Source organism: Centroberyx gerrardi, chromosome 13, assembly GCF_048128805.1.
Source record: "Centroberyx gerrardi isolate f3 chromosome 13, fCenGer3.hap1.cur.20231027, whole genome shotgun sequence".
NCBI classification, from domain to species: domain Eukaryota; kingdom Metazoa; phylum Chordata; class Actinopteri; order Beryciformes; family Berycidae; genus Centroberyx; species Centroberyx gerrardi.
The window spans coordinates 27,870,868-27,942,118 of NC_136009.1; the positions used below are offsets into that span (position 1 = coordinate 27,870,868).

A 71,251-nucleotide genomic window follows, 5' to 3' on the forward strand; every position below is an offset into this window, starting at 1 on the left:
TTAACGGGGTAAGTTGACTGATGGGACAACCTACCAAAAACTTGTTGTATTCCTTGAAATGTAAAATACAAAATGTAAATATATGTCATTCTATGTCAAGTTTACAGTTGGGATTAGAATTAAAGTAAGGTTAACTACAGGGTAAGGGTTATAGCCGTGTATTTGTGATGGTTAATAATAAATATAGTCAGTGGATAGAACTGAGACGCCAGCTTGAGGTGATGTTTGCAGTTATTATGAGTTGCATTATTGATGCCAGCAATAAGCGACCTTGTCACAAAATCCACATCAACCCGCCTTTGTGTTGGAAAAAAAACACAGCAGTCCTTCACTCAAGGTCCCATGTGCTACCATGGCAGTCAACACACATCATCAGTCATCACAAAAAAAATAATGATTTATCATTGATTTGGTGGCATAGAGATACAGTTGGTAGGTAGAGATACAGGCTTCTGACTGGAAGGTTGTCAGTTTGAATCCCCGGTCAGCTGGAGTCAGGTCAGTGAAATGTTCAGCCCACTTCAACTGTTGAATTTGAACATTATTAGTGAAATTGAATGTTGTCATTTGAATATGAATTTTTAAGATTTTAATTTGTTTGATTTTAATTTACTTCTTTGAAAATCAGTTTTTCAACATTCGGTTTTAATTTAATTGAAATTGAATGTTTTGAAAAACACTAAAAAAAATCATATTCAAATGACAACATTCGATTTCCCTAATAACATTCAAATTCAGAACACATGATTCAAAATTCAGTTCCCCTGTGGCACAAACCTCAGTCAAACTCCACTGGAAGGTTTAGCCCAATTACAACTTTGCCACAGTAACACCAGCTCTCTCAGTCTCATGCATCGATTGGTTATTTCTTTGGCAACATTATCAAAACTTCTGTGACATCCATCTGACCAATTCTTCCCATTTTAATTCTGTGGTTCATGTGTTCTGTGATGACTCATCCTCAAAAAAGTCACAAACTCATCATTCTCGGTTTTAATGTTTCGATTTGTGACACAACAAGCCGGTATTTTGGTGTTTTTGAACAGTGTGAATGGCTCTGAAATCAATTCGCTTTGACCAATTGAATCTATCTGGACAGATAGACGAACAGATCATCTGCCATTTGTGGATGCTTTTTTCCCAAAGTGCCTGACAGCAGCATGAGTGCATTCACTTTCAGCTTCAGTGCTCCCAGTGACATTTCTAAACCAGCTTCTTTACTGGCTTCTCTAATGTAAATGTGGCTTTAAAAAGACAGACATACAGCTGGCCTGATTTAAAAATGGCTCTGAAGATGGGATTAGAGTTGATAAATGTAGCTCCCTTCCTCGTCAAGACTGAACATATTGGAGATAGACGGAAGTGTCCGTACTCCCCTTTTTCTCCCACATTGTTCTTTTCTTTTACATGCCAGTCTATCTGATGAAGTCTGACAAGTGGTGATGCATTTTCAAAAGGATGACAAGAAAGAGAGAATGACTGGCTGCCTGTGTCTCTTCAACTCTTGATGTCTGCTTTTTGAAGCTAGATATGACATATACTTTTAATAGGCCAATTACAGCCCGCATATGCAAATATAAAGTGAAAAAGTAATGGATTGGAAAGAAAAAAATAGGGCTGGTTGGGAAGACTTTCTCAGCACACTTTTCCCGTCGAGCTTTTTCCCCCCGCACAGAAGCATTGATTGAATATTTTCTGTTGGCATTTTAAAGCAATGCTGCGAGTTGTGAACCGAACTTTTGTGCATCACTAAACTGCCGCAATAAAAAATACATTTGATCACATCTGTCTTTAACATTACGACGGCTCTGCAGACAACTGCTTAATTTATTGCACCAAGTCTCATGAATTTATGGCAAAACAAAGGCTGCTTTCACTCACACAGTCGGGGGAGAGCCTGTGTGATATAACAAAAAGTCAGTGCCTGCAGCTACAATTAAAGGAAGTTCAGTCCATCAGTGGGCTTTCGGCAAGCAGCTCTGAGGGGATGAGAGATGTAGGTGAACAAGAGTCAATGCCTGCATAGTTTTAATGAAGCGAAGCCTGCGAACTGGTTCAGGCAGACAACTGGAGCGGCGCTGCACTGCTGCCTGCTGATGTCCTCCCTCCTCCTAACAGGCCAGCTTATATATCACTGCTGCCATGTGAAAACCTCCTAACTCCAGTTGGGTGATTTTCATCTTTTCACTTCAGTTGAAAGATTAAATCAAGAGTTTAATTCCAAAACTACTGCCAAAAAAATACTTTTTGCATTTTTTATAAGCTTTTTCTGTTATGTCTTATGTTTTTATGTTTTTTGTGTTTTCTACAATTGTCTTGTTTGTAAATCTGTGTTGTTTGTGATGAAGCCAAAGACAATTTTCCACATTGTGGACAATAAAGTTTCAGTAACACTTTACAATAAGGATACACTAAGTTAAGGGTTAGTTAATGCTTAATAAGGGTTAGTTAATCCTTAATAAGCATTAACTAACCCTTAATTAACAGTTAACTAATGTGGAATTTACTAATGGTGTTCATGTTAACTAAGGTATTAATTTATACATTATTTAATAGTTTATAAAGATGACTTAAATAATGTATAAATGAATACCTTAGTTAACATGAACACCATTAGTAAATGATTACCAGACACATTAGTTAACTGTTAATTAAGGGTTAGTTAATGCTTATTAAGCATTAACTAACCCTTAATTGTTGTACCCTTATTGTAAAGTGTTACCAAAGTTTCTAACTAGCCAACTAAAATGTTGAAAAATTTTGCTTTCTAAATTTCATCAGTCAATATTTCAAAAATGCAGGTGATTCTATCCTCAAAAACATAACTGTTTTGTGAGTGAAAGGCTTAAGATGACTCCTATCTTTAATAGTTATCCACATTGGACTTAACTTAATTACCAGCCATCATTTTGTTAGAATAGGTGTCTTTTTTCTATTGGATTGAGAAAATTCTACGACATGTGGGTTTATGAAACCCGTTCAAACCCCACTGGATAACCTGAAACATACATGGTGGTCAAGCTGAAAACAAGACTGTCTCTCTTAGCTCCTGAAAAGCTAACCTGCTCCTTCTGCTGCCGCTTTCCTGCCGCTGTCGCTGCTGTCCAGCTTCTGTGTCTTTCTTGGCTCCCAGCACCACAGCATCCACCTGCTGCATGTTTCTCCATGGCCTCTATGAGCAGATTTGCAATTGATCTGTGCTCTCATTTGGCTGGCTTTAAAATATACTTTACAGGGAGCGAGAGGAAACAAAAATAAACTGCATTTACATTTTATTCTCAAGTATTTTTATATCTTAATATGCGAGTTGTCTGACTGAACTATACAGAGAGAAAGGAAGGGATGGGGATAGACACTTTATTCACTAATGGTGGATATCAAAACTCTTCACACTAACAGAATTAAAGTTCCCTAATAAGCTTATAAAGCAGTGAGCTGCCGCAGTTGCGTACAATTTGCGAACGGCAGTGGACGGACGCCGTCTTCAGGAGACGGGGTATAATGAGCTCCCCTTTGAGCAGAATACAGAATCTCCCGTCAGTATCCGCCGACTTCAATCCCACTTTCCTGTTATGACATTCTCTAATGAATATAGGAACCCGGTGCACTTTGTTTGGTTCTGCAGGGGCAGCGTGAAACACTGAACAGACTGCTAACCCGAAGCTGCCGGTAGGCCCCAGTGTGAGTGATTTGACACGCGAAGCGGTCTCCTCTCCATGCATGGGCACCGCAGCGCTATCAGGGAAGCGTCGGCCTGGGCCACGAAAAGATGTGCAGGTTCGATAAAGCACAGGAGCGCTGTGATCGGCACCGTGCTGCCGTGCGGTGGCTCTTTGCTAACCTTTATCTAACACTGCAGGCTGGTTGGGAGCAGCTCATGCTGCCTTCAAGTGCTCCTCGGAAGCTCCAATTCAAACTCAAATAGTTTGTAAGTCGTAACCGGGTTGTTGGTAGCTGTTGTTTAATTTTAGAAATAAGAATAAATAAATTACATGCTGTTATATATAGGCTATATGTTGTTTTTTTGGACAGAAGTTGTTGTTTATGCATGATAAAAGTTTAAGCTGCAACTTTTTCATTCTCTTTTTTTTTTTTTTACATTAAAATAATAAATATATAGGATATATCATACATCAGTCTGTGTCTGTCTGTGACCCTGTGTGGTGTTCAGGCCTTAATCCCCTGTTTGCCTGAATTTGGTTTTTCAATGATGTTGGGGTTTAGTTTAGGGTTAGCAGTAAGAAAAAAAAAAGACTAAACGTGGCAAACAAGACACATTCGAAAACATGGTGAACATCAGCATTGCTTTTCCACGCCTGTGCCATTTGGAGGAGACAAAGCAGCTGAGAGGCGATGCAGAGCTGCTTGTATACTGCTAGACAGGTGTGATTTTAGCCAGTTTGCTACAGTAGGTTATCCCATCAGACTGCTCTTCAAGATGATTGACAGGTATTGGGGCAGGAATTTGCCCAACTGGGGGAGGAGGGCAGGACTTGCAATACACTTTGCTCAAGGTAAGACGTTGTATATTGTCACTTTAAACAAAGAGTGAGAATAGAAACATGCAACAACACTAATTATTAACATAAAATACAGAACATACTATAACAAAATACATCACTTTTACCATCAATTGTTTATACAGCCTCCATGCTCTCTGCCCCCTAAATGCCGCAGTTGCCTCAGCAACTCTGGTATCACAGAAAACTCCTATTTCCCCGGTTGTATTTACCACGTTGTTGGGTCATTCATGTGCACTCAACTCATGATTTGGATATTTCCAACAGCCCTTGAAGGCAGCATTATTTTCAGTATTCACAGCAACAGAAAAGCAGCAGCAGAGGCCGAGTGTGTAATGTCACCCTCTACTGCTCATTCATCAGACGTTCGAGCAGACAATACACAGACAGATTGCTTCCTCCAGTTAAAAAAAAAAAAAAAAAAAAAAAAGGAATGAATGACTAACAGCAGAGACAAAACAGTGGAAAAATCAGTATCACCCTGTAAGTCCTTTAAATAACACATTCTAAAAGTGCTTTTTGGTTTTTTTTTTAAAGCAAAAGGTGAATTTGTTCCTCGCTCATCCCCATGAATATACACACTTGGGGGGGTCAAAGGTCATGGTGAGACATTTTATTGAACTGCTTTAGAGACACACACAACAAACACACAGGCGTTGTGATGAAGAGGTTGTTCAGTGTGTGTTGTGGTGTGTGTGTGTGTCTTTAAAGCGCTTCCATCACCATATCAGCCACAGTGTAATTAGGAATTTTTTTCTTGACACTTCCCTCTGAAACACGCATTCATGTCATGTTATACATAACATACCAGAGGGGGTCAAAGGTCAGGATCAGCTATTGGCATTTTGCAGCACCCCAGAAGCAGGGAGGGGGTTCAGTATCTTGCTCTGGGATGCTTTGAAATGGAAGTTGGCAAACGGCAAGTAGCAGGGATCGAGCCTGTGACTTTCCGGTTACAGGACGGTCTTCCTGCCACCCCTGCTGCCCTGAAGCCAGACCAGGATTTAATTAACATTTACAGTATAGCTGACCTGTGGACAAAATCTGAATATCTTTATTCTCAACAGACATTTCCACTTGAATAATCACTCTGTATAGCTGGAGTGACAATAACTCAGAAAAACACACTGTTGTCAATTTGTCAAATTTGTGAATGAGAGCCACCCCAAAAGCAGCTCCTCAGACGGGTGAATCGCCACTACAGGTACTCATCAGTGGAACTCTTTCGCCTCCCAGTGGAGATTTAGTGTCTGGCACCATCTAATGCTGATCCAACAGATTATTTCCTTCGTTCAGTCAGAAAGGAATAAATAGTGATAATAAATCGTTAAGTAAAAGCAAAGATGTTTTCTCTGTTCCCTTTGTTTTACAGTTTTTATATGTGCAAATAAAAGTCAGAACTCTTAACAACATATTGACATGATGCCAATGAATAGCATTTTTGCCCTCAGGTTAAATTCAAATGACTTTAAATTACAGTACTTATATGTTTGCTCTGTCATTTTATATCTGTATTTCCACCCTGTGTTGCTCTGTAAACCATTTAATGGCAAACATTTTCGGACAAAAGCACTTATTAAAGAAATTTGATTTGTTTTAACTGAGTGTTTTTGTTGCATTACAGTGTTTGTAACTATTTAAGTTCAGGTTTTCAGAAATGTTATATTTCCCCAAATACAACCATATTATGTGAATGCAAAAACTGTTAAGTTCAACTATTGTTTCTTGAAGAATAAGCAAATCTGGGAGAAAGTGCATGTAAATTAAATTATTAGAAAACCGTCTGTAACTGTTTCAAACTGGGTTGCTAGGGTGTTTCTAGGTTGCTAATCAGAAAAGCTGGACACATAGCTAATTTGCATATTCAAAGTGGATTGGTTGGGAAGAAGAATTGTGACATCACCTGCAGAGATGAACATTCTGCCATTCATATCTATGGGAGTTATTGCAAAATAATTTGAATATCTCAAAAAGTATAAATAGTATCAACATTTTGAATAGAAGGACACCATTCCTGAACATTTTAAAGTTTGAATGGCATTAGTACCTTAAACAGTATGAGACTAGTTAAGACTAGTTAAGTTAAATTAACTAGTTAATCAGAATTTATAAGCACACTAATAAGAGTGTATTAGTGTGACTTGCTGAAGCAAGCACACAAATAAATAAATAGGATATATTATACATTATCAGTCTGTGTCTGACTGTGACCCTGTGTGTTTATGCCTAAATCCCCTATTTGCTTGAAATTTGCTTTTCAGTGATACAGGGGACGTTTTGGGGTGTAAACCAGTTGCTGAGGGCGTGTGGTGGGGCGTGGCCAGCAGTGAGCTGGTTGTGGCTATCAGTGAGAAGCAAAAGAGCAGTGAAGCTAAACATGTGGCAGACAGGACCAGTTCAGAAACACAGTTAGCATCAGCACTGCTTATTTTTGATTGCAGATTGGCTGTGTTCGCCGTCTGCTTCTTCAACACCTGTGGTGGCTTTACGGACGCCAGTTACCTCAGCCTCAGGATAGATGCTGTTTGACTAACAATACACATCTTGTCTCAAGGCAAAGAGTTGCATGTTGTAGTTTTACGATCATTGTTGCTGACTCTCTTCAATTTTCTCCTCCACAATTGTCTCCGACTTTGGAAAGTTGTCTGAGTGGTCAGACTCTCTTTCCTCTTCATCGACAGATGAAGCATAGCACTGTAGATCATGGGAAAATGTGAGGTTACAGGTGAGATGAGGTAACAGGTACCCCAAAATCTAACCAATGAGGTGCCGGTCACGTCCCCATCACGGGTTCACGCAGCATCCATGCATTCTTCGACTGGGCAACCAACGAGGGATGCTCCGTTACTGACAGGCTCGGATCGTAGCACATGTTCACCGGCCTGTGTTAGACTGCTGATGCTTATTTTCGGATGTCACTTAAACTGGTAATCTGCGAGATCCTGTGTTTTTTAAAAATTTTTTATTTAGTCTCCACCTTTATCGCGCAGCACTTACTGCTGTGATGTTTCTGCACTGCACTTCCCACAGATCACCTGTCAATCAAACAGTGTGGGCGGAGCTTGGATTTTCTTTTGATGCAGTTTGAGTTTCTCTTTTCTCTGTCTGTTCAGCCATGGTGGCTATCACTGCTCATGCTAACTACCCAGTTCTTCTTCTTCTGTTTATTCCAAACAAACCGCTGTTGCTGCTGCTGCTGGAAATGTAAAACACAGAAAAGAGCTACCAGACGGCGGGTGTTGCAAATGGAAAAGCTTTCATGAACTGGCTAGAGGTTGAATCACTGTTGTGTTATGTAATAGAGAGTAGCAAAATGAACATTAATTTGTAGAAAAATGTCACAGATTATTACGTTAATTCATTTCACTGCCATAGCTTCTAATCATATCTCCAATTGTATTATGGTAAAATGGTTATGTCCACTTCTGTAGACATTTTCTCACTGCATTTGTACTTATTACTGCAGAACCATATCTGTCACATGATCCTTCACACCCATCCATGTACCTGCAGGATGGAGCAATGTGTGCTAACTCCCTGTGAGAATGCCTCAATCACTCGGGCATACTTCATATCAGGAGAATATTTACCACTATTACTTTCATGTTTCACTCTACATTGGTCTAACCTTGTTCCGTCTTTTTCACTGGACACACTCGATGGAGAAAGCGGAGTCATCCTCTTCCCTCCACTGGAAACAGACCATCCATGACCTTTCTTCTTGGTCATCTTGGCCTTGTTAAATGTCTGCTACTGGGCACTGTATTCCTCCAAGGTGCTGCCTGATGTGACTGGAGATCTGTGAAGTATCCCAAATGTTGTAGCACCCTCTTGATTCCCAGTATATTATAAATGGCAGGCGGAAAGTCCTGCACAAGAGTACAGGATAAGTTCTGTACGATCCTCTAACCTAGCTTTTGAAGTTGGGCTTCTATTTTCTCTATTGCACATTAAAGAAAGTAAACAAAAGTTAGGAAGCCATGGATGTGTGTGTAATTGGTACTTTGTTTGAACTTTTAACTTTGAGGAAGGATTTTATCGTCCTCTGAATATCTGATGCACTTAGCAACTCCCCAGGTCAAAGATGCAATTGAGGATCATTGATCACTGCCTGTTGAATAGAGCAGAAAAAAATACTTTCTTCCAAAATGCGATATTCACCATTTGAAAACACACCTACTGTTGCTAAATCTTGGATGACATGAAAAAAACCTCAAGTGGAATAACTAGTAGATATCATCAGTAGATATATCCTAAAAAATACACAAAACACTTGTATTCATTTGTATTTTTTAAATATTTATATTATTATAGCACTTTGAGATTCACTATGAATGAAAAGTGCTATACAAATAAAATGCATTATTATTTATTATTTTATGTTTAACAATACCTGAGCCATGAATTTCAGGGGTTTTATTTTCCTCAAAATATATAGATAGAGTTTTGGTTGAAAGTCTGATCCCTTGTCTTTTTCCACTGCTGGACTTTGGCTTATCTGAATCCATTTTGTCTACCAGCACTGGACCACTGGTTTACACTTTCACATACATTTATTTGTAATATTAATAAGTGATGAGGACATACACAAGTTGTTCTTTAGTTTTGACTTGCTTTTTCAGCCTGCGACTCAAATTGACTGTATTTAGTCTCATCCTGGCATCCGGACTCGTTAAAACGTCCTCATGACTGTTCATTTTTCAGTAACAGTTATTTGAGGTGACAGGTGCTGATTGGATAGTTGTTTGTCCACCCAAAGACCTGATATGATATAAATTAACTCTGATGAGAGTGGCTTTATATAAACTCTAGCACAGTGTTGATTTTTACACTCACTGACAATTTTGCTGTGGGAGCCACCAGAAACAATGGAGGAACACAAACACAAATGAATACAACCAATAATAACATTTTAATTCATAGTTTTTCAATAGGTAATTATAGGTTGTGTGAAATGATGAATCATCATGGATCAATGAATCTGAGTGTGAATCTGCACTGTGTTAGAAAGCAATTGGGCCAATACCACTAAAGGCTGAAGGATATTATATTCATGTCAGTGGAGGGTGAAGCCACTTAAAGCTCAGCTTACCAATTCTTTATTTGCGGAATAGAGTTTACCACCTTTTTAGCCATAAATCCTTATTAATTCCTTGGGCAAGTCGGCACTTACCATAACTTTGCCTAAGCGAGTCCAAAATTGATCATGCAGCTAGTTTTATTCATTAGGAAAGCAAATATGACGCCAAAACAGCCACACGTCTATTTGGAAACCATATCTACACACAAAATCACATCAGAGCAGCATACAGAACCAATGTTGCCTCTAAGATGATCAGTTGGTGACCTAGGCTACATTTAATAGTTTATCAAACAGACCAAACAGTAGGTCTAATACGTGAGTTGCTGTCATTGCTTCACTTTGGTTCACAATTTGGTTTGATCTTGTAGCGTTTTCTTTATCAGTATAAGGCAGAGCAAAGGTCAAACAAAAATTGCCAGAAATCTATAAGCCACATCAGGTGAGAAATTTGTGATAAATAATTTATCACAGTGACCAAATAATATCTTGTCGGGCATTGCTCCACACATTTAATTTATGAGCAGGTTTGGAGGTTTTGGTGGCAAATGACATTAGATACATGGAGTTTGGCAAACCTTACTGTTTGATGAGTAGGTTTTATCTCCCAGTCCCTCAGTGTGGATGAGATGTGAGGTGTGAGGTGTTCAGTGGAAGTCAGATTCCACCACTAGAGTTCTCTCGGTGGTGATCAGCTCTGCTCTGCTGGCGCTGTGTTTACCTCCAGCCCAGCGCTGCACTGTGGCCAGCTGGACACAAACCACCATCCACAGTCTAAACTAGCCCGGAAATACAAATGTAAGCTGCCTCGACCTCAATCCTTCGCGGATTTTCTACAGCGTTGTATGTTAGTGACACTGAATCAAAGGTAAGTTTGAATTTTATTGTTATGAAAATTGAATAGCTTCAATGACAGCACTGCGGCTAGCTAGCAAGCAGAGGCGCTAGCTACGTTAGCTGGCCGAACCTGCCTTTCCTATCCCATGATGGAGGATTGTGAACATGGCGCCCTCCAAAACAAACGATTAGCTAGTTAGCCGATGGTGTTTCGCTAATTTGTCACGGTGCTTTCTTTACACTGTGCATCAAGTTTACTCGACACATTTACTAGCTTGTCACACTGCTTGTAAGGACTGTTCAGGTTCGCTGACAAGTTGGCCAGGTTTGTCAAATGTGTCAGCTAACGTAAGCTACGTAACAAAGCTAAGCTAACTAATGTTAGCCCGATAGCTTGTTTGCCAGCAAAGCTCGGTTGTATGCGCTAGTGTGGGGGAATATGTTACGATATGTTATATAAGCACTGTAAATGGCTTCATTTAAGATATTTGGTTAAAAGTAGAATCGGTCCCTTTGTCTAGGCAACGTTAGGTAGGACGTTAGCTAGTTGGCTAGTAGCTAAGCTAACTAACTGGCTAACTCCCCCGTGGCCTTCCACTGCTGTCCCTTTGTTGCCAAATCTACGAGTTGTGTTCAATGTCTCATCTGAAAATAAGATTTATTTTGAAGTACACAATTATAATGTACTGATGCAGATCTCATGTCCCAGAAAACCTCGTTTGGTCTCATCCCACCAGTGTCAATCTGCTGGCTATTAGCTGGCTAACGCTGGATGGCAGAAGTCCATGCTGAAATCTTTGGACAGCATTGGCATCCACCAAAGAAATGTCTCACGACTACTGTCAATGTCTGGAATGTTACAACTAGCGAAGATGCTGCTCCTTTGGAATAGAAGGAGACATCAGATATTATTCTGAGGAGGAAACAGTTCCTTTGTTTACCCTGGGAGCCACAAACCATCTCTCATCCTCTCATCCTGTGTTGGCTGTCTTTAATTGGCCCCCAGTGCAGCTCACCTTGCCTAATTGATTGGGGAGCATGGTGAGGTTCAGAATCTGTTGTCCTGGCATCATGTAGTGTGAGGTCTCTGGAGACAGGGGTGCAGGCTACTGGCTGTGTGCCAGGCAGCGGTGGCTGTGTTGTGGGCATGCCAGCCCAGCAGATGCATAATGAAGGAAGGAGAACCGAAGTGGCCCATGCTGCTTTGGCATCATGGCACAGGTGGCCCTCATTCACACCTACTGCGCTTGGCATAGCATAGGGGGGTCACATTACTCACTGTCACCTCCATGCTCCCTTCTCGTCTTTCTCCTTCAGCGGTGTTGAGAGGCCGGCTGAAGGCTGTAGGCTGCCTGATTTACTTTCTAGTCCTACTGTAGCTCACTCAGGCAAAAAACCTGTAGTGTTTAAAGTCATCATGAAATTAAAAATGCCTTTTCACCTCGTTAGTTAATTCTCTGTATCATATTGTACACCTATGTAACAATAAATTCCCCAAATTTATAAAGTTTACTTTTACTTCCTGGAAAACGGCGTATTTTGAGCTGTAACTTCATGGCGTTCCAGTAGCCGTACATAGAAATTCCAACCAATAATATTCAAGATTATGAGCAAAGCATTTTTGAACAGTCCCTCCCTACGTTGTCCCATCACATCATCTATTTCAACCCGAAATTAATCAAAGCAAGACACAAGGAAATGCTGTTTCCTTGTGACTTTTAATTAGTAATAGAAATAGAAAAATTCAGGAATTCAGATGGTGGAACTGTGTGTTTTAGCAAAGACTAGCTTGTAATCTTATTGTCAGTTGTCGCCTATACCAGCCTATAGCGGAGCAGGATATGGCACAATAGGCTTTAAGGAAAGGATTTTGTAAGTGTTGCCCAATGTGAAATCAAAGATCAGAAAAATCAGAAAACTCCAGCTCTGACCATGACCAGCTGACTGCATGTCTTGTGTTGATTTGAGTTTAGTTGCATTTATTCTGATTTGCTCTCATCCCAACATGTGTTGATTAATCTTACATGCTCACTGTCACTCTCAACCACAATTTACACTTGCATGAGAAAAGTGTTAAAATGAACATCCTCTCTCAACATCCGTTATTGCCTCTTCTGCCACAAAATGCACTAAAGCCAGGCTTCTTCCTTAGTGTAAAAATGCTGTAATCATTATTATGGTTAGCTCTTGGCTGTGATTTATGAAAGTGACATCTTAAGTTTCACGGATGCTTAAGAAGAGAACTGCATAAAATTGGATTTGAATTTTTCAAGATATTCAGAGTAGGCCAGGCCTATGCACTGCAGTGGAGAGGCAAACCAGTATAATTCCAGTCCTTTGAAGGTTTTTAAGAGTGTCTCTTGTCAAATTCCCTCTGGCTTTTTCTAAGCTTCCATCATCACTGCATTATTTGTTTTGCTCTCCACAAGGCAAGGAAGGAAATGGTATTAGGTATTAAGGATGACCTCCTAATGACAGCACTTCATATTATGAATCTCTCTCTATTGAAAAGTAATAAATGAAATCATATCTGGATTTTAAATATCGGGTCTTTAGGCAGAACATGAACTTTCAGCCTAAAACGATTCCAGTAGCTCATGATGGTACGGTGAATTCTTCACGTAAGCCCGGCCCTGTCCTAATGGGTGGTTGTAGCTTTAGTTTAGTTTATTTTATGTTACCAATTTTAAAACATAGCCTATGGCATATGAAGAAAGATTGTCAAGGATAGTAGGAAAACATCTTGGGCTTGTTTCAGTTGTGGTCCTTATTGTTTCAAATCTACCACACATGCCATTTGCTGACGGCCTTTATCCAAAGCACTGCCATGAGTGCACAAACTTTGGGTGTCGTTGGAAACAAACCCCTAACCTTGGCAGTGCTAGTGCCATGCTCTACCTATTTTGCTATGCAGGTTTACAAGCAAGTATATTAGATTTTGAGGGATTTGCTTTGTGCTGCTCAGTATGATCCAGCTTCTGTTTTATCTGGGAAACAGTGGAGCTGTATTAAAATGGCTCAGCCACAGTATTCCTTTAGGGCAAGACGTCCTCAGCAAGTTTGGACTTGGATGTCTTAAAGACATTCTCCCATGTTAGGATTGACCAACATGTATACAGCAGAACTCCAGCAGACAGTCTTTAAGACTGTTGGTTTTCAGTCACAGTACTTGTTTGGCTACTCTGGATGGCCAGAAATGGCCTAGCCTATATCCAATGCAGACATGTACCATTCCCTCCATGCAACATGAAGGGACTGGTAATAATTGCATTGAATACTTTAAAAATGAGTTGGAACGGTCGAAACTTTTGACTGGACAAGCGCCAAATGGATAAATCAGTAAGTGTCTCCCATCTCCAAGGCTGGTAACTTTTTGCGACGATTGCTTTTGAATCCCTCTGTTCGACAGTTTTTGGTCTTTGCCTGTACTCAAACTTTGTCCCTGCTGGCCACCGTACTTCCTGATTAGCTGCCTGTTATACTGCTCTACACAAAGCGGTAGCGTCTAAACTTCAGTTTCACTGGATAACAAAGTAGCCTAACGTTAGTTGAACATTGATATCAAAATGCAAAACATTCTAACTTCAACTGTGTGCGTGTGAGAGAGAGGGTACATAAAAGATGGTACTTATGCTGTCTTGTAATTTGAATTCCATTCCAGTTAATGATGAATTGCAAATTTGACCCATTGTATTGGCCTAATTCAGTGAGTAGCCTAAGTTTCAATTTCAGTTAATAGACAGTGCCTGATTCAGTACACAAAGTAGCATTAAAAATGGGTTGGGTGAGACATCTCTATTAAACATTTTTATAAATTATTTTGGCTGGTTAAAAATAATTCTTGGCAGGTACATTTTGTTTTTAGTTGGCCAGCTTGGCAGGTGAGCCAATTGTATTTGTACATAAAAGCATGTATCACCTGACGTTTTCAGCCCTTTTGAAGCTTCGCTGAGAAAACATTGTTTTTAAGTCTACTCTTAAGCCATGACATCGACACTGTGATGTTGTGTGAATCTGTTGAAAAATTATTTTCCCTGAGTTATAAAAACTACGACCCAATTACCACCACTACCATTACTACAAGTAATGTTACCACCACCAGTACTACTACTCCCATTACCACTACATTACACCACCTCTCTTACTACTACTACTGCTACTAGTACTACTACTACTACTAAATGATGTGGCCACTTATCTGGCTTTTTGTTTATATCTGGTGCGATAAATCAAGCATACTTCAAATTCAGTTTTTTTTTTTAAACCAATCTTAAGTAAGCCTACCTAAAAATGCCCAGGCCTCTAGGTTAGTTTGTGGAGTCCTTGATATTCCTCTTCTCTTTCCTTTTTATTTATGGAATGAGAAGGCTGTTTTGAGAAAAAAAACGTCGGCTGATTTCTATTTCTTCTGTTCCCTGAAGGTCAGATGAATAAGGAAATCATGTCGCGTGTGGTGAAGAAGAGGCAGGCGGACCCCAAGGTGGTCCAGTACGTGTGGGCGGCCATTGAGGTTATACGCAACCAGAAACAAATCGCAAACATGGACAGGATCTCCAAGTAAGTCACCACAGACTAGACAGACATAATGCCCTATTTTTGAACGTTTTTATTTTTATTTTTTTAATAGCATTTCTGCTTACATGGTAGGTAGGGGTTCAGCGTCTTGCTCAAGGACACTTTGACATGACACATGATTATTGATGGACCTCTTTGGTTACCGTGTCTGTATTCACCAGGCCCTTGCTTTTATACTGTACAGCAGAGGGAGACTGGAAAGCTGGGAGACAGCAAGAGGGGTTGACGTGCAAAGAAGTTTGTGAGATTCATACCTACAGCATTTTGAGTACATGGTATGCGCTTTGGCCCACTGAGCCACCAGGATGTATATTTTGAGAATGAGAAGTGAAAATGGGAAGTCCTCTTGCTTTGATATTTTGTTTGGCATCTCACGTCTTTCAGAGAAGTAGGCGGACACGAGGAAGGGGATGAGAAACACAACGAAGCAAGGAAAAAAGCAGGAAACGGCAATCTATTAGAAATGAATGGGAGTTGTGTGTCCAGAAACCTCTTTAATTCTTAAAAAAAAGCTCAAAAAACTTCAACCAGAAAATCTGGGTTAAAGCCTTGATGTTGGCAAGCATCTGCCCTGCTGAAGTGCCCTTGAGCAAGATACTGAATCCCTACCAGCTCCCTGACCTGGGCAAGAGAAAAGGAATTTCCCCCCGGGGATCAATAGTAAATCACAGTATCACAAAAGTATCACATTATTATGGCAGGACCTTCATTGGCAATGTAAGAATAATAATAATCAAAATCGTTATGTACAGTAGACATTCAGGCTAATGTTTTTCAAGGTTACCGATCCGAACACTGAAACTACTGGCCCGTTACTGTGTCCGAGCGTTTTGATGCTGCCACTTTGAGATTTTTTTTAGATTCACTTTATGCTAATTCAACTCAGTTGTCTGCATGACTAGGAAATTCTCTGCATATTTTGCAGGAGACCTTGCTTTTTGCCGTATCATGACCTAACCACGTCCACCGTTCTGGACAGTGAGGCGGAAACCTTTGCATTCTTCTTCTGCCGTATTCTCTCTCCTTCTCTCTGCTCTTCCTCTACGACAGGAGGCTTAAACATTTTTAGTCCTAAATCTAGCTAGCTAACTAAAGTCCTTTCTGTAACCTGTTGCCGTCCTGACTGACTGTCTGAAGGAGTAGCGATTGCAGTGAAGACGCCGCTTGTCTGTCGAGCCAACTTGAACGCGATCACAGAATAAAGCAGTGATGATGTTGCTACGTAATTGGTCCAAACGGCCTTCTTGGCATTCTGCATGCTTGACCGCAAAGAGGAAAGCGCTTTCCGAGATAACCATGATGATCATTCTGTCATATCATTTCACAACCAAACCATCCAAATATAGGCTATTTTTGATCACTGGCCAAGCGGGCCAGTAAAAATCGATATTTGCTGGCCCGGAGCTCTGAGTGTGTTGTGTCCACTGTCCACTGGGCAAAAGGCCACCAGGCAAAAGGCGATGTCAAGCCCTTTTGTAGGAATATCAGAAACGTCTGAGGTGATTTGAAGCAGCACAATGATGACATGACGGGAGAAAACAGGTCCACACACACATAACAATGACTAGAACCATGTATACACAGACCGTTTCTCAGGTAGTGTTTTTGTTAGGCCACTCAATCTGCAGGCCACTCTTCAGTGTCTGCAGATAAATGCAGCGTGATAAGTCTCTAATACAGCTTGAGAGGTTTTAAAAAAGTTATTTTTTCAGTCCATTCCTTTTCTCATGAGAAGTCAGCCATGTTCTAATAGGGCTCTTTTTATTTATTTATTTTTTTGTGGCGAAATTGGTGTGAAATTGTATTCTAACTGGCATTGAAAAGCCCTTAAGAAGTTTCCTAAAGTTGCCTTTTAGCCTCAGTAGGTCTTGCTAGGCTCTTTTGATTTTGGTGGAATGTAAATGTTGGTACAAAGGCAAGGCTAGCTTATGTTGCTTTGAGCCCTGTTTGCACTCAAGGCCATACAGGAGGGCGATCAATAGGCGGATTGACAACTGCTCGAGATCTGACATTCTCCAACTGCTTTTCACTCATTGTCATTCTGGCCGTGAAGTCAGCCAGCCCATATTGCAGTCCGCATCCGTAGAAATCAGGCCTCGATATAAAATCAGCAGCAGATTGCAGTCGTGACACTTTAGCTATTATGGTTTTAACTATGGGGGGCATCACCGTTGTTCAAAGTACACAAATGGCTGACAAATCATTCACAGCAGACCTTGCTGATCAGTCAATCCTGTCAGTTGGCGGATGGAGCGGGGGGGCTAAATGAAACACTTAGCACATCTCATACGGCGAGTCGGCGAGTACCTTGGGAGCTGGCCGCTTGCCAAATGAACACCAGTGAGCGGCTGTTGTCATGGCAATGGAAAGCAGCGGCATGCAACGGATGGCCCAGCCCTCCCGCCCCCCCTTCCAGTCCCACGCCGGCTTAATTTCACCAAACGGGCTTTGTGGCTTAACGGGTGATGACTTTGACTCTGTGGAAATAGCGGAGAATTAGAATAAAGTCGGTGAGGCAGAGGAGAATAATTGACCGCCCTCTCTGCCTTGGAGGGATATGTAATCTCCTCATGAAGAAGGGTCAGTGCCACAGCAATTTGGCTTTTTAAATCAATTAGCTAATCAGTAACTTAGCTAATCACTAATTAACCAATAAGTAGCTCTGTGTAACCAACTTTAAAATGTGCTTAATGTTGTTTCTATCACATTTACTTCTTTTTTTTTTCAATTATCACAGCAGCAAACTGGACAAATGATAAACAACATAAAACACTACAATAACACAGTAATCGCAAACATTCCCCACCCACCCACCATACAAATCAACATTAGGCACAGTAAGCAATAAAAAATTTGAAATACCGCTATAATACTACAGAACGTCCTGCCCCCATGTGCAGTATATACAAGGAAGATATTGTGCAAATCTATATCCACATATGCTTATATTGACATATAGTGTTTGTCTACATCTTCATTGTCTTTGTTAGCATGAATTACTGCTGCAACAAGGCTGCTATCACTACGGCTGCCACCTTGCACCCCTCAATTACTTTTCCGTCCACGCCCACCCAGGTACCTGAGCCGTGTGTTTGGCATGCACCCTAAGGAAACAGCCAGACAACTAAGCTTGGCTGTGAAGGACGGCCTGGTGGTGGAGACCTTGACCGTTGGCTGCAAGGGCTCCAAGGCCGGCATCGAACAGGAAGGCTACTGGCTACCCGGGGATGAGATGGTAAGCTCAGTAACCCCATGACATATTAGGGCCTCAGAGGCCGGAGTAACGGCATATTTATTACCAAAATACCGTTATTCGTCATAAACGGTCAGAGAATTATTAATTTACATTTTAATCATGTAGCTGGCGCTCTCCTCCAGAGAGACTTGCCATGAGTGCAAAAGCTTCAATTCCTAGTTTGCAAACATTACTAGCAACCAATAGTAATTAGTGAAGGGGTGTTTGTGCGTTCACACTGTGAGCAACATGATCAACAAATCACTGGAAGTCCATCCATTTCCTATAGAACTGAGTGACCAGGGAAACTCGACCGATGTCAGCCGAGGAAAGTTGGCCATGGCTTAACTTGTTGCGGTCATCAGCCGTCAACAGCCAATCAGATTTCCACACTTCCCTGTTTCCCTACCGATGAGATTTTGTTTCATGAACAATAGTTCAAAATGGACGAGAAGTTGATTACAGCCATTCAAAGTTTCCCAGGTTTCTACAACTTTTATTTGAAAGACGACAGGAATAAACGTAAAAAAACCCAAAAAAAAACAAAAACCAAACGGTTGTTGTGGTCGATGATAAGCTCTGAAGTCTTTTTTTTTTTTTTTTGTTAATGTTACCTAATTAGTGCTTGCTAGCTAGCCAAAACAATGTAACATTATGAAAGACAACACCAAAGCAGCAAAAAAATACATGATTTGCCACAAGACCACTACAAAGATTCACTTGGAGCGTTTTGCACCGCCCATAATTGGTCAGAATAGAGAAACCAATCAGCCAAGTTGCTCGCAGCGTGAACACAGACTCACAGCACCCAACATTAGAGGGAACAAATATTACTGTGTCCCTAGAATGATCAGGGACGATGGAGAAGTGCTAAGTAAAGAAATAAGACCCAGAGAGAAAAAGTAGAAACGTTTCCCATACTAAGTCAAAGTGGCGTTTTGGCCCCATCAAGGACTGTAATTAAATAGTTCTATGCAAATGGAAAAGTGCTATGCCAAGATGGAGAAGGGCCATCCATTAAACATGTCAAATTACAACACATAATTTCTTTTTGAATAGCCCCTTTCAAGACATCTTGTAGTTTTTGAAGTCATCTTTTGGCTTACTCAGACAGCCTTGTTTCATCCAGCTTTGTGTTATTACTGTTTTTTTCCCTTTTCATTTGAAGTCCTTTTTTTATTTCCCCCTTATTTCCCTTGTTATTTGGAAGGAACAGTGCTTTGTATTGTAATGTTCTCATCCAACACTGTCACAGCGGCTCTGCGCCGGCTTGCGATTTTGCAGCACCACCAAGTAAAATTTCCAAACATCCAATCCTCACTTTATCACTAAAGTAGGAGTAGCACAGTGCTCCAGCACAACCTGCCGAGGATTATTTTATATCTTTTACTGTCTATAATGCAAGAGCACATTATGTATTATTATACATTGATAATATTAAGTGGCATTAACATAACATATTTGGTAGTTGATTTCATTCCGGTGTTTTTTGCCCAGTGGGATTCAAACCCCTAACCCTGGTAGTTTTATTAAAGGACCTTCATCGGTGATATGTGAGGAATTATAATTATGTAGGAATATCAGAAGTGCCTGAGGTGATTTATAGCAGCATAATAATGACATGATAGAAAAAATGCTTTTGCTGCAAACATGAAGTTCTAATATTAGCTGCTGCTCCCCTTAAAACACTGGTTTGGACATGCACATACCCTTGCACAAAACACATTGTACTAGACTAATTCATATCCTAGCAAGGCGTATCTCTCAAGTCACTGTATCCTAGGTTATCTGTGGTGGTGGCAGGCCAAAACATGCATCATGGACAGAAGCATGCACACACAAGCACTTTTAACAAATCCGATGGGGGAAGCTATTTGTAGTGGGCCTTTCTGCAATGACACCCCACACAAGTCTATATGGAAAATGCTGTTAGTCTCTCAGGACATGAAACTGTTGTCCAGCGGAGCTCAGGTCATTGTAGCAGCAGGACTTTTAAACACTACTCTTTGAATCACTTGCAATCACAGGAGCCGAAAGCAGAAGGAAGCAAGGTAAGGGCTGCATTGTTGTTTTCAAACTTGGGGTTTGTTTTTATTGGATCTCTCTTAATTTCTTTTCCTCTCAACTAACATCATTCTGTGAGAAATCAGTTCTGCCACATGCAGTGCAGTCAGGGATTTGAGTGAATCTTTTTATGCAGGATGCAAAAAAAACAACAGCACATGTTCTGGTTAGTGACAAGATGTAGGCTATATAAAATAAAAAGCAGGCCTTCTGTGCCACAGGTGAGAAATTCAATCTCCTCGCACAACGTAATGCTTGTGAATGAGTCTGCACCTTAAATTAGACAACTCTTTTAAAGATTGCACAATGCGAAAGCTGAAAAGAATTAAAAATATTTCCATTTGCAAATCACTGCACACAGGCCTACAGTACCATAGTAAAAACACTGCCAGAAACTACTTGCTGACATGACATGTAAAAAGCTTCATGAAAGTCCATTGCAGCGCTGTGTCTACGTGGCCACATTTCTTGCGGAATTGATCAGTGATCTTCATTAAATATTTGCTTGCTACTTATCTACAGATGTGCCGTTGCTTGATAAAGACACAACCACCAAGTAACCTAAACAGCGTCAAGGATTACCTGGTACAGCTCAAAGCTGTATTCATTCCTTGGCTTTGCACTTAGAGACTATATCAACCACAGTTAAACAACAAGAATAAGTTTCAGTAATCAGTGTCTGCTAATTGACTCATGTCTTTATGTGAGATGACAAGCAATGCTAGCATAGCCGCAGGTTGGTAGCAAGCATCTATCAGTGTGCGTTTGTAGTTCTTGTAGTTGTTTAGTTGTAGTTCTCCTCAGAAGCGTGTTCTACTCTGTGTTCTTACTTCTGTCTGGCATGCTCTTTTTTTATTTGATAAAATGGGGGTGGAGATAGGGAGGGAGATGGGATCGGGTTGTGGTTTGTGTGGTCATACTCTTTAGTTGTCTTCATGCCTGTCACTAGTAATGTAGCTGACCGGTTCTTTCAGGTCAGCAGTCACTCCAATCAAATCACTAAAGTTTGTGTCCATGAGAAGCATGGTAAAGCAATTACTCCTCCTTGATGGAGGCTAGTTCTCTCTCTGTAGGTGCCTGGATTCAATCCAACTGGCATGTGTGGTGTCCTTGTGTTGACCTCAGGAATATTTGCCCGCAGAATTTGCACACTGAAAATGGTGCAACCAAATTCTTGAGAATAAGTAGAAATACGCTAAGGCCTCAAGTCATATTGGATTTAATCCAGGTTTACTCAGCATTATTTTTAGATTTTTTTTTTGTGAATTCACACCTTGATTTTTGCATTTTTAACATGTTTTTAGTTCATAAAGGAAAATGGTTGGAGGGTTTGTTGCCTATTTGAAAATGCGAGGGTGAAACTAATTTGAATCTGCAGGCTTGTGATGTATGATGATGAAAATGATTTTGCAAATGTGATGATGCACTTGGTGGCAGTTGAAAAGAGTGTCTTATATACGGCAAAAGAGGACCCAAATAAACAGACCCAAACTTCTTCTCTATTATTCCATTTATTAATGCAATACATCATACTATAAAGCAAGGAATCTCTGTATGTGTGTCCTTCGCATATCTCGAGAACCGTCCGTCCGATCCGCTTCACACTTGGCGGGTGTATTGCTGGGGACCCAAGGACGTGCAGTGTCGGATTGGACATGCGACACGTTCAATATTAATAAACTTTGAATAAACAAGCGAACAGCACTCTGTGCAGCAGCGGGGCTCAAAGCAAGCGACTGGAAGCGCAGTGTCGAGTGTGAAGTTGTTTGGATGAGCGGTTCTCGAGAAAGCTGCAAGCAGCAATACCGGAGGCCAAGCAATCGGCCCGTTCCAGACAGGCATGTTTTGAACGGGCGCTGCACTAGTGTTTCTAAATGGAGGATTCTCTCAGGCTAGTCAGCAGTTTACAGACCAGTTGCCGTTATCTCCATTGGATGCTTGAAACTGTCCACTCAGTCATAGCCAATTACAGGTCTAGAACATCTGGGAATGTATAAATCATTTTAGAATTTGCAGGTCTGGAATGTCTGGGACGTATGGGAAATAATGCTTTCCAAATACACCTGATTGCAAAGATAGCAGTTTTAGAACCACATTTTGCCTGTTGTGACAGTTGCCCTTCTGTTGGTGATATTTGAGCTTAAGCTACAGAGTGATATGGCACTGTTGACAGTGATATTGGCCAGCCACTATCAGCATTGCTTTGAACACTGGCCTGACCAGTCAAGAAATGAAGGTCTGAAAAAGGTATGGGATTTTAAAATGAAAAATTTGTAGGAATCATGGTAATCTTTTCTGGATGCTGGGAACTCAACTACAGCAGTGCACACTCAGTCAAAGGTCGGGGTCCAGTTTATGTGGGCCTTAAGACTATGCTGGACGCCAATGAAGCAAGGCACTTCTAAAAGGCACAAGACGTGATGAATCCTGGGGATGTTTTGTGTAGGTCATTAGACGGCACGCTAGTCCCGCTGCTCAGCCTTGCTCAGCTCTCTGGCATGTCCCAGCTTGACACTGACACTGCAGAGCTGTTCAGAGCTGTTACCAGAGTAAGGAAGCAGTGGGAAGGCAGCGAAAGGCAGCCAACCCTCTGGCTCCCTCAACTCCTCCTCTATCACTTTCCAAGTCTCTGCCTTTGTTGGCAGCTTTTTAGTCGAGGCCCAATTCTCCCTCCAGAAAGCACAGAGGCATTTCTCAGATGTAAGGGGAACTCTGTGATTTTGAGCCCACAAACAGTTTCTTTTTGACTTTTTTTTCTCCTTTGGCTTTTGATTTTGCCTTGCAAATTTGAGATAGGACTTAAATGTGTCTGAACTTTGGCTGAACTCGACTGTATTATGATTGTAACTTAGATTTGTCATGGAGTTTTGAAAACGTTCCTATGTTTCGCTATTTTTTCATAGGCATCATTAACGCAAGCTAAAGCTGGTACTCAAATAACATATCAGTGTAATAGTATCTGTGTGGCTTTGGCCCATTTCTGGCATCCCTGCTACTGTCAAAGCCCGGTCTGCCAAAACCACAGACACAGCGTCCTTGGCTCCAAAGAGCTCCTGCCTTTTGAAGTCAGCCACTTTTCATTCATCAGACAGTGCAACAACAGGGAAGTACCTCTTGACGCTTGACAGAACACAAGGGCCATCTCTGTATTGTCAAGTGTTTGTGTGTGTGAAGAGTCTATTACACTCTAAACAGTAAAAGTCCTTTGAGGAATCTGAGGGTGGATTTTCAGAGCATTTTTACACCTAGTTGGTTTAGAGCAGTTACTTAAACCCTGGAGCAGTTTCCTCCTTAGTTCTGTTTGTTTGGGCATATGAGAACACAGCAGTCGCAGTTGGGTGGCCTCGCTACTTTTCCAAAAGAACCCTTGAGCGCCTTGTTTGGAGCGAGAATGTGATCCGACTATGATCCCACCCAGCTATAGTACTGTGCATTACTGTTTAAACAAGCTGTGAGGTATGGGTTAAGGATGAGTTTTGTTTACACAGTGGCCAGCAGCACTGAAACGCATTCCAATTCACTATTCACCTCACAAACCACAGATTGGTATATGAACCAAAGAATGACAGCAAATGCAATGATCCATGAGCAATTGTTTACCCTGATAGAAAAACAAATTTCTGACCAATCAAGGAAATGAGTGCTCCTATGTGGATTTTGTTGATGAATTATGGTCTGCTTGAAATTTCGCCCGCAGAAAGTACCTCGAAGAACGTCTTCATAAAGAGTTCATGATCCCTGATGGTACTTCCACAAACATCTAAGATATAGGAATTCTTTAAGGACCTCTTTAGGGGTATTTCTTTCTACTGAGGGACCCTAAGGTTCTCATTGGATCCTCTGTTAGAAGAGCCCCCAATGAACCCCTAGATTTTAGAGTGTAGAGTGCTTCTGGCAGGCCTTGCTTCACATCAGGGCCCTTGGTGTTGCAGCGAAGCTGGCAGTGTGACTGTCAGAGCTGTCTTCACTCCTTTTGTCCTCATGACTATTTATGGTTGTGTTTGGGTTTGTTTCGCCCCTACACGACTGATGGAGGCACTCTAGCCTACGTCAGTTTAAATCCAGACGTGTCTTCAGACAGAAGGAGGGTACGGTGCTGCAATGTGCGACCTTGTTGAGGTTTTCTGTGCAAAGACTTGTCAGGGTTATTTAAGGAAATGTGTGAAAAGGTTGAGGGTTTTGTATTGTTTTCATTAGGGTGGTGATACACTTGACAATTTTTGTGGCTGTGAGAATGGGTACCACTCCTAGCAACTGGCAGTAATCAACAACAGTCAGAATGCATTTAAATGTTCCCTGGCAAGGATATGTTCTTATGTGATCAAAAGCACAATGTTGAGCAACCCTTGCCCACCAGACTTGCTCACATAGTTACCCCATGTATCATTGCTCTTAGGTAGCTTACTCCAAGCTATTTGAGGCCTTGAATGGTTTCAGACCAGATCTTAAAATTGTCAGCTGATCAGCAGTACATTGATTAGCTAGTCATCTGAGCCAGATTAAACACACAAAGCGCCACAGATGGGAAGAGTTTAAGAAGCAGATTATCAAGTGCTATTCTTATCGACTATATCTGATCATCACTGCATTGATTATTAAATCTAGTTAGCTCCCTCCAGCTGAACCGAATGCACAAAGCATAAAAAATGGGGAAGAGATCAAGAAAGGGATTGTGAAGTGCCATTCTTTTCATTTTATATTAAGCTGGAGTCAGTCACGACTCTCCTGCTCTCCTCCTGAGTCGGTCCAGACTGTGAGTGGGAGGAGTTGGACTCTTGACAGGTTGATGAGTAGTTGAATTTCTAGTGGTTCATGCTTCCTGTCTCTGTGCCCTTCACAGGAACCCCAGTGAAGAATAGTCAGAATCAGGACTAGTCAGAATCAGGAAAAAATCATGAACTGAGAATGAACAATCAATGTAAAAATCCTGTACAGTTATTTGAAGAAGTTGTCAGGTTTGCCCCACCCTCGTCCATTCAATACCCTCCAGCTGCAAACACTAACACTCAAGATTCAATATTAACTTTTACTTACCACCGAACAAAGGCAGATTGTTATGTCATGTTAAACTTTGCAAGAGGCAAGCTAATAATTACCTCCAGAGTTGGAAAACATTTCATCTCTATTCACACAAAGCACTGTTTGGTTTTAGTTAAGTTGCACAGTAATGAAACATTGAAGAAGTGATAAAACAACAGTGATTAAAAGGAAAACGTAGAAAGAAGCAATGCAAACTACTCATTTGTGCAGATGAGATAAGCTGTCCTAACCTAGTTTTCCAAAAGTGGTCTAAGTCTTGTACAGTCCAAGTCTTGTGCAGTCTCCTGTAATTGTACAAGGACCCAGGTTTCCATGGCTGCATAGGAGTATGTACATGTACAATGATGTCCACAATATACATAACTACATTTTTGTTTTGATGATGTAGTAAATGGATGGTGGGGGTTGATTGCAGATGGTGAAGAAGGAGCGAGTCTGTCAGAATTCACTTTCCAACTTAACACTCGGTGTTGACGACTCCTCCTGTTAACCATAACACTTGATTGTTACTTACATTTAAAAATCTTATTGATCCTGGGAAGATTTTAATACATCTTTTTGGCACTGCACTGCTTCACAGTAATAGAATTCCACACATTCTCCCCTGGGAGCTACCCAGTACAACCAGTCGTCTGCAGGAGCAACAGGGGGTTCAGTCCCTTGCACAAAGGCACCTTCAAACTATTTGTTCAGGGAGGGAGCATTTCTCACCCTCTGACCTTTTGGCACACTTCTCTAACGGCGAGGCTATTGCTACCCCATAATATAGCCATGGCCTGAATCACTTACCCAAACAAACTAAAAAAATAACTCACTTCAATTCCATCAATTGTCCTTCCCTTTGTCGAATACCAATAGGCTACACTTCCATAATCATATTCAGGAGGAAAGTTCAGAAAATTAAATATTTTGAATATTTCCATGGACAGTGTTAAAGTTGTATAAAATTTGCATTTAGAGTGCCTAGTCTGGAATTTCAATTAAATAGTGAATCTTTGAAACTGCTGGTGCAATGCACTGGGGAATGACAGTGTGCCTAGGTATCACAATCATGCTATCATAACTGGGTCTATGCAATGAACCCAACATTCATTCTTTTCTATGCAGTATTGGGGCATTAATGGACATTAGCAATAAAAAAGGAAGTTAAAAGTGTGCTTACTCTACAGCCACTTTAAATTATTTATTTTACCTTTATTTTACCAGGCAGTTTCTATTGAGATAATCTCTTTTTCAAGGGAGATCAACCAAAGACAGCAGCATCAAAATAAATTTAAAAGGTGTAGACAAGGAACATACAAAAGCCAAACAACATCAAAATCACAAAGTCAAATTTTGCTATATTGGCACAAAAACAAACAGGAGTCTATTAGCAAAAAGGATCAGAGGCCAAACCTGCATAAATCTCACCCAAAGATTTTTGAGGGGGCACAAAGACACGCAAAGCTGTCCGCAGTGCAAATCAATAGAGAACATAGCTCATTAAACCACATATGAGAGGGCCAGCTTAGCAGTAGCTGCATTTTCAAATACAAATAACTAAAGACACAAGGAAGGAAGGTTGTTTAGGTGATAATCTCATCCAGAGCACCTTCAGTCAGTAAGCAGGTAGAGGTTCAGTGTCGTGGGATTGAATCTGAGATTTTCCGGTAATGGGACGGTCTCTCTAAACACAAGGCTACCAGCCAAGTAGAGTCATCATAAATAAATACTACAAATGAAAAGCAAGAAAAAAGGTTTATTGTATATCTGAGAGCTAGTTTGAATGGACACAACATTAGTGGACTGGTGGATGGAGAAATTCATTTCCCTCCCTGGTGTGGCTAGCGGGTTGGAGGGGGGGTCACCCAACCCTGTGCTCCATTGTGTCTGTCCTGCAGGACTGGGAGGCAGAGAGCCACGACTGGTACTGCTTCGAGTGTCACCTACCAGGTGACGTCTTGATGTGCGACAACTGCTTCCGGGTCTACCACCTCAAATGCCTGTCAGAGGAGTACAAGCCCAGAGACGGCGGCTCCCACTGGCAGTGTGTCGTCTGCAGGGTAGGTGGTGGTGGTTGAATGGGTGTGTGTGTGTGTGTGTGTGTGTGTGTGTGAAGACATATCGAGTGGCGCCTTTGGAGAACCTGGCTGTATGCATCTGTGTAAGTGTCCATGCACCAAAAGACGGACTTACAAAGCACACTGGAAGTGGATAAAAACCATGACCTTTAGGTTATGGGACAGTCTCTCTAACCACTAGGCCACTATAAAAAATAATTTGAGTGCCTCTTCTTTTGGAAAACAGGAATGTATTCTAAGTGTGTGTGTGTATCAAAAGAGAGGCTTTTAAGGGCACCTTGACATTTTCAGCTTGAGTCTTGAATTGTCCTGCAGCTACAGCTTTTTAGCAATGTTAACATTTCTCCTTGAAACCAGTAGTACTGCTAGCAGCAAACTAATAAGTACCCATTGGCTTTAGCCATAGTGCCAACACAGAAACCTACTTTTTTCACAATGCAAGAAGTGACTGGTGAAGAAAGACAACAAACTATAATTCAGAATATAATTCAATAGTATCCCTTGAAAAAAGGCAACCAAAATTAATTTCCCATCCGTATTTGCTAAATCGTTTCAGTCTCATCCCTTTAACATAAACCATTTGTTACACTCTTCCACCAGGTATTAGTTTTCACTGCCTGACAGAGGGTCATCCCTCCCACTGACCTAACCCCAACGGCCTCAGTTACCCCTGACCCTCAGTTACTGCCCCTTGGCCAACCTATTACCCCTGCCCAGTGTTCTCAGTAAGCGCCGGCTTTTGTTTTAAATTAAATTAAGTTGCGACACGTTGTTGTAAAGAATGGATGTTTTTTATGTTCGCACCGTTACCGTTCTGTTGAATCTTGCGCCAAACACAGACAGTGTGTTATGACAGACACCTGTTGCTCCCTCCTCTTGGTGTTTAAAACTGCCAAGTCCAATAACCGAGAGGTAGGTTACACACAAAATTTCGCTGAAGAGTACCGTAACTAAGCTCGTTTTGAATAACAGATCTAGAGACTAGAGACAAAATTTGTCCTGCAGCAAATCTCCACGGTTTTCCAGCAAGCCCTTACTTGCGTTTATATTCCATTCAGAGGCTTTGGAATCCAGCGGTGAACTGCAGTGTTTTTTGGACACTTAGTAAAACCCTTCGCTGACTAAGAAAATTGGCCCTTGAATGTTTTGTATGATAATTTATCCGCCGTTCTGTGTAGAATACTCATTATTGAGTGGTGAAGTTGTCCGCCTCACAACTCACCTTACCTATCCAGGACCATCATGTCGTGTGAATGCACTCTACACTGAAATTTTACAGATAGTAGCTAATAGTGTAAACAGAGGAAACCACCATCGCTGCTGAAAAAGTTGCTGCTCTCTCTGCTTCTCGCATTCTGTCTTTTTCTCTCTCCTTCTCCCTCCCATATTCATTCTTTGGCCCTCTCGTCCTCTTTCTCTGCCTCTTTTTTTCCTTCCTGTACCTGGCCCTTTCCTCTGCTTCTCATTGGTATGATTGAAGATGACATGTTTCTGTCGCGGGCCATCATAAATATTGATTTTGAGTGTGTGTGTATACATGAGTATTTGGGTTACAAGGTCAGATCATAGCCTGCTGTGGTTTTTAACTCTGCTTAGTTCTCTTCCTCCTCCCTCTCCTTCACTTCATCCCTCTCTCCATCCGCAGGGCAGTAAAAAGAAGAACCTGAACAAACAGGAGATGTGTAAATACCTGCGCTTCATCGTCCAACGCATGAAAGAGAGGGTGAGAACCCACACACACAAACAGACAATTACATTTACATCTTAGGCATTCAGCTGGCACTCGTTTATGACTTAAATTACTACACACATTATTACATAATTTTACATGTCATTTTACATTTGTCATTTAGCAGACACTGTTGTCTACAGCAGTAAATACATTTTGTCATAGTAGTCAAACCAACCGTATCTCACAGTCTTCTTCAGTAGCATTCGTAGAATCAGAGAGGTTTTTTCTTTTTCTTTTTTTTTTACACACGTTTACATTTCAGCCATTTAGCAGATGCTCTTATGTGACTTACACACTCACACAAACATGATAGAAATAGCATTTACATCATCAAATTGAAGTTTTGTGTTTATTTAAAAAGTTTTCAAAACATTTTTAGTTTAAAAGCTTTTATTATTGTTGGTGTGAGCCGCCTTGAGCTCATCATCCTCCCTACAGTCAGCTGAGAACAGAGCAGACTGCTCCTCAACGCAGGGCGCTGTGGTGTTTAGTGACCGGCGCTGTAGTGTTTAGTGACCGGCGCTGTAGTGATTAGTGACCGGCGCTGTAGTGATTAGTGACCAGCCCCGTCAGCAAGGATCCGTCCTGCTGAAGTGTCCTTCAGCAACACACTGAATCCCTATCAGCTCCTGCTGTTCTCTAGCTGACCTCTGACCTCCTGATGGAGGGGGGGAAGAGAAAAGAGGATCCCCCCTTTTTAGAATCACCAAAATAAACGGGTGCGCTTCTTTAACTAGTTCATCAACCTTTCTGTTGGTCGGGTTAGTATCAGTTGTACCAAGGACCTTTCTCAGTTCTTTAAACAAGGCTCTCTCGTTTCATTAATTAGAGCGTAACGTCAGATATGCCTTCTTAACGATGGTTAAAGCCGCCCACACTTGACAAGCAATTTGTGCTGTGCTCACCGCTATGGTGAAGGCAGGCCTGTCGATGCATCATCGCTGTCCGCATGAAAACAGGAAGGCGCGGGATATAAAAACAGTAGGAGATGCTGAATCGTTACACGACTCGGCAATTAAAAAAACATGACATTATTTATGTGAGCTTTAATCGAGCACAACGCTCACACGTGGATTAATGTTACCTGTTCCTTTACTTATTAATGCACGCTGGATCATCTCATGAAGGGATTTGCAGTTAATTTGCTGGTTATATTAATGCTCATCCAAAAATGTCATATAGTGAGAATAAAATGGAATAGAATAAAACAGAAAATATTGATGTGGACTAGCATTCAAGTTTATTTTCCAACTCTAATGTTGTATCATGCTTTGAAAGGTCAGCTGCAAACTTGGAGTAGATATTACAGCAACTCAGTGGAAATTTTGAGCGGTGTGCGCCAAAAGTGATTTTGCTGATGATCGTGTGTCGGCGCTGGCCTTTAGTCCGTCAAAGCCAACTTTTCCCTTAATGTTTTCATGTAAAGACCCCAAAAACAGATACATATCGTAGGCCTCAGACCCCTATTAGTGAAGACTGGACCCCCACCTGAGAAGATTTTTGATGTTTAATATAATTTACAGATGTAGATGGCTGTTGATACTGTAGGTGGGAAGATTACAGTGGAGAGAGTGAAACTTCTGATTTCTCTCATTTGTCTGTTTCCAAATCAACGATGTCTAATGGTTAAATTAAACTGTTCTTCATTTTGTGGGGGACCCTCTGGAGCCCCCTGAAGGGCCTCTGGAGCTTCCCAGACCCCAGTTTGGAAACCACAGGTCTCGGCCACAATTTTCTTGTTGTTAAAGCCATGATTCTCCACTCGGCCGGTCTGTGGTCTGCGGTCCGGTCTGCCTCAGCTCTGAGCCGTTTGGCTTTTATGTCGTTTTAAATCAAGGACCAGTAAAACTGCCCACAACTGACCCCTTAAAAAAAAAAAAAAAGAGCCCCCTCCAGCACTCCCTCATTCTCTTCCCACTCCATCCTCCCATCCCTCCCTTCCTCTGTTTCTTCATCCATTACATCTCTATCTTTCTGATTTTCCCCCTTCATCCCTCCTTCATTCCTTCACTCCATCTGTACCCTCACTCTCTCGCTCCTACTCTATAAAAGTGGTGTTAAATCTCATTATTTCTCTTCCCCCTCTGTCTCCCTTCATCCCTCCTTCATTCCATCCCTCCCTCTACCTCTCCTCCTCACCTTCCCCGTCTTACTCAATAAAAGTGGTGTTAAATGTCATTATTCACCCTCCATCTCTTCAACCCTCCCTTTCTCTCCTCCTCCCTCCCTTCGTCCCTCCTTCATCCCCTCTTCCTCATCTCCCTCTCCGTCCCTTCCCTCTATCCCCCTCTCCCACTCTATAAAAGTGGTATTAAATCATTATTCGTCTTCTCTCTCTCTCTCTCTCTCTCTCTCTCTCTCTCTCTCCCTGGCAGGCAGTGGACCTGAACAAGAAAGGCAAAGACACTAAACATCCCATGTACAGACGACTGATCCACACCGCGCTGGACGTCTCCAACATCCAGGAGGTACCATGCTAATGTTTTCTTAGTTTCAAGGCGTTTCAGAGGTTTCAACCTACATGGTTTTAGAGTTAATGAAGCAGTTTTGAGTCTAGCAGGTTATTTATCGTGCTGTCTGCTCATCGCACGCCCTTGGATCTGACTAACAATAATATACAACATGTGGCTCGACTTGGAAGAGTTTCATTCCAAATGAGACACTCGTCATTTGAAAAAACCGACACCTACTCTGACAAAATGATGACTTGGATGAAAGTAAAGCACATTAAGTTTTATTATTAAAGTTCACAAATGACAGAATTATGTTGTTTTTTTGTTTTTTTTTATAAACATTGACTGATGAAATTCACGTCGCAACAGTTTTCCAGTATTGATATGTAGTATTTATACTTTACCTCCCTATAAATTAGGGATGAACATTTCCATTTTTTTCCTGCATATATAATGGTGGCATGACACTATACACCTGCATGATTTCTTGGAACTGATGCTGCCTTCAAGTGCATCTTGTAAGCTCCTACTTCCAAGTTCAGAAGTCAAAAAAGACTTGTTGCACATTCAAGTGCTTTTGGTGCAGAATGATAACAATAGACCTTGTGAAGGAGTTTTTTAGTAGATGGTTTATAAGTGGCACAAAGCTGCTTTGTGCTGCAGTGGCAGAGTGATGAGGACTAAGTGGGCATCAGGCATGCAATTGATGTTTAAATGAATTTATTATTTTAAAAGTTGATTTCAATGTCTATTTTGGGTAATTTGACTATTCAAGCCCATCCCTAATATAAAGCCAGGAGGTCTTAAACTCTTAAAGGGTTTCTTCTGCCTGTACCTATATGACAAATGTAGTTTCTTCCTGGCAGCCAGGAGAGTTAAAATCTACAAGTTCTTTGTTAAAGTCGGGACCCGACAGAAAAAGCCCAGTGAAATGCTGCTATCAAGGAATGCAGTCTGCCCAGTATAATCATAGCGCTGCCGTCACGTGAAAACATTGTATCTCCTAAATTCCAGCTTTTTGGGAACTAAGAAAAAACAGCCTTGATTTTAGCTTGACCACCATGTATTTTAAGTTTATCCAGTGGGGTTTGAAAGGGTTTCCTGGGCCCGTGGGTCATAGAGTTTGTCTCAACCCACAGAGAACCATGTAACCCTTCAGCTGAAGGTGAAACATGACAATCGGCAAAACTGGAGTTAGAACGTTTTCACACACCGGCGGTAGTCTTCTACTGTTGGCCACTGAGCAACTTCATTGGAACAGTTGGAGGATAAGTGCTTTGCTCAAGGGCTCCTCTCCCTCAACAGGAGCCCTTGAGCAAGGCACTTATCCTCCAGCTGCTTACTTTTTCCACCGGTATTTTCTCTATCTGGCCTGGGGATTTGAACCAGCAGCCTCCCAGTCACAAGCCTGCTTTTTTAACAACAAGGCTGTCGCTGTAGCCATGCTGCTAATGAAACAAGGGCTCTTTCTCAATATGCGTTATTATTTTTTTTTTTTTAAGATTATTTTTTGGCAATTTTTTGCCTTTATTAGAGAGTCGAGAGAGAGAGAGAGAGACAGTAGAGACTAGGGGTAGAGAGGGGGGGGGGGGGGCATGACATGCATCAAACGTCCCGGGCCGGATTCGAACAGATTTGTCGCGTTTACCGGTATGCGCCTTAGACCACTGAGCCACCAGGACGCCCCCTCAATATGCGGTTTGCGTTCTTGTTATGTAATATCTAACCGCCGAAGCACGATACCAAAACAAAAAGAACGCGAGGACGGATAAAGATCCTGGTACTTACCAGCCGACGATGCATCAGGAGGTGACTTGACTGACGAGAACGAAAGGGGTTCCTGGTGACAGCAGATAGCCCCGTCCCTACCCAGAATTCCTCTGTCCTCTGGGATCATCATCTTCTCTGTCTCTCTCTTGGCATTTTCTTAACTTGTCCTCCTCCAATGAGATCAGCTCAGAGCAGGTCTTCATACAGGACAAGTCAGAGCCTGTCCACACTGGATAAGCTTGAGCGTGTGTGTGTGTGTGTGTGTTTTGGGTTGCATGTGTGTTCACTCGAGTTAATTATTTCTGAGGTATTGTTTTGTGTGTGTGGCATGTATGTGTGTGGGCTTATGTGCGTGCATATTTGTAGGCTTTGATGTGTATGTGTGTGTGTTTGTTTTGGGGTGTGTGAGAGAGTTAACTTGAGTCAAGTGTTTGTGTGGTATTTTGTGTGTGTGTGTGTGTGTGTGTGAGGTCAGGGAGGACTCTGCTGTGCTGTGGTCAGTGGTGCATCACACCCAGCCTCTGCCAAACACACTGGAAATCCGCCCAGACCTCTGCATGTGTGTGTGTTACCGAGCACACTGCCCTCTCCTGGACCTCTCACATGTCTATCACCCCACACACTCACACACACACACACACACACACACACAAACACACACCTCTGCCCAGCATGTGAATAGACCTCATTGTACTAATATTCTCTCTCTCTCTCTCTCTCTCTGTCTCTCAGAACCTGACTGAAGGGAAGTATAAGAGTTTTGATGAGTTCAAGGCAGACGCCCAGCTGATCGTTCACAACACGGCCATTTTGTTTGGAGGTGGGTACGGGCCACACTGGTTGGAATATGTTGCCTTCACTTCTCTATTCAACCTAATTGCAGAGCCTGCAGTGTTTACTTTGCATTCATGTTCGGGGGTTCCCGCTGGTCTCTGGAATATCATTATTCTGAGAGGTGTATCTCAGACAGGGAACGTCAGGGGATGCGATCGGTTCTCTGAGGACGTACAGATGGGTCACTTTACAGGAATTAGTGTTTTACAGCTTGATTCACACATTCAGTGCATTAGCTGGTGTTCTTCAGGAAACCAGACTGTTCACCCCTTTATAAAAACAACATTAACATTAACAAACCATAAACACACTTATCTTATTCTCACTATCATTATCAAGTTTTATGTGAAGCACTTGGTGCATGTAATTTCTCTGTTGTAAAGCACTTTGAGCTGCAGTTCTTGTATGAAAGGTGCTATACAAATAAAGTTCATTATTATTATTATTATTATAAAGGAATAAAGGTTTTGGGTCATGGAAGTGCTCCAACTTGGTTATGAAAAGTCATGGAAAAGTCAAGGAATTTTACTTTTTCTTTAGCCAAGGTGCCCCCCCCCCTGACAGCTAGAAAATACAATGAAAACTAATCACCTAGCGTTATTGTTCAGCTTGCCCCAAAAAGATAACAATTACAGTTGCAACTGCAGCACAATTGTCCATATATCATGATAAAAATGTCCAAATAAAAGCCATTCTCAAACTGCAACACCTTCAGGAAACGCAGTCAAACCAGATACGGTTCAACAAAGAAGACTGCAGCTTGTGATCTTGATTTTGTTTTCTTTCCTTGTCTTTTGTTTGCACAAATTGGTTATTTCATCTCCTCTTCCTGTGTGTTTTGTTTTTTTTATAAATCAAATTTTACCACTTCACTTCTATGTTTTATCGCTGATCCTAGACTAAACCTAACAAAAGAGTAACAAAGATGTTGTGGCTGGTATTGTTCTGATGTTACTACAATGTTCAGGGAAGTGATTTTCAGGATCTCATTTACTTTGCCACACGTTCACATTTCCCATTCACTTCTAATGGTGGATGACTGTTTTCCTGCTTTCTCCTGTTCCTCCCTGAGCGCAGTCTGTTGTTTGTGTGTTGCAGTGCACAGTGACCAGGCTGAGATCGCACGGTTGCTCTACAGTGACACATGTCATGAGGTACAAACGCTTTCTCTGTCTTTTTGTTTCATCTGTCATAGATTTCCTCATGCAAAAGTAGCAACGACTCTGTTTTACTTTGTGATATTTGGATGTCAAAGAGAGGAGGGGTAAATGTCTCTGTTGGTCTCTGTTAGGTCTTTACTGTGAGATGCAGTGCCACAGACATTGTCCTTTGGATGCTTTTTCATACTAAAAATATTCATTCCAAACATTAGGCCTACACCTCTTTGTGTTTTCGAGGGATATTTGGCTACTTTATACAGTTGCTTTAATTTCTCATTTTCTCTCAGGAGTGGTTGTGTTCCTGCTGTGGCGGAGCACCACTTGCTAAACGAGTACATTCAGGGCATCTGTGGGTTTTAAAATAAATTGAATTTAAGACCTTAGGAAGTATTCAAATATCTTAATTTCTTGTCCTCTGGTTGTGTTTTTAATATCTGCTTTTAATTTTAGGCAGCCAAAATTAACCCTAACCCTAACTCTCAAAATATTACAGTAGGAGGAAATATAATTTCATGTCAACTTCGATCAACCTCAAACAAAAACTAGCATGGAGTTTGAAGCCAGCACTTTCGCTGGAAGTTGTTTGCAGTGTTCGGGGTGACTTCGTTTTTACGCAGCGATGTCGTGAACTAGTCACGTGATTTGATCACGCCGGCGTGATCGGGGACTCCTGCGGGTTAATGACATCTGGGCAGGGACTACAGATGAAAACTAGCCTTTTTAATAATAATACATTAGACTTGTATAGCGCTTTTCTAGGTACTCAAAGACGCTTTTTTTTTACAGAAATGTTTATTAATTTGCATTGTCCCCATCAAATAAACTAATAAAGCACATGACATGTTTCTTTGCTCTTAGATTAATAGTAAACAGGGTTAGTACAATATGCAAAACATTTGTTTTTAATTTCTTTTAGTTTGCCTATTGTCTTTTTTCCAATGCTGTCAGTTTTATAGTTAACTTTTATTGGTTGTGTTCAATTGGGAATAGGCTGTTAGTGCCAACTTAGTTTCTTTGTTTTGGTTTTTAAGTTGGTCTTGGTTAAGTTGGATGATAGTGTACATTCTCATGTCAGTTGATCATCATCGTTGGCTGTGTTTAAGCACTAAATACATTTTAAATCAACTTGAGTTTAATTTTTGTCTCTGTGTGTACTTCCACATTTGACTGTCAGTGTTTCCCACAGAACAAGAGTCAGGGTTAAGTAGCAGACTAACCTAAATACTTAAACTCATAACGCGGACAATAATTTTTTTCTATCTTCCATTTCTGTTTAATGTGCAAAGGTAAACAAACTCGATTAAATTACTTTGCTTTGTGTTTGAAAAATGAAATTCACAACAACTCACCTGGGCTAATGAAGTAGCCAATAGCAGTAAATATACATGAAGGGAAACCCTGAGAGACTTGCACTGGGCAACATTTTAAATAAACAAATATCAAGGTAATTTAAATCGACATAAAGAACGGCAGGGAATTTCCACCGCCAACGAATTCGCCGATAGTCTTAAATCACTCTAGTCTTCAATTAAATTCCAGGTAGCATCAAAAAGGTGTTAAATTCGGCTTTCTGAAACCTATACATTGCAACAACTACTTGTACATAAAGCCCCCTCCTCTGTCTCACCCATTTCATTTTATTTTTTATTTCTACAGCTCTTCATCACAAGCATGTTTCAAAGGACTTCACAGAAAACAAGCCCACCTAGATCTAACTAATCAACAATGAATATGATGAAACAAAATGATGCAACAAAATAAAACACATCTCCCTCTTCCTTCCCTCGTTCCCTCTCTCCCTCCCCCCACCCCTCCCATCTTCTCTCTTCCAGTTGAATGAGTTGTTGTTATGTAAGAACTGTTTCTACCTGTCCAACGCCCGGCCTGACAACTGGTTCTGTTACCCCTGCGTAAGTATGGCCAGACCCGCTCTACCAGGCCAGGCTTCACTTTCTTTGAATGAAGTTACTCTTTTAACAAGCTGTACGTCTTCCCCTTATTAGAGATAATGTTTGATGTTAACGTGACTCTTGGTATCTAATTCCAGTATTAGGGAAACTCTGCGAAAGCCTTGAATACTTTGGTTTTGCTTGGTAATGGTCATTCGTGGTCTGATGTGCTTTCTTTGTCTGTCCTTGCAGAGCCCCAGCCATGAGGTGGTCTGGGCCAAAATGAAAGGTTTTGGCTACTGGCCAGCCAAGGTCCTTCAGAGGGAGGACAACCAGGTGGATGTGCGTTTCTTCGGACACCAGCACCAGAGGTTAGCGCTGCTAGCAGACCCCGGAACAGTACACAGTATCTCTTTTCTATTTAATAGTTCTTCTTAGGATACCAGCATCTGAGGTCGGGACGGCTAGTGTCCTCATTTGGCCGCAGCTTCTTTTCTATTCAGTAGTTCTTCTGTAGGCAGCAGCACCCAAAGTGAAGACCGCCCCTGTCCTCACAACAGCACCCACCGTTACATTTAACAGGCCGTCTTTGGACACCAACAGATGGCACTGCTAGCAGACACACTTAGCTCTTTTCTTTAGACATCAGTATCTCATGTTTGCACTGCTACCATCCTTGCAACAGTACACAGCATTTTAAAAAAATATGCAACAGGTGTTCTTCCAACGGTTAGTGCTGCTAGCAGATCTCACAACAGTACACACTATCTTTCAGTTTAATAAGTGTTGGGACATCAGGACCTGAGGTTAGGTTTACATGACATATTTTTCAATTTAATAGGCCTTCGTTTGACATAATCCATTGAGGTTAGCACTCTTCCCAGCGGCCACAGTCTACCTCAGTCACAGTCACTAGTGGCTGTTGGCTTCCAGAAGTCTGTTTTTGCCAGCCTTTATTTTTATTTATTAGAACAGGAAATCCCAGTGACACTTGGTTAGCTGCCAAAGTGACGTATGGTGTTAATATTATTAGATGAAAATCTCATGTAGGTAAAGCTTAGTAAGATTAAAGTGCTTTGGGGAAACCTGTCTCCCTCGTCTTACCTCCCTCCCCACCCAACTTAATTAGCTCTTTATAAACCTGGATTCAGCCTCCTCACTTCCGCTCTCACTCTCATGTGATAATGAAGTTTATGATTAGCAGGGCTGTTGTTTGAGGAGGCAGTTTGAGTGTACAGGCATCAAGCACTCGATTAGGCGTCAAATCGTGGGCTGGATGTTTACATTATACCCACCTGCGTTAGAGTTGTCACGGTGGTGTCGTTTCCCTCCTCAACACCGGTGACACCGGTTATACCGCCTGTCGCCACTAGAGGGTCTAAGCGCTATCAAAGTCAGCGTCACTACAATGAAAGTGAAACTTATAATTCCTCTCCAAACTCACGTTAACGGCATTTGTAAACGTAACACTTTTTAATCAGCGATTTATAACACTGCTCAACACTCAGGTAGTTAATGTGAGTGCAGATCGCCCCTTCTTTAAGGGGCGATCACACCGAGAAGCGTCGCTACAGGCGCATCCGCTTCAAAAACGCCTCGGCAGACCGCGTCGGGCAAAACAGCTTGATGGCCTGTGGAGCGGGGCTGCGTGTGCGACCGGGTTAAAGACCGCTAATATCAGCTTTTCATCGGTGTCTTCCTCTGTCCCACCGTTCCCACCGCATCAAAACAGGAAGGAAAGCCCGCCTTCTGCTTGATTTGATTGGTTGCCTGGCCCAAACGTGACATTGACGAGCGGTGCGACTCCGCGCCTTGCGCTGAAAAGTTGAGAATATTTAAATTTTTATGTGCGCCTAGAAAAACGCGGCATGTGTCGCAAGAGAAGAGCACGCGCCAGGCGTGCCGTACCGTAGGAAAACAACGGTTTTGGTGGCTACGTGTTTCTAGCGACGCTTCTCGGTGTGATCATCCTAGGCTACCATTGGATTGTACTGGACACATTGCTGTCACTAGGTAAGGACAAATAATTAATCCTATTCATCCTAATCTGTCATATTAGTGATCAGATTTAGTGATCAGTATGTTGTTAGTATGTCCATTTATCATTTTGTAGCCTAACTTGAACATGGAAGCTCTGAATATGTGCTTTTATTTTACAAAATACAAAATAACGGTATTCCCGGTGTGGGGCTAATGCCACCGGTGTGGACTCCAAAACCGAATGCCACCGGTAACACCGCCCACCGCGACAACCCTAACCTGTGTTAAGCCACTTTCTGCTACAGTGACTGGTCAGGAACAACTCAGAATGATGATGAATTCAGGAAAGCAACCCAAATGATAGCCATGCCAGTGCCATGAATCACAACATTGAAAAGGACACATGGTTAACAAGTGAATATGTGTGGGGAAAACTAAAAGGAGCAACTCATGGGTGTTGGATCCAGGCTAGAGCTTCTTTTTTGCTGCAAGTACAATCAAAATAAATCATTACATGGCAGTAGAGTTTTTGGGAAGATGGTTTCAGGAAAGAAGAAAGATTTTGTGGTGAGATGCCTCTCGGTAGATGTAATTCCAACTTAATAATGCAACATAATATTCTGATGTAATATGGCTCCAACACCTCCCTTCCCCAGAGCATGGATCCCCGCAGACAACATCCAGGACATCAAGGTGAGCGTCCAGCAGCTGCAGGTGAAGCGCAGCATGGGCTGGAAGAAAGCCTGCGAGGAGCTGGAGCTCTACCAGCGCTTCCACAGGGAGGGACGCTTCTGGAAAACCAAGATGGAGGACGGCAGCCAGCCACACCAGCACCACCAACAGAACCAGAACCAGAGCCAGAGTCAGAGTCAGAGCCAGAGCCAGAGCCAGAGCCAGCGGCAGCAACAGGAAGAGGGCAACGGGAGGACGGACAGGCTGGAGCGGACTGACGAAGCCGAGTCCAGCATCTCCTCCACCAGCAATGAGCAGGTCCGACATGTAAGTGGGGGCGTTTTGGTATTGTTTTGTTTTATGATTTTATTGTACAAGATAAGGTTAGATAAAATGAAACTTTAAGAGTCCCCATAGAGAAATTGGGTTGCTGCAGCAGAAAATCGTACTGGGAGACACCCATGTGAAATAGAATTTTTAATAAGAATAGACCAAATGGGGGGTTTAGCTTAAACGCACAGTATGTGATTTCTGCCGCTAGGGGTCTCTCAATCAAAACAATAACAAAAGACGTAGTTTGATGACGTCGTGAAGTAGCGTGGGATCATGGGAGTTTTTTTTACGGGGACAGCTTCGGCGACAGAACGCACAGCAAACAGGAATGAATAATCGTGATCCATCACGAGTGACCAATAAAAACAATAGAATGAGAAAAAAACAACAGAGTGGCTATCTAGCTAGTTGGCTGACGTTTCCCTGGAAGTTAGGGGGTAAAGGCGATACGACGCCATTGACAGGCGACCAAATGAAACGCACCGTTACCTTGAATAAAATCACAGATTTCTCTGGGTTTTGTTGGAAACATTTGGGATAATGTAAGTACACAAGTCAAAAAAATATATAACATAGGTCTAATCGTTTTTAGATATTTTAATGCGGAAATGTTACATATTATACCTTTAAACGGCTTTAGGATGTCGCTGCAATTCATTTGCATTTACTTGCATCTTGAGTCTGAAAGCGACCTATTCAGAACCTTGGGGGAGATCTTGAACACATACTGTTCGGCATAAAGCGGCTGGTCGAAGACAGAATCTGATATGATGGCTTCCTTTGGGAGAGTATACAAAACAGGTATATGTGAATAATAGATGCTCAAAAGTTCGATTTTGTTGTTAAAATCCCTTTTCACTGTCTCAGACTCAGAAAACTCATGAGAAATGAGCAAGGGAGCGACAGCATTGTTTAAACACCCCGAGTGCTGAAAAAATAGAAGAGTAACAGAAAAGCATTTGGGAGTCGCTGCAACAGGCGTCCACTAGCTCACTGCCAGAAGCAAATGAAATGTTTATTTTATTTGTTTGTCTGCTCAGTTGTCTAGATTTACACACCTCTTACTTTAAATCCTCACTTTGCCTTTGAATTCATTACCTTCACTAGATTTACTTTTAATTCACTTTGTTTCATTTGTCATTCATGGCATTTGGTTTTGTTATATACAGTTTCCTTGCTTGTTGAGTTTCATCATGGAGTTTCTCAGTCATGTCTTTAGCTGTCATCTTGACTTGTTTTTATTTCTACCACACCTTCACTTTCCCAATCGCAGCTAATGTGCGCTGTAGGGCACAGAGGAGTCAAACACTCGAAAGCAGCGTCTCTCACCGTCACTACAAATTAAACTTTCATGTGTCTGCAGTGCAATCTTGTCAACACCAATCTGTTAATACTTGCATTAGTGACTTCTATTGTAGCTCTATATCAAGCCTCTGAACACAGACATGTTTCCCCATGTGCTGCTGCACAGTGTGCACACACCCACTCAGACAGGAAGCATGGAGCTTCAAACCAACTGCAGCTGGGTGGAAAATACTGCCATCTGGGGGCTGAGCTGCTACATTATAAGACTGTACTGTGTGACTATAAACATGACGGTGTTGTTATTAGTTAGTATTTCTAAGAACCATAACAGAAAATAATGGGGTTTGGGAGAATGTGAGATAATATATTTCCAAAATACAGATTGTTAATGACTTCTGTAATGGCAGCTTTTTTACATTTGAAATACAAATTGCAACCTTTATTTAAACCTCAGGGACACATTGAGGGATGGGAGTTACACTAACTAAAAACAAAAAATACCATATATGGCACAATACATTACATTCATAATTAATCAAAACATTTACAATCAAATGAAGTAAGATTTAAAATCAGATTCTTGAACTGCCCCAAGATATAAAGACATAAAGTGTGTCCATTTTCAAAGTGCATTTTAAATGAATGCAGCTGTTTCATTTCGTCTTACCTGACTATCTAACTATTGAATATCCAAATAAGTATATCTGATGAAGCCATTCTATACTGGAACATGAAAGCCTGCCAGAACACATATTTACCCAAAGTTCATCATGTGATGTTTTATTCTGGTTTTGTCCAGCTCAAAGGAAGCCAGGAGCCCAAGGCTAAGAAGAGTCGCCGCAGTCAACCAGTCGAGCCCAAAGAAGAAGCCAGTGTGAGTTGGGTTGTCATTACATCAGTTTTTACCCTACAGTAATATAGTAATTATATAGTAATACAAGATACAATCATATAGTAATACAAGAAACATGCTGCTGACTATTTTGACACTTTGTTCATTTTGGTACTAGAATATTCAATACAAGATTCTGATACCACAGGCATTGTAATGGATTGGTATTGCGATACTTAGGTGATATTGTATTGTGCAACCTGAAGTGTTGGTGCTGGACCTCAACACGTCTCAAAGCTCTTAGTGAAGGTTACAAGATGGCTGTCGGGATGCTGCTGAATCGTTACCTTGTGGACCTTCTGGCTAAAATAGTCAAAAGCTTCAGGGGGGAAAAAACTTTTATTCCCTTTTCTTATTTTGTTATTTGACTGCTGTTAGACTGGGATAGCTATGTTAAGTGGAAAATAAACTATAAAATAAATACATAATTTAAAATTGATTAAAGATAATTGCATTTATTTTTCACTCTCCTTATAGGTGCAAAAATTGCTATGTTAATTTTGAGACATTAGTATAATTTTCAAACAAACTAAACCATTGCTGAGGGCAGCCTCTACTGGCCTCTACTCTGCATTTTACAGTGTGAGCCACTGGGTCAGGTTTTGTGGGAAAATCTGCTCGATTGCTTTATGGCACAAAACAGGAACCGTTTTTTTCTTTGCAAATAATGCACAAGTTTAATTCACTTTCATTATGCTAACTGGACGTAAGCTTACCTGGTCAGAAGTCAAGTTATCAAGGGCTGTTATCGGCTCTTATCCCGTTTCTTGCCCTGGAGGTCATGTAGCAACATCCTCTTCGGAGCAGGAAATTTTATGGGAAACAAACAAAATGCTACACGTACTAAACATGCTAAACACCTTTTTATTCCTGAAATATGGACAGGTTCTTCTGTTTCCTGGTAAACGGTGTAGGTCTTGCCCCAATCACAGCCACCAACAAATGTCTCTTCTATTTTCCTGGTTTCCTCCTCTCCACCAGGACCCGGAGCCGGAGATGGAAGCGGTCAGCTCCAGCCAGGAGATCCCCGTGTCCTCGGCCCCCCAGCAGCCGGAGAAGCTGTCGGTGTCCACGCAGACCAAGAAGGCCAGCGGGGGGTCGCCGCGCACCCTGCACCGCAGCACCCAGACCAGCAGCGACGGCGCCTGCCAGAACATGTGCCACGAGAAGTACACCAAGATCTTCAACGACGTCAAGGAGATGATGAAGGCCGACAACAAGAGGGAGACGGAGAGGGTCGTCCGAGAGGCTCTGGAGAAGGTGAGGGGAGTGTGTGTGTGTGTGTGTGTGTGTTTGATGGTCCACAACGCCCTGGAGAATGTAAGGACAGGGTAGAGGAGTGTGTGTGTGTGTGTTTGAAGTTCTGCCAGCCTCCACCGTGCACAAACCGCAGCCAACTGCTTTTAATAACGTCATGTAACAATAGTTTTGTTTGTTTTTCTTTTTAATTTGCACTATCAAACTTGCATTTTGTCACTTATTTTCCTTTCAAATGGTTAAATTTCTAAAGTAGCTCATAACTGATTACATAAATTGGAAAACTAACGCCTTCAGTCACTCCACAAAACCTCAAAAAAGTAATTTTGAGTAAGCGTTACCCCAACACTGGCCAAGACAGTGTGCACCACACATTTTCTACAGTAAGTTTTGTAAAATTGTCCAAAACCTCACAAGCCTTTTTCCGTTCTCTTCTAGTGATTTGCTGCACTCCCGTAGGAGGCAAATCAGAATGTAAAGATTATTTGAAAACAACTTGTTTTTAGACTAAAAGAATGAATTTATTGAATATTTGTGCAGCAATAATCATTATTTTCTGTAGCATTTAGTTTCAGGTTGGTGTGGAATTGCTCTCATAATAAAGAAATATAAACTACATGACCTAAAAGCATGTTGAAGTTTGTTAAAAAAATGAGACCCTGATGAAATAAGTTTCTAAGTACTGTACATACTTTTGTGTATGCACTCATGCTACTGTAAGGTGCTTTGGATGAAAAAAAAACATTCACCAAATGCCATGTTTTATGTTGACATCTAACACAGTTAAAAACACAAGTGGCATGTACGCCTCTGTCCACATAGCTCCGTTCGGAAATGGAGGAGGAGAAGCGCCAGGCGGTGAACAAGGCGGTGGCGGGAGCCCAGGCCGAGATGGAGAGGAAGTGTAAGCAGGTGAAGGAGAAGTGTAAGGAGGAGCTGGTGGAGGAGGTGAAGAAGATGGTGGCCCAACACAAGCAGCTCATCTCCCAAACCAAGAAGAAACAGTGGGTGAGTGGAAGCGCACTGGGCTGGCTTGACATCGGCCTTGGAGGAATTAATTGCCTACACTCGTTTTATCGGGATTTTAGTTTCCGCTATTAATAATCACAGAATATTGGCACATCAGCAATATTGAAGCATTTTATTTCAATTAGAATGTCCACAGTACATGAAAATAGCCAGGATGGTGATATAAGATGTGCTTCAGATCATCAGGAGTAATAATTGTGATCACAATATCTTTAAAAAATTTCAATAGGATTAATTACTTATCCAGTGGTAAACAGTCGATATGCTTTGTCTTTGCTCTGCACTCATGTTAATTCTCTGAGTGTTGAGCAGTTTGACACATCACCGATTTAAAAAGTTACTGTTTACAAACCGTTACAAACACACACAAGTTTGGAGCAAATTGTAGAATTTTAAGTTACACTTTCATTTCCGTGACTCTGACTTTGACAGCGCTTAGACCGCCCTCTAGTGGTGGAAGGCGGCTTCCCTCCTCAACACCGGTGTAAAAATGGCACCACCATGACAACTCTAATGGAGAAAGTACCGGTAGAAAAGTAGGTAGTAGTTGGCAAATTCCCAAAAACTCTAATAATAAAGGGTCAGTATGGATCATGTTAGTTGTGTTTTGGTAGTTTCTAAGTTGTTTAGAGTTGTAAATAAGTACTGTTTGCTAACAGTGGCATCTCGATCATACTGAAACAAAGTGTTGAGGGGTTTTTATCAGAGCAAAATGTGGTCCAGGTACTCCTTCATGTTTTCAGTATTATAACTCAGTTTATCCTGTCTTGGCTGGCTTGTTGTCAATACTTTTGTTTTCAATGAAATGAGTTTGTGCTCTCGTTTTTAGTGTTGGAACTACTTAATCTCCACTTGTTTTCAGTGCTATAATGTGAGTTTATGTTCTCGTTTTCACTGCTGTAACTTAAGCATGTGCTCTCATTTTCAGTGCTGTAACTTGAGTTTGTGCTGTTTTGTTTTCAGTGCTGTAACTCAAGTTCATACTCATGATTTCAGTGTTATAACTGAGTTTATCTTGTCTTGTTTTAGGTGCTGTAACTCAAGTTTATACTTGTGTTTTCAGTGTTATAACTGAGTTTATCTTGTCTTGTATTAGGTGCTGTAACTCAAGTTCATACTCATGATTTCAGTGTTATAACTGACTTTATCTTGTCTTGTTTTAGGTGCTGTAACTCAAGTTCATACTCATGATTTCAGTGTTATAACTGACTTTATCTTGTCTTGTTTTAGGTGCTGTAATTCAAGTTCATACTCATGATTTCAGTGTTATAACTGAGTTTATCTTGTCTTGTATTAGGTGCTGTAACTCAAGTTTATACTTGTGTTTTCAGTGTTATAACTGAGTTTATCTTGTCTTGTATTAGGTGCTGTAACTCAAGTTTATACCTGTGTTTTCAGTGCTGTAACTCAAGTTTATACTCTGGTTTTCAGTGTTATAACTGCGAGGAGGAGGCCATGTACCACTGCTGCTGGAACACCTCCTACTGCTCCATCAAGTGCCAGCAGGAGCACTGGCACGCCGACCACAAACGAACCTGCCGCAGGAAGAGATGAACAAGTCCCGCCCCCTAGCCCCAGCCAGCACGCCATTGGCTCTCGCCCTCTCCTCCTCCTGTCACTCAACATCTGCCACACCCCCCCACCTCGCCTTCCCCCCCCCTCTTCCCTTCTGCTTCTCCACTTGCCTTCCTGAAAACTTTGTGGACCCTACGTTTTTTGCGCGAAAACAGCAATTTGTTCTCTCTCTTTTGTTTTTATTTTGTTGCTATTATTTAATATACCCATTGTATTGATTTTTCTTTCTATATTTTTTTTTTTCTCGGAATCATGAACAGATTGCTCAAGAGCATGGCTCGAATGCATAGTATGGTATGATTTTGTGTCGTTTCTTGTTTTTGTTTTTATTTTTTTTTTAATCTTTACTGAAGTGCTAATTTTGAACCCGTGTCAGAGAATGTGTTATTTAAGTGTGTAGTACCAGATGAGCATTAAATGAATACATTTTATTACCTGAATTTTTTAATCACTTTTCTTACTGTAAATGCAACAATACACACCGTCGATCTTAAAAAATGAATACATAAGTACTATCGCAGCATTGAACTAGCTCTGCTTTCATAAAGAAAATCTATTTAAAAAAATGACAAAAAACTGCATAAGATATTGAATCGTGAATGACGTAGCTCACGAAGCGTGATTTCTTTTTTTTTTTCTCATGAAAATATTGCGGTGGATAGCACCTTTTATCGTTTCTACCTAAAATCTTATTGTCCTCAAGTCACTTAAGTATCATTGGGAACAGGGTTACGAAGTCGGCCTTAAAAGATGCTGACAAAAAAAATCTTCCATTTATTATTATTGTTATGCACATTTTTTGGGTTCACTTTTGAATAGACTGTAATTTTTATGAATCCAAGATGAGAATAAACAAGACAAGTTTTTAATTTGTTCTAAAATCGGGGAAATGTATAGCAATCTTTCCTGAGCTGGATCTTAGAGAGGTTCCTTAATTTGAGTTTTCCACTTTTTTGCACACTTCATTTGTTTTTCACAACCCAAATGCTTGTAATATTGCCAAAAAAATTGACATTTCGTTGAACTTATCTGAAGAGAAGATGTGTTGAGTGTCCCCCCCCCCCTTTTGTTTATGGATATTTTTTTCAAGCGTTGTCAGTGTCATTGTTATGGTGATGTACACTCGAAAGTACGATATTTTTTAATTCTGTTTTTTTTTTAACCTTCCAAGTGACTAGCTATGAGACTCTTTCACTGCTTATGCTGTAGTTGGTGGTCAGTGCCTGTTTCTCTTTTTCCTTTTTTTTTTTTTTTTCCCTAACATCATCATATTCCAAGTAACGCTACGTGCATGTTGATAGTTTCATAGTTTTTATTTTTTAATTCATTAAGATAAAAAAAGAAGCTTGCAGAGCGTCTGGTTTCCAATAGGCAATGAAGACGGATGGACCAATATAAAATATATGCAAATGTGAATGATCAAAGTAAGCTTTTTTTTATTTTCTCCTACGCTGTATGTCAAGTGTTCATGGTGTATAATATGGTGCTTAACTTTGAATCTTTTTGAAAGCGGCAATGAAATTGCTAATTTTATGGATTTTCAACCCGATGACTGTTTCCTTAGTTATGAAGATTGACTGAGCGGAGGAAAATGTCATTCATTCAATCATCCATTGATCTGTTAATTCATTCACTCTGTAAGGACATGTCATTTTTAACACACCTAGGTGTCTAGTGTGGAACAACACGCATTTACCTTTTCAGCACAACACGTTAATAACATATGTTGCATCAATTTGTGTCTCTATTAACATGTTGACAAGTAAAACAAATGTTTGTTGTTCAAAACATCCTTCTGAAAAGTTCACTCACTCATCTCTGGAGTCTTGCTTTGGCAACTCTCATTTGTAAGCTCATTTAAGTGTATCACTTTTAGATGTAACATGTTATTGTATAGTTTAACTATTGTTTGACTTAATCTTCACCCTTTTCCTTCTGTCCCATGTGCTTTGTCATTTCTTGTTTGTTAATCACATATATATGTGATTTCGCAAACACAATTTTGTATTTCTGGAAAGGATCCCACACCCGAGTTGTCTTGTGCACGACATTTTCTTGTTTTTTCTTTTCCTGCTTCACTTTATGAAGCAGCTACTCATATCAAGTATCACAATGTTTCTCTGGTTTTAAGGTCATAGTCGTCTTTTTTTTCATCATTGCACTACATGTAAATAAAACATCTGACATGTCAATATATCAGTAATGTTAAATGTACATTGTAAATGAATGGAATTCACAAATATTAGATTTCAGCTGTTTCTGTGTTCACAGCTATCTGGATGACTGTTGGTTTTAGTTTTGTACAATGTACAACCATATCATATCTAAGTTTGTCATTTTCAACACATCTGTGCGTCTTGTTTGGTACAGAAAACGTGTAGTACTTCTCAACACAATAAATTATATGCACATTTTGCAATGAAACCTTTCATATGTCAGATACAAATTATGTTGAAAAGCAACAAATGCACGTTGTCCCAAACAGACACACTGCTGTGTTGAACATGACTCATCCTTTTTGCAGAGTCCATGTTTTATATTACACAGGTGTCCGCTGTGACCTGCGAGGTCGGTTTCTCTTTGACTGTTTGCCTTTTATATTCGTCCATCCACGCGTAATGATTATGTGTGAATTTCTTTTTTCCCTATGTGGAAAACTTTTGATGTCATTCCAGTTTGTATCTCTGGTTTTAACTGCATGAGTAAAGGTGTGTGTATCTCCGGCTCCTTTTTTCCATGTGAAAAGACATAGTTGCACTCCCTCAGATTGATGCAATATGACAATGATGTTATTGTTTTCTAGCCTCTGGAATTGCAGTCGAGCTAATTTTACCTCTCCACTGATATCGAAGCTCTCTTCGGTTTGAAAAAGTAGAACGTCACCTCCATGACTAAATCGATGAGATTGTCCTCGGTAACAAGAATTCACAATGTCTTTTTTCCAGTGTAATAGCCTGTGTGTTAACCTATGGAGAAGTATTGTAAGTACATAATACTGTGTGAGCACTTCATGAATTGCGTTTGTACACTTTGTACTTAAACAGTATTATTATGTACTTACAGTACTTTTCACTGGAATAAGATCAGTGTAAAGTATTACTTTGTCCTCAACTAGGTCATCTTCTGTTCTGTCCACATGTAAACTATTAATCGTGGCTTAACATTTTCTATGCTCCCGACATTTTCGTTTGACGCTTTAGCTAGCAATATGTATATAAATATATTCTATGTGCTAACATGGAGAAATAAATGTATCAACAAGTTCCTGTGTTTCCATGTTGTTATTTGGAATAGGTAACTTTCCTGTAGTAATGGAAAATAAAAGAAATTCGCTGATGTAAGCGTAGTAGCTTGTACAGATGCAGCCATTGTATTGCAGAAGTCCCATTATTTACTGCAGTGGTTCTCAACGTGGGGTCCGGGGACCATCAGGGGTCGTTGAGGGGGTTCCAGGGGGTCCCCAGCGAATTGATCAATTGTTAAACTTCAGCGTTATTTCATTTACAAGAAGAATGACTGTTTAGATCATAGTTTCTCTGTTATCTCTCTACCTACAATACAGATAGTCATGGGATTCTGGACAAAATCAGATCTGACAAAAATATTCTCAGATTTGGGTGCGAGAGAAAAGATCTCATCAAATGGGGGTCTGTGGCTCTAATGTGGACTAAATTAGGGTCCTTTATATGAAAAAGGTTGAGAAACACTGATTTACTGAATGCATGCTGAGCTGCAGTTGCACAGCTCCACCCCAAGGGGAATTGTTTGGAAAAATAAAGGGGAAATATGGTTTTTACTGTCCTAGAACACAAAATTACCATATCTGCAGGGGGTTTGTTGATCAATACCAATGATTCAACGATTGCTTCTTAGCTGCTGACATTTCTGGTTTTCAAAACTCACTTTCCATTCTGTAGTCTGGAGTGTCACAATTTTCCCAATTATTTTTGCAGTATTTTCATGGTGACACCTCTCCACTAGACTAGTGGTTCTGAACATTTTTGGCTCGTGACCCCTAAAATGAACCGATGTTTACCTGCGATCCCCCGTCAAAGAGTGAACAGTTCAACCAAAGAATGATTTTCCCTTTTCAGGTTGTTTCATCTGATGAAAATCAAACAGGATATCTCTGTATCTCTGTATTAATAAAAATTACTCTAACTGGCCAAATTAAAGGTCAAAATTTCAAACTTAAACTCAGACAAACTCAAACTCTATCTCAGACATTGCTGGTCTGATTTTGACAAAACTTGTATGCATGATGCTTTTAAAATGACACTGATTGGCCCAATGTGTATCCACATTCCATAACCAGTCCCGACAGGTGTGCAGTTTCAAGACAAGGGTCCCAGAAATTGCCTGGGTCCAGACCTTTGAATCCGCCCAATCCACCGAGTCGACTGCTTCTGGTCTGGCATCTTGACATGAAACAGTGGTTTCTCTCAGTTGAAAAATGACCGGTCCAATGAGCGCCGGGGGGGACTAACGCTTAGCCAATCAGCGCCACGGGCAGGACTAACGCCGTTGTCAAGCTGTTGTCAAGCTGTGCACCGGAACCAAGGAGGAGTAATAACAACGGTGACCGCTGTAGACAAGATAGACGCTGCTATCGAGGCTGTTCTAAATCCATTAAAAGTACCAATTACTTTGAAATCCGAGCAGCACTCTGCTTTGAAGGCATTTATTCAAAGGGGAGATGTTTTTTTTCGCATCAGTGTCGACTTAAAATGACGTTAGATTCAGGCGGATACGTTGGTCTCTAGTGATTGGTTAGGGAAAATCGAATGCCCCTCCCCCACAGAAATCGGTTAGAGTGGAGGCAACGTCAGACTGAAGATGGAAATGGAGAGTGAGTTGACAGTTCTGTCTGATATCAGGCAATCCCAGAAACACTTTGAGTAAGCTTTTGAAAATTAGACTACTACATATAAAAATGGGAAAATGAAAATTGGTGAAATTGTCTTATTAAATTTCAAGGACCAAAACACGCTAACAAGTAGGACTGTAGTCCCATTATGCCTTTAACCTTTAAAACAGTAACGTGCTATGAATAACAGTTTGATGGAATTTTTTTTAACTGGATTTTCAGAACCCATAAAATGTGCTAGTGGTGATAGTGTTATGTTTGTGAGATATATTAAACTGCACTTTTCTATATATAATATCTGTTTTACTGGTGTATATGAAGAACTGGTCGACTTTGAAACTCAAAATATATTACTAATAACACCACAAATTGCATTTTCAACATTTTTCTACATGAGCATGTCAAGGCACTCTTCACAATTAAGAACATATGGATGTATTAATGTTTTATTAAAAACATGATAATATGTCCTGCACCACAGGCTGGCATGACTGTTTCTGACTGCAGTGATGACAAAATCATAGATAACTTGAACTAAGTCATGTGGCACAGATGCTCAAAACAGACCAAACTATAGTAACTGATGAGAGGATTGGGTCAACACATTCAGATAATGGGATTTGTTGCAGTGTTAGTTTCAACTGCATTGTGAGCAAAAAGTGTTTTTTAAGTTGAACTATTCCATTTTTATTTGTCATAATCTTCACTTCATATTGTAAACGAGAGCTAAACACACACTGCCTCTTTCAAACCGCTCCTCTTCCTGGAATAAAGCAAAGCCTGATAACTCCTCCCTCTTCTTCCTGGTCTCAAACACAGCCAGTTCCATTCTGACCAGATATTTCCTGTTCCCTCCCCTTTCACAGATCTGCCAGTTTAAAGATGGGTGTAAACAACATGTTGTGAAGTGCAAGAGCTGACAAGCCCATTCACTGCAGATCAGCAAATGAACATGAAGAAAAGGGACAGATTTTTGGATTGCATTGGAGGACAACTTTTTTCTGATGAGAGCAAGAGAAACTATCTGACTCACTGTTACTGAGAAGTGAAATGGCGCAGCAAGGAATTCAGCTGGACGGAGCAAAACTCTGCTGTTCGATCTGTCTGGATCTACTGAAGGATCCGGTGACTATTCCCTGTGGGCACAGCTACTGCATGAGCTGTATTAAAAGCTGCTGGGATGAAGAGGATCAGAAGAAAATCCACCGCTGCCCCCAGTGCAGACAGACCTTCACACCAAGGCCTGTCCTGGGGAAAAATACCATGTTAGCAGAGTTGGTGGAGGACCTCAAGAAGACAGGACTCCAAGCTGCTCCTCCTGATCGCTGCTATGCCGGACCTGGAGATGTGGCCTGTGATGTCTGCACTGGGAGAAAGCTGAAAGCCCTCAAGTTCTGTCTGGTGTGTCTGGCCTCTTACTGTGAGCAGCACCTCCAGCCTCACTATGATGTAGCTCCATTAAAGAAACACAAGCTGGTCGAAGCCACCATGAAGCTTCAAGAGAACTTCTGCTCTCATCATGACAAGGTGATGAAGATTTTCTGCCGTACTGATCAGCAGTGTATCTGTTATCTCTGCTCCATGGATGAACATAAAGGCCACGACACAGTCTCAGCTGCAGCAGAATGGACTGAGAGGCAGAAAGAGCTCGGGGTGAGTCGGCAAAAAATCCAGCAGAGAATCCAGAACAGAGAGAAAGACGTGAAGGTGCTTCAACAGGAGGTGAAGGCTATCAATCTCTCTGCTGATAAAGCAGTGGAGGACAGTGAGAAGATCTTCACTGAGCTGGTCCGTCTCATTGAGAAAAGAAGCTCTGATGTGAAGGAGCAGATCAGATCCCGGCAGAAAGCGGAAGCGAGTCGGGCCGAAGAACTTCAGGAGAAGCTGAAGCAGGAGATTGCTGAGCTGAGGAGGAAAGACGCTGAGCTGGAGCAGCTCTCACACACAGAGGATCACACCCATTTTCTACACAATTACCCCTCGCTGTCACGTCTCAGTGAATATACAGACTCACCCGGCACCAATATCCGTCCTCTGCGCTACTTTGAGGATGTGACTGCAGCTGTGTCAGAGACCAGAGATAAACTACAGGGCATTCTTACAGAGGAATGGACTAAGATCTCATGGACAGTGACTGAAGTGGATGTTTTACTGTCACAACCAAGAGAGCCCAAGACCAGAGCTGAATTCTTACAATATTCATGTCAAATCACACTGGATCCAAACACAGCAAACACACGTCTGTCATTATCTGAGGGGAACAGAAAAGTAACATTTATGAGGGAAGTACAGTTATATTCTAGTCACCCAGACAGATTCACTGAATGTTGTCAGGTCCTGAGTAGAGAGGGTCTGACTGGACGTTGTTACTGGGAGGTGGAGTGGAGGGGGAGTGGAGTTTCAATAGCAGTCACATATAAGAATGTTATCAGAAGAGGGAATAAATGTTATTTTGGATGCAATGAAAAGTCTTGGGAACTAGAATATTTTAAAAATGGTTATGAATTCAGTCATAACAATATCACAACTTCTATCCCAGGTCCTCTGTCCTCCAGAGTAGGAGTGTACCTGGATCACAGAGCAGGTATTCTGTCTTTCTACAGCATCTCTGAAACCATGACTCTCCTCCACAGAGTCCAGACCACATTCACTCAGCCTCTCTATCCTGGATTTTCATTTTTGGTTTTGGGAGCCACTGCTGAGTTGTGTTAGCTCAAGTAGACAGGAGTGGTTCTGGGATTTTTTTTTCTTTTATTTTGTCTCCATCTTTGTTGCTCAGCCTCATCACTGTGGTGTTTCTGCTCTGCACTTCCCAGAGATCAGATGTCAATCAAACAGTGTGGGCGGAGCTTGGATTTCCTGTTGATGCATTTTGAGTTTCTCTTTTCTTTGTCTGTTCAGCCATGGTGGCTATCACTGCTCATGCTAACTACCCAGTTCTTCTTCTTCTGTTGATTCCAAACAAACCGAAAATGCATCACTTCCTGTGCGGCAGAGGATTTTTCCCAGGAAAGAGCTGCCAGACACCGGCTGTTTAGAACAGACAATGGAAAAGCTTTCATCAACTGGATATAGATTGAATCACTATTGTGTTATATCAGTCAGTAATAGAGAGTATCCAAACAGACATTTAATCGTATGAAAATGTAAACTGTTGTGTGGTCTATATAGTTCTTATTTTTGTTGCATATTTGTATTGTTGCTGTAATATTTTCTGCTGTTTCTGTTCCACTGCATGGGCCTTAATGGAGCCAGCACTAGAAGTCTTCCCTTTATTATAGCTGAATAGTTGTTAATATGTTGATTTTGTTCCTGAAACTTTTTGCCAATCAATCTCTATCCTTGCAACTTTCTTCTTCTTCTTCACTTCACTGTTTTGTTATGGAGGACTAAGCTTGCAACCTCCAAATTTTGAAGAATTTTGATTGGCTTCGATTGGCTTTGTGCACTTGCTCAATAAAGCCTGGAAAAGTAGGAAGAATTCATTTGATCATTTCCAGGTCAAGTTTGGGAACCAGTCCCCTCTAGTGGAGGCTGTAGTTGGTCTGATGCTCTTATTACTGGTCGTGATAAATTGTTTGAGAGGTAGTGGAGATAAATCATGAATAATCTTATACAGTAGACAAACATTTGTCATGACCATGAAGTTACTAGTTATTATATAATAGATTGTGTTGTGTACTAGTTGTTATATAATAGATACTAAATCTAGATAGCAGTGACTGATTTGGTTTATACTAGTCACTTTTCTACTTTTACTTGTAACAATTTAATAAACACTTACTTTTTAGCTACTAGTGACTCATTTAATTTCACGTTTATATACTTTCTTGTAAAAATTCAGCAGTTTTTTAACGGAATCCTATGGAGCTACACATTTTAGATATCAACAATTCATCACTAACTAGTAAATATTTTAATTTGTACTAGTCTTATTAATCATTTGTTCCTATTATAATTTATACTTGTCACTATTCCTCTGTTACTAGAAGCTATTAAATAGTGATTAAGTATTATGATGATTTCTAGTTTTTATTTGAAATGTAGATATACATTTTTTTGTATTAGACATATACTGTACTTTTTTAAAATTATTAAGTAGATGTTGATCATATAGTTGTAGGTTTTAATAGTCAAATTGAAAATGTTGATAGTATCAAATGGAACAAAAAACTAATCATAATTGGAAAACTACTAGTCCTTTACAGTAGCAAGTTGTAACAATAGAACATTCACTAGAAGAGTGGAAAAGCAGCTAGTCTTTAATAAATAGTTACTAGTGCCTGATGAATAACAACTGGTAGAATTGGATTAGAGACAATTGCTCAAAATAGTAACTAGTGTGTAATGAAAAAAACTACTAGTAAAAATAAATGTTGTAGATATGTAAATGATAACCCCCCCTCCCAACTTCATATTTTATTTCATTTTATTTTTGTGATGCATTTCAGTAATGACCTTGTTTTGAAAATACTTTCTACTTTCTACCGTTGCATTCCACACAAGTCTTTAACATTATAAGGATGGTTAATTACCAAGAGTATTACCAATACTACTTACTGCCACTGGAGGGCAAGCTTCACAAACCTAGGGTATTTTGTTCTGATAACATCACATCCTCCTGCTGTTCAGACAGCAGACAGAAGTGACAGCATGTATGTGCTTGACCGACTGCCTTCTGTGTGTGTTTTGTATTTTTCAGTTTTTCAGTAAACTCTCCCAGCCTCTTTACACACTTGTGAATGGCCTCATTATTCAAGTGTTCAACATAAAGTAAGTTTCCACATCACAGCAGCCTAATATACTGTGCTGTACTGTGCCGGACCATAATAGTGTCCTCCTCCTTCCCACATATAGAACTGTATTGAAGAAGGAAACTTTCAGACCAAAGAGGTGAAGGTTTGGTTTGATGAAGCTGTTATTCGTCTCCAGGGCTCCTTTGACTGCACCGACTGGGAAATGTTGCACTGACATTGATGATCTTACCAATGTAATCAGATGTTGTATTACCTTTTGTGAGAATATGCTTATCCATCATAAAAAGAGCAGGGCATATCCTAATAACAAGCCTTGGATGTCAAAATTATTAAAGACAGCTCTGACCAGGAAGAAGCTTTCTTTTACACAGGGGGGTGACTTCTGATATACAAGAAATAAAGAAAGAAGTGAAAACTGAAATAAAAGGGCTAAGCTAAGGTACAAATCTAAAATAGAGAGTAAAATGGCCACTAATTAAATAAAATCTGCAGATGGGGGCGCCCCGGTGGCTCACCGAGTAGAGCGCGTACCATTTAAGGCTCAGTCCTTCCCGCAGTGAATCCAGCCCGCGGTCATTTGCTGCATGTCCTCCCCCGCATTTGTTTTGCCTCAGGAAACTGTCCTGTTTTAACGTTGAAAAAACGATGATGACTCTTTTTTTATCGTGCTTTAATAGAATCAATCTTTTTCTCTTTTGCCATGGGTCGGAAATCTGTCTCTTAGAAACAGTAATGGTCTCAATCAGATCATTAAGTGGGCTAGTAAGCTCATAGGAGAGCCCCAGCTTAGCCTATCTGTTATTTACTTCTCACAGTTAATGTGGAAAACTAACTCCGTGCTCCAGGACTGCTCCCATCCTCTTCACAGTGAGTTTCAGCTGCTTCCATCTGGTCAGAGGTTTAGGGTCCTGAAGTGTAAAAACAAACAATACAGAGATGCCTTTCTACCGGCAGCTAGTTGAAGAAAAGATAGCTTTTTAGGAATCTTATATTTATGCGCTTAATGCTGTTATGCACATTTCACGTTATTTTAAATTTTGTAAACACCTGTCCATAGCTTATTGAAATGTATTGGGACTCAAAGACCAGAGTTTTCATTTCCACTTATCAAACCAGAAAATAAAGGCTGCACAGTTAAACTGTCCCAATCTACCTGAATTCACTCTAATATTCAGATGGTTTCATAGTAGGCCTATAATTGCAGAGAAAACATATTCAACTGAATATAACTTGATTGGTTTCTTTCACTGAACTAATTTCTTTTCCCAGATCAGTCTGCTGGTGTCTGTGTCACACACACAGAAAGAGAGAGAGAGAGAGAGAGAGAGAGAGAGAGTGGGGGAGAGGAAAATGTGTTTTTTTAATAACCCAGTGAGGTCACTGATACCAAGTTTAACTATACCATTGTTATTTGTCATAATTTTCACTTCATATTGTATATATGGCTAAACCCACACTGCCTCTTTAACCCTCTAGACCCCATAGCGCACGAGAGCACCCGTCATTTTTCAATCATTTAAAATGTACCAAAAACTGAAAATCAAGTTATCAGCTTTGTTTTATATATACTTCAAGTTGTCATCGATGAACCGGAACCGGAAAATTTAGCTGGTGACACAGGCGTTTGATTTTCCCCGGGTTTAGTCGTCTCCACCGGTAGATCTAAAAATGGCTTCACCGGCTAAGCGTCACGCTTTTAAAACCTTCTGGAAGCTGTCAGATTGTGCTGTGAGACAGAACCTGACCCGCCGTATGTAGTGGAAAGTTACGAAGACATTGTGAGTTGAAGTCTTTTGATGGAAATCGCTTGTTCTTGCTCGATAAAACAAGACACAAGATCACCTTCACTAAACAGCGGGACCTACCTGCTCTCACCGCCGGAAACGGACGCTGTTTTCCGGGAGGCAGTGCGCCGAAGAGTTGGTAGGAGGACTGGCCGGGTTGCGGCGACTTTTATCCATATAAGTTTGGCAACTTTTTCCATATTTGTTTGGCGACTATTACTGTCTGACCTTATTACTGTGTGGGTTGAGGCGCTGGAGGTTTTGTATTGATTTTGAAAGCTTATCGTTAGCCAAGATAGGAAGGATCTGTTTTGTTGTCATACTTTGAATGACACTGAAGGAGACGCCCTGCATCGCCTTGCCATGTATTTGGTACCAAATTAAAGGGAAAGTTGTGTTTTTTTAAATGGAAAAACTTGTGATTGTCAATTTCTTTTTATTTTTGAGATATAGCTGTTTGTTTGGAATGAGCAAGAAAATGCTGATTTAAGTGAGAATTCCCAGTAAACTGCAGCAACATTCTAGAATTCTACTGGGGTCTAGAGGGTTAAGATCGCTCCTCTTACTGGAATGGAGAAAAGCCTGATAACCCCTCCCTCTTCTTTCTGGTCTCAAACTGTCAGTTTAAAGATGGGTGTAAAAAACATGTTGTGAAGTGCAAGAGCTGACAAGCCCATTCACTGCAGATCAGCAAATGAACATGAGAAAAAGAGCACATCTTTTAACTATTGAGAGCAAGTGAAAGTATCTGACACACTGTTACTGAGAAGTGAAATGGCGCAGCAAGGAATTCAGCTGGACGGATCAAAACTCTGCTGTTCGATCTGTCTGGATCTACTGAAGGATCCGGTGACTATTCCCTGTGGGCACAGCTACTGCATTAGCTGTATTAAAAGCTGCTGGGATGAAGAGGATCAGAAGAAAATCCACAGCTGCCCCCAGTGCAGACAGACCTTCACACCAAGGCCTGTCCTGGGGAAAAATGCCATGTTAGCAGAGTTGGTGGAGGAACTGAAGAAGACAGGACTCCAAGCTGCTCCTCCTGATCGCTGCTATGCCGGACCTGGAGATGTGGCCTGTGATTTCTGCACTGGGAGAAAGCTGAAAGCCATCAAGTCCTGTCTGGTGTGTCCGGCCTCTTACTGTGAGCAGCATCTCCAGCCTCACTATGATGAACCTCCATTAAAGAAACACAAGCTGGTCGAAGCCACCGTGAAGCTTCAGGAGAACATCTGCTCTCTTCATGATGAGGTGATGAAGCTTTTCTTCCGTACTGATCAGCAGTGTATCTGTTATCTCTGCTCCATGCCGTCTGTGATTTACGTTTTTATGTGTTTTTAATGCCTTTTGATTCATGATCATCAGCGTGATCAAACTTTGACGACGCGATTATGGCTGCATTTAATAATCACACTTTGGTTTGCCTTCTGTGGCTTTGGGTAATAATTGTTTGGAGAGCCACTCAAACACTACAAGTCGGGAGCGAACCAGGCCTACCTTTCATCACCTATAGTCGGCAGGAGCTTCTTCAGCTGCGGCCTCCTGCATCAGGTGGATTGGATCTTGATGTCGACTTATCAGAAATCAAGCTCAAGACCAGAAAGAGAGGCCGCAGAGGAGGGGTCCAGGTCAGGAACAGTTGGCGGGGGTACAAACCTGTGTTACCCTCTGTTATTATGGGGAATGTCCGCTCCTTGGTTAATAAGGCGGATGAGTTGACAGCTTATTTGAGGTAGGCTATGTCTTACTAATCTGAGACCTATAGCACTGACGTCGCACATAATGAAATGTTTTGAAAGGGTTGTCCTGGGTCATCTGAGTAGACAGGTCTCAGTCTTTCAAGATGCCTTGCAATTTGCGTACAGGAAGGGTGTGGGAGTAGTACTTTTTATGCTTCACAGCATTTACAGCCACCTTGAAACAACTGCCAGCTCTGTTAGGATTATGTTTTTTGATTTTTCTAGTGCTTTCAATACAATTCAACCACACCTTTTAGCTAACAAATTGATGAATTTTAAACTCCACAACACAACTATCGCTTGGGTCTTAGATTATCTCTTGTCTTGACCTCAGTTTGTCAGGCTTGATAACGAACTGTCTGACAGTATCTTAACTAAAACAGGAGCCCCACAGGGCACAATTTTATCCCCTTTTTTATTCAAACTCTTTACCGCTGTCAAATCCAAAAGTTTTCGGATGACACTGCCCTCGTGGGTTTACTTAACCAAGGCAATGACCTGGCCTACAAAAGAGAGGTCGAATCATTTGTCAGCTGGTGTGATGCAAATTTTTTAAAACTGAATCTTGGGATGACCGAAGAGTTAATTATTGATTTCAGAAGGAAGGAGGAGGTCTTCCCAGTGATAATTAAGGGTCAGCAGATATAAATTGTCCAGTCTTACAAATATCTTGGTGTCTACCTGGACAGTAAATTAAACTGGAAAAAGAATACTGAGGTTGTATTCAAGAAGGCTCAGTCAAGACTATTCTTCTTGAGGAAGCTTAGATCCTTTGATATTAGCAAGAAGTTTCTTCATGTTTTTTATCAGGGAATCTTAGTTAGTGTCCTCTTTTATGCTGTGCTCTGCTGGGGGGGCAGCATCACTGCGGATTAGGGCTGCACGATATTGGAAAAAACTTACATTGCAATATTTTTTTTTTCTGCGATATATATTGCGATATGAAAAAATACAGGAATTTTCACCAAATGATGTGAATAGCTCTATCAAGCCTTGCCCCTTTAAGAAGGTGGCCTTGTGGGTAACCTGCGCGGGTGACGTAGTAGGAAGTGAGTGTGTTTTTAGCCGCAGCCAGAGTGAGTTGCAGGATGCTAAGTGAGTAAAGTTAGCATAGTTAGCGGGAAAAGAGCTTAGAACGTCACCGAGAGGCCGTGCTTTATGTTCACTACTGTACCGAAATAAAGTGCCAGTTCTCCACTGCAGAGTTGGTCCGGACTCTTAGTAAAAAGCTTGTTACCAGCTACGAGCCAGGCTAAGCTAAAGTAGGCTAGCACAACACCAGAGGCTTCCCAACTACGGTTCGGAGCCGTGAAAGCTGGAAAGGTAACATACGCTACTCTTATAACAAACCCTTAAATCGGAGTAAATTATGTTATATCAGACAGACTTCTCTTGTAGATTAGTCATGGAAAATGAGAACCGTGTGAGTTTTCGTTTTGTATCAAGCAGCAAAAAAGTTGTAGCATGACGTGTTTGAGTTAATTTGCCTTACTTGACATCGCATGTCCTGCGATGTGACTATTGCGCATGCGCACATCGCGATGACGATGCTGAAACGATATATCGTGCAGCCCTACTGCGGATGATAAAAACAGGATCAATAAGATGATCAGAAAGGCTGGCTCAGTGATTGGCCTTACCCCAGACTCACTTGAGGTCACTGTAGAAAAGAGAACAAGGGCCAAACTAAAAACGGTTCTGTGTTTTGAAGGCCATCCATTACACAGTGTTTTTAACGGACTCAGAAGCTCATTCAGTGAGTGACTAGTGATGCCTCAGTGTTCTGCTGAACAACTCAGAAGGTCTTTTGTTCCAGCAGCGGTCACATTTTTTAATGAACACTTTTTAGATGTGGTCTAGATCTATAGCACGTTTCAGCTGTTAATCATGTCTCAAATGGCTTTTTATGGTGTTATTTATTTGTTGTGTACTGTGAATGCAATGTCTATATTGTTTGTTGTCTGTATGAGCTGATTTGGTGGCAAATGAGTTTCCCCACTGGGAATTAATAAAGCTGTCTAATTCTAATTCTACTGTTTAAACCAATCACTTTGTATTTAATCGTCAAATTCAATGAGTGAGAAGTGAAAGTGTAATGATTAACGAACTGTTGAATCTGTATTTTCCCCACATGCTTATAGAAAGAGTGAGAGAGAGAAACAGAGGGAGAGAGACAGAGAGACAGAGAGAGAGAGAGAGAGAGACAGAGAGAGAGAGAGAGCGAGAGAGAGAGAGACAGTGTAAAAAGTGTTGTTTTTTTTATATCTCACTGAGGTCATTTGTCATAATCTTCACTTCATATTGTAAACGAGAGCTAAACACACACTGCGTCTTTCAAACCGCTCCTCTTCCTGGAATAAAGCAAAGCCTGATAACTCCTCCCTCTTCTTCCTGGTCTCAAACACAGCCAGTTCCATTCTGTCCAGATGTTTCCTGTTCCCTCCCCTTTCACAGATCTGCCAGTATAAAGATGGGTGGAAACAACATGTTGTGAAGTGCAAGAGCTGACAAGCCCATTCACTGCAGATCAGCAAATGGACATGAAGACAAGGAACAGAGTTTTGGTTTGGATCGGAGCACAACTTTTATGTGTTGAGAGCAAATAAAACTATCTGACATTCACTGTTACTGAGAAGTGAAATGGCGCAGCAAGGAATTCAGCTGGACGAGACAAAATTCTGCTGTTCGATCTGTCTGGATCTACTGAAGGATCCGGTGACTATTCCCTGTGGGCACAGCTACTGCATGAGCTGTATTGAAAGCTGCTGGGATGAAGAGGATCAGAAGAAAATCCACAGCTGCCCCCAGTGCAGACAGACCTTCACACCAAGGCCTGTCCTGATGAAAAATACCATGTTAGCAGAGTTGGTGGAGGACTTGAAGAAGACAGGACTCCAAGCTGCTCCTCCTGATCGCTGCTATGCCGGACCTGGAGATGTGGCCTGTGATGTCTGCACTGGGAGAAAGCTGAAAGCCATCAAGTCCTGTCTGATGTGTCCGGCCTCTTACTGTGAGCAGCACCTCCAGCCTCACTATGATGTAGCTCCATTAAAGAAACACAAGCTGGTCGAAGCCACCATGAAGCTTCAGGAGAACATCTGCTCTCGTCATGATGAGGTGATGAAGATTTTCTGCCGTACTGATCAGCAGTGTATCTGTTATCTCTGCTCCATGGATGAACATAAAGGCCACGACACAGTCTCAGCTGCAGCAGAATGGACTGAGAGGCAGAAAGAGCTCGGGGTGAGTCGGCAAAAAATCCAGCAGAGAATCCAGAACAGAAAGAAAGACGTGAAGGTGCTTCAACAGGAGGTGAAGGCTATCAATCTCTCTGCTGATAAAGCAGTGGAGGACAGCGAGAAGATCTTCACTGAGCTGGTCCGTCTCATTGAAAAAAGAAGCTCTGATGTGAAGGAGCAGATCAGATCCCGGCAGAAAGCGGAAGCGAGTCGGGCCGAAGAACTTCAGGAGAAGCTGAAGCAGGAGATTGCTGAGCTGAGGAGGAAAGACGCTGAGCTGGAGCAGCTCTCACACACAGAGGATCACACCCATTTTCTACACAATTACCCCTCGCTGTCACGTCTCAGTGAATCTACAGACTCACCCGGCACCAATATCCGTCCTCTGCGCTACTTTGAGGATGTGACTGCAGCTGTGTCAGAGACCAGAGATAAACTACAGGGCATTCTTACAGTGGAATGGCCTAAGATCTCATGGACAGTGACTGAAGTGGATGTTTTACTGCCACAACCAGAGCCCAAGACCAGAGCTGAATTCTTACAATATTCACGTCAAATCACACTGGATCCAAACACAGCAGACACAAATCTGTTGTTATCTGAGGGGAAGAGAAAAGCAACATGTGTGGAAGAAGAACAGTTATATTCTCGTCACCCAGACAGATTCACTCAATGTTGTCAGGTCCTGAGTAGAGAGGGTCTGACTGGACGTTGTTACTGGGAGGTGGAGTGGAGGGGGAAGGCAGTTTCAATAGCAGTCTCATATAAGGATATTAGCAGAAGAGGGAATAAATGTCAATTTGGATGCAATGACAAGTCTTGGGAAATAGATTATTTTAAAAATGGTTATGAATTCAGACATAACAATATCACAACTTCCATCCCAGGCCCTCTGTCCTCCAGAGTAGGAGTGTACCTGGATCACAGAGCAGGTATTCTGTCCTTCTACAGCGTCTCTGAAACCATGACTCTCCTCCACAGAGTCCAGACCACATTCACTCAGCCACTCCATCCTGGATTTTCATTTTTGGTTTTGGGAGCCACTGCTGAGTTGTGTAAGCTCAAGTAGACTGGAATTATTATAGCAGCAATGTGTGAGATTCTGTTTTTTATATTTAATTTTTACATTTTATCGCCATCTTTTTTGCCAAGCACTCATTGCTGTGGCGTTTCTGCACTGCACTTCCCAGAGATCACCTGTCAATCAAAAAGTGTGGGCGGGACTGTGATGTCTTTTTCCTTCAATTTTCTGTTGATGCAGTTTGAGTTTTTGTAGGTGGCATTCATTTCTTTGTCTGTTCAGCCATGGTGGCTATCGCTGCTCATGCTAACAGTTCTTCTTCTTCTGTTTATTCCAAACAAACCGGAAATGTAAAACGCATCACTTCCTGTGCGGCAGAGGATTTTTCCCAGGAAAGAGCTACCAGACACCGGCTGTTTAGAACAGACAGTGGAAAAGCTTTCATCAACTGGATATAAGTTGAATCACTATCATGTAATATTTTCTGCTGTTTCTGTTCCACTGCATGGGCCTTAATGGAGCCATATATTAAGATAATTAACTGTTGTACTAATTTGATCATGTGGTCAAGATTAATTACATCATTTCATCATGTCATTTGAATTTGAATATGTTGACTTTGCTTTGGCAATAAGTACGTCTGTATTTCATGCCAGTAAAGCACCTTAAATTGAATTGAGAGACACACAGGAGAGAGAGGGAGAGAGAGGGAGAGAGAGAGAGAGAGAGAGAGCAAAAGGTGTTTGATTTCAAAATACCCCAGAAAAAGCCATTGATATTTTTTTCTTTAATCTTTCGTTCATATTGAAACAAGGGCTAAACACACACTTCCTCTTTCAAACCGCTCCTCTTCCTGGAATAAAGCAAAGCCTGATAACTCCTCCCTCTTCTTCCTGGAGTTTAAAGATGGGTGTAAACAACATGTTGTGAAGTGCAAGAGCTGACAAGCCCATTCACTGCAGATCAGCAAATGAACATGAACTAATTTTTGGTTTGGATCGGAGCACAACTTGTTTCTGTTGAGAGAACTGAGAAGTGAAATGGCGCAGCAAGGAATTCAGCTGGACGGAGCAAAATTCTGCTGTTCGATCTGTCTGGATCTACTGAAGGATCCGGTGACTATTCCCTGTGGGCACAGCTACTGCATGAGCTGTATTAAAAGCTGCTGGGATGAAGAGGAATCCAGGACAGAGAGAAAGACATGAAGGTGCTTCAACAGGAGGTGAAGGCTATCAATCTCTCTGCTGATAAAGCAGTGGAGGACAGCGAGAAGATCTTCACTGAGCTGGTCCGTCTCATTGAGAAAAGAAGCTCTGATGTGAAGGAGCAGATCAGATCCCGGCAGAAAGCGGAAGCGAGTCGGGCCGAAGAACTTCAGGAGAAGCTGAAGCAGGAGATCGCTGAGCTGAGGAGGAAAGACGCTGAGCTGGAGCAGCTCTCACACACAGAGGATCACACCCATTTTCTACACAATTACCCCTCGCTGTCACGTCTCAGTGAATATACAGACTCACCTGGCACCAATATCCGTCCTCTGCGCTACTTTGAGGATGTGACTGCGGCTATGTCAGAGGCCAGAGATAAACTACAGGGCATTCTTACAGAGGAATGGACTAAGATCTCATTGACAGTGACTGAAGTGGATGTTTTACTGCCACAACCAGAGCCCAAGACCAGAGCTGAATTCTTACAATATGCATGTCAAATCACACTGGATCCAAACACAGCAAACGGACATCTGTCATTATCTGAGGGGAACAGAAAAGCAACATCAGGGAGACTAGAACAGTTATGTGCTAGACACCCAGCCAGATTCACTAAAAGTACTCAGGTCCTGAGTAGAGAGGGTCTGACTGGACGTTGTTACTGGGAGGTGGAGTGGAGCGGGAAGGGAGTTTTAATAGCAGTCGCATATAACAATGTTAACAGACAATGGAATGAACGTGTATTTGGAAGCGATGAAAAGTCTTGGGCATTAGAATTTGTTGACAATAATTATATATTCAGACATGGCATTACCACAAATCTCATCCGAGGCCCTCTGTCCTCCAGAGTAGGAGTGTACCTGGATCACAGAGCAGGTATTCTGTCCTTCTACAGCGTCTCTGAAACAATGACTCTCCTCCACAGAGTCCAGACCACATTCACTCAGCCTCTCCATCCTGGATTTTGGTTTCGTTATTGTTATGGAGACACTGTTGAGTTGTGTAAGCTCAAGTAGACAGGAGTTGTTAAACAAGCAATGTGTGAGAGTCTGTTTTTTTTTCTTCAATTTTTTTGAAATAGTCACATACTTTTTTTTGCTGTTGCTAAGCGTTCATTGCTGTGATGTTTCTGGTGGCTATCGCTGCTCATGCTAACTACCCAGTTCTTCTTCTTCTGTTTATTCCAAACAAAGCGGAAACGTAAAACGCATCACTTCCTGTGCGGCAGATGTTTTTTCCCAGGAAAGAGCTACCAGACACCGGCTGTTTAGAACAGACAATGGAAAAGCTTTATGAACTGGATATAGGTTGAATCACTATTGTGTTATATCAGTCAGTGATAGAGAGTGCCCTAACAGACATTTATTCATATGAAAACTAGAAGTCTTCCCTTTATTATAGCTGAATAGTTGTTAATATGTTGATTTTGTTCCCGGCACTTTGTAACTTTGTTAAGAAAAGTGAACTACAAATGTAATCATTATTATCACAATCAATAGGGAGAGGATTCATTGTTTTCCTCCACAGTGCTGACATACTGGTTTAACAGATTGATTGTGTGGATGAAGTGAATATGTAGATGGAAAATGTTTTACTTTACTTTACCAGGTTTTAGTGATTTAATGTGTGATCAAAGTGAATGTTTGCAAAAATGAATAAAGTTTTTTTTCCAAGAATGAATAAAGTATTTCTTATGTATTCATTCCAGGAAGTGTATCAAAGCTGCTAGAGAAAATGTGAAACTAATATGACAGTATAACTGAGACGATTTCTCACTAAAACACAACAAAGTGCAGTCTTCATGTTTAGAGCAGATGTGGAATAAAAAGTCAAATGAAGCAGCAGTGTTACCCAAAAAGAAACACTAGTAAATATGGAAAGAATAAAGGACAATCCTGTTGTTGGTACATTCATCTCGTTTCACCTGGTCACCCAGATAGCCAATTTAGTCTGCAACAAACAGAAAATGTAGTAACACACATTTTACTTTTCTTCTCAAAGAACAGACTGGCTCCAGAATATGCAGAGCCACAGAAAAAACCTCACCCAATCTGCCACAGATCACATTCAGTGTTTCAAGTACAGGTTCAAAACGGTTACACCCAACAAATACATGTTCAACACACTCATCCAGCTTCACCACGAGAGAGAGGGGGAGAGAGAGAGAGAGACAGAGAGAGAGAAAGAGAGAGAGAGACAGAGTGACAGAGAGTTGTCAAATTGTACTCTGTTTTACATATGTTACTGTTGATTCTTCTGCAACAACAGTTGAGTACCACTCATGCCAGTAAAGTAAATTGAATTGAATTGAGGGAGAGGGGGAGAGGGAGAGAGAGAGAGAGAGAAAGAGAGAGAGGGAGAGAGAGAGAGAGAGTGAGAAAGAGAGGGAGAGAGAGAGAGAGAGTGAGAGAGAGATATTAAAAACTCCAATACATTCTAGGAGAAAAAAAGGAGTGTGCCACTATTGCATCCAAATATGCCTTAGCCTGTCATAGTCCCAGACAGGGGAACCACTGACAATGTAAAAAAGAAAACAGAAAAGTGTGACCGCCACCGTTTCAGAATGCAAAATGTATGTATTTAGATACATTGGTTGACTGATAATTCATTGTTAGATTTACAAATTTGATCATGTGGTCAAGTTTACTGTCATTTGAATTTGAATTTGTTGACTTTGCTTTGGCAATAAGTACTTTTGTATTTCATGCCAATAAAGCACCTTGATTTTAATTGAGGGAGAGACACACAGAGGAGAGGAGAGAGAGGGAGAGAGAGAGGGGGAGAGAGAGAGAGAGAGAGACAGACAGAGAGAGAGAGAGAGACAGAGGGAGAGGGAGAGAGAGAGAGAGAGACAGAGAGCGAGAGAGCTAAAGGTGGTTGTTTTTTTAATATCCCAGTAAAGTCATTGATCTCAAGTTCAGCTTTTCTACTTTGATTTGTCATAATCTTCACTTCATATTGTAAACGAGAGCTAAACACACACTGCCTCTTTCAAACCGCTCCTCTTCCTGGAATAAAGCAAAGCCTGATAACTCCTCCCTCTTCTTCCTGGTCTCAAACACAGCCAGTTCCATTCTGTCCAGATATTTCCTGTTCCCTCCCCTTTCACAGATCTGCCAGTTTAAAGATGGGTGTAAACAACATGTTGTGAAGTGCAAGAGCTGACAAGCCCATTCGGAGCACAACTTGCTTTTTCCGTTGATAGAAAGTGAAACTATCTGACACACTGCTACTGAGAAGTGAAATGGCGCAGCAAGGAATTCAGCTGGACGGGGCAAAACTCTGCTGTTCGATCTGTCTGGATCTACTGAAGGATCCGGTGGCTATTCCCTGTGGGCACAGCTACTGCATGAGCTGTATTAAAAGCTGCTGGGATGAAGAGGATCAGAAGAAAATCCACCGCTGCCCCCAGTGCAGACAGACCTTCACACCAAGGCCTGTCCTGGGGAAAAATATCATGTTAGCAGAGTTGGTGGAGGACCTGAAGAAGACAGGACTCCAAGCTGCTCCTCCTGATCGCTGCTATGCCGGACCTGGAGATGTGGCCTGTGATGTCTGCACTGGGAGAAAGCTGAAAGCCATCAAGTCCTGTTTGGTGTGTCTGGCCTCTTACTGTGAGCAGCACCTCCAGCCTCACTATGAATCTTCTACCTTTAAAAAACACAAGCTGGTCGAAGCCACCATGAAGCTTCAGGAGAACTTCTGCTCTCGTCATGACGAGGTGATGAAGATTTTCTGCCGTACTGATCAGCAGTGTATCTGTTATCTCTGCTCCATGGATGAACATAAAGGCCACGACACAGTCTCAGCTGCAGCAGAAAGGACTGAGAGGCAGAAAGAGCTCGGGGTGAGTCGGCAAAAAATCCAGCAGAGAATCCAGAACAGAGAGAAAGACGTGAAGGTGCTTCAACATGAGGTGAAGACTATCAATCTCTCTGCTGATAAAGCAGTGGAGGACAGCGAGAAGATCTTCACTGAGCTGGTCCGTCTCATTGAGAAAAGAAGCTCTGATGTGAAGGAGCAGATCAGATCCCAGCAGAAAGCGGAAGCGAGTCGGGCCGAAGAACTTCAGGAGAAGCTGAAGCAGGAGATTGCTGAGCTGAGGAGGAAAGACGCTGAGCTGGAGCAGCTCTCACACACAGAGGATCAAATCCATTTTCTACACAATTACCCCTCGCTGTCACGTCTCAGTGAATATACAGACTCACCCAGCACCAATATCCATCCTCTGTGGTACTTTGAGGATGTGACTGCAGCTGTGTCAGAGGCCAGAGATAAACTACAGGGCATTCTTACAGAGGAATGGCCTAAGATCTCATGGACAGTGACTGAAGTGGATGTTTTACTGTCACAACCAAGAGAGCCCAAGACCAGAGCTGAATTCTTACAATATTCACGTCAAATCACACTGGATCCAAACACAGCAAACACATGGCTGTCATTATCTGAGGGGAACAGAAAAGCAACACGTGTGGGAGAAAAACAGTTATATTCTCGTCACCCAGACAGATTCACTGATAATAATCAGGTCCTGAGTAGAGAGGGTCTGACTGGACGTTGTTACTGGGAGGTGGAGTGGAGGGGGAGGGAAGTTTCAATAGCAGTCGCATATAAAGATATTAGCAGAACAGGGAATGGATGTGGATTTGGATACAATGACAAGTCTTGGGCATTATATTATTACAGCAATAGTTATCAATTCATACATAACAATATCACAACTCCCATCCCAGGCCCTCTGTCCTCCAGAGTAGGAGTGTACCTGGATCACAGAGCAGGTATTCTGTCCTTCTACAGCGTCTCTGAAACCATGACTCTCCTCCACAGAGTCCAGACCACATTCACTCAGCCTCTCTATCCTGGATTTTGGCTTAATTATGGAGCCACTGCTGAGTTGAGTAAGCTCAAGTAGACAGGAGTTATAAAAGCAGCAATGTGTGAGACTCACTGTGGTGTTTCTGCATTGCACTTCCCAGAGATCACCTGTCAATCAAACAGTGTGGGCGGGACTGTGACTCTTTTCCTTGGATTTCCTGTTGAAGTTTGAGTTTCTGTAGGTGGTGCTCTTTGTCTGTTCAGCCATGGTGGCTATCACTGCTCATGCTAACTACCCAGTTTTTTCAATTTTTCTGAACAAACCGGAAATGTAAAGCGCATCAATTTTTGTGCGGCAGAGGATTTTTTTCCAGGAAAGAGCTACCAGACACCGGCTGGTTAGAACAGATAATGGTAAAGGATATAGGTTGAATCACAATTGTGTTATATCAGTTGATGATAGAGAGTACCTTAACAGACATTTAATCATATAAAAACATAAATTGTTGTGTGGTCTATATAGTTCTTATCTTTGTTGCATATTTGTATTGTTGCTGTAATATTTTCTGCTGTTTCTGTTCCACTGCATGGGCCTTAATGGAGCCAGCACTAGAAGTCTTCCCTTTATTATAGCTGAATAGTTGTTAATATGTTGATTTTGTTCCCGGCACTTTGTAATTTTGTTAAGAAAAGTGAACTACAAATGTAATCATTATTATTATTATAATCAATAGGGAGAGGATTCATTGTTTTCCTCCACAGTGCTGACATACTGGTTTAACAGATTGATTGTGTGGATGAAGTGAATATGTAGATGGAAATTTTTTTACTTTACTTTACCAGGTTTTCGTGATTTAATGTGTGATCAAAGTGAATGTTTGCAAAAATGAATAAAGTTTTTTTTCCAAGAATGAATAAAGTATTTCTTATGTATTCATTCCAGGAAGTGTATCAAAGCTGCTAGAGAAAATATGAAACTAATATGACAGTTAATATGACAATATTTTCCCCTTAAAACACAACAAAGTGCAGTCTTCATGTTTAGAGCAGATGTGGAATCAAAAGAGATCGAGAGAGAGAGAGAGAGAGAGAGAGAGAGATGAAAAACTCCAATACATTCTCTGAGAAAAAAAGGAGTGTGCCACTACCGCAGCCAAACATGTCTTAACCTGTCATCGTCCCAGACAGGAGAACCACTGACATGGTAGAGAGAGAGAGAAAAAAAAGGTGTGACCACCACTGTCTGAGAATGCAAAATGTATTTAGTCTTTTTTATTGAAGGTCCACTTATGAATTTTACACAAGTTCAAAGGTCCGGAACAATGCCAGTAAAACGCACCGACATAAATCAATGTCCATAACTTGTCCATAACATAATTTAAACATAACTTTAAGTACACACATTCAATACTATAGTATAGTGGCTTGAATCAGTGGAGAAATGGCGCTGTTTGCCTGTAACCAATGCTTTGCACCTGGGCACTTGGGCACTGACCCAATTGTTCACTGGTCAAACTGCTGCTGTAGGAGTT

General features: G+C 41.3%; 5 protein-coding genes across 8 annotated transcripts; all 5 read left to right on the plus strand.

The window, feature by feature from the left end:
- Positions 1 to 10,352: 10,352 nt before the first annotated feature.
- Positions 10,353 to 49,554, plus strand: zmynd11 (zinc finger, MYND-type containing 11). Of its 4 annotated transcripts, XM_071924942.2 has the most exons (17): positions 10,353 to 10,468; positions 14,859 to 14,994; positions 18,088 to 18,247; positions 20,275 to 20,298; positions 27,232 to 27,393; positions 29,057 to 29,134; positions 31,519 to 31,611; positions 34,099 to 34,186; positions 35,299 to 35,354; positions 37,193 to 37,270; positions 37,502 to 37,620; positions 39,886 to 40,069; positions 40,106 to 40,228; positions 42,339 to 42,413; positions 43,413 to 43,691; positions 44,511 to 44,696; positions 46,149 to 49,554. In XM_071924942.2, exons 2-17 carry the CDS (start codon positions 14,864 to 14,866, stop codon positions 46,269 to 46,271), a joined length of 1,959 nt encoding a protein of 652 aa, XP_071781043.1. In that variant the 5' UTR covers positions 10,353 to 10,468; positions 14,859 to 14,863; the 3' UTR covers positions 46,272 to 49,554. The 4 variants fall into 4 exon arrangements, with proteins under 4 accessions (XP_071781043.1, XP_071781042.1, XP_078144049.1 ...); XM_071924941.2 differs by having other exon boundaries at positions 39,886 to 40,228; XM_078287923.1 differs by having other exon boundaries at positions 39,886 to 40,219.
- Positions 49,555 to 52,176: 2,622 nt separating this feature from the next.
- Positions 52,177 to 54,872, plus strand: LOC144542174 (E3 ubiquitin/ISG15 ligase TRIM25-like). The gene has a single exon (XM_078287924.1). It carries the CDS (start codon positions 52,210 to 52,212, stop codon positions 53,869 to 53,871), a length of 1,662 nt encoding a protein of 553 aa, XP_078144050.1. The 5' UTR covers positions 52,177 to 52,209; the 3' UTR covers positions 53,872 to 54,872.
- Positions 54,873 to 62,070: 7,198 nt separating this feature from the next.
- On the plus strand, positions 62,071 to 63,952 carry LOC139916603 (E3 ubiquitin/ISG15 ligase TRIM25-like). The gene has a single exon (XM_071905530.2). The coding sequence runs from the start codon at positions 62,080 to 62,082 to the stop codon at positions 63,745 to 63,747; it is 1,668 nt and encodes a 555-aa protein (XP_071761631.2). The 5' UTR covers positions 62,071 to 62,079; the 3' UTR covers positions 63,748 to 63,952.
- Positions 63,953 to 64,714: 762 nt separating this feature from the next.
- Positions 64,715 to 65,962, plus strand: LOC139916601 (tripartite motif-containing protein 16-like). Its single transcript, XM_078287565.1, has one exon. It carries the CDS (start codon positions 64,901 to 64,903, stop codon positions 65,918 to 65,920), a length of 1,020 nt encoding a protein of 339 aa, XP_078143691.1. The 5' UTR covers positions 64,715 to 64,900; the 3' UTR covers positions 65,921 to 65,962.
- Positions 65,963 to 68,146: 2,184 nt separating this feature from the next.
- Positions 68,147 to 70,531, plus strand: LOC139916602 (tripartite motif-containing protein 16-like). The gene has a single exon (XM_071905529.2). It carries the CDS (start codon positions 68,149 to 68,151, stop codon positions 69,814 to 69,816), a length of 1,668 nt encoding a protein of 555 aa, XP_071761630.2. The 5' UTR covers positions 68,147 to 68,148; the 3' UTR covers positions 69,817 to 70,531.
- Positions 70,532 to 71,251: the final 720 nt, after the last annotated feature.

What these genes read in the sequence shown, in the direction of transcription:
- LOC139916602 (XM_071905529.2), top strand. Translation starts at nt 68,149, where the DNA reads ATGGCGCAGCAAGGAATTCAGCTGGACGGGGCAAAACTCTGCTGTTCG.
- LOC139916603 (XM_071905530.2), top strand. Translation starts at nt 62,080, where the DNA reads ATGGCGCAGCAAGGAATTCAGCTGGACGAGACAAAATTCTGCTGTTCG.
- LOC139916601 (XM_078287565.1), top strand. Translation starts at nt 64,901, where the DNA reads ATGAAGGTGCTTCAACAGGAGGTGAAGGCTATCAATCTCTCTGCTGAT.
- LOC144542174 (XM_078287924.1), top strand. Translation starts at nt 52,210, where the DNA reads ATGGCGCAGCAAGGAATTCAGCTGGACGGAGCAAAACTCTGCTGTTCG.
- zmynd11 (XM_071924941.2), top strand. Translation starts at nt 14,864, where the DNA reads ATGAATAAGGAAATCATGTCGCGTGTGGTGAAGAAGAGGCAGGCGGAC. An exon ending in CGAAAGCAGAAGGAAGCAAG is followed by an intron (nt 20,299 to 27,231) that starts GTAAGGGCTGCA and finishes TCTGTCCTGCAG; the next exon opens with GACTGGGAGGCAGAGAGCCA. An exon ending in ACAGTGACACATGTCATGAG is followed by an intron (nt 35,355 to 37,192) that starts GTACAAACGCTT and finishes TCTCTCTTCCAG; the next exon opens with TTGAATGAGTTGTTGTTATG.